The 64,109-nt window shown below is 39.9% G+C and overlaps 1 protein-coding gene across 1 annotated transcript; it reads left to right on the forward strand.

Annotated features, from left to right (window-relative positions):
* Positions 1 to 21,451: 21,451 nt before the first annotated feature.
* Positions 21,452 to 45,066, forward strand: ZCCHC10 (zinc finger CCHC-type containing 10). Its single transcript, XM_080803366.1, has 4 exons — positions 21,452 to 21,523; positions 38,745 to 38,909; positions 42,366 to 42,407; positions 43,080 to 45,066. Exons 1-4 carry the CDS (start codon positions 21,483 to 21,485, stop codon positions 43,345 to 43,347), a joined length of 516 nt encoding a protein of 171 aa, XP_080659492.1. The 5' UTR covers positions 21,452 to 21,482; the 3' UTR covers positions 43,348 to 45,066.
* The last annotated feature ends 19,043 nt before the right edge of the window (positions 45,067 to 64,109 follow it).

Genomic DNA, 64,109 nt, shown 5'->3' on the forward strand with positions numbered 1-64,109 from the left:
TGACTGAGACCCCTTGATTACAAAAACAATCATAACTATAAAATTGCCCTACCTAGAAGTTGTCTACTCCTCCCTAGAAAAGTCTCCAGACAAACTACCCTGCTGAAGGTAATGATCGTCAGATCCGGGATGCTCTCCCTATTGTAACACCCTAAATAAAACTAATTTTGATTATTGTCTGGTTTTTGTCTTTGACAGGCTGTGGAATTATAAAAATGTGTTACCAAGGTTTTAGTGGCCATATTCCCAGCCACAGAGAGGGGTCTGAGGGAATGAGGCTATTACTCAGATGAAAGTAGAGACTAGCTTGTCTTGTAAAAGGCACCCCATCCCTGGTTCTGGGCCTAGGTGCCTAGAAATACCCTGCTTTGGCATCTGCAGGTATCTATCCCCTAAGTCACATTGTTTGTTTTTGTTTTGTTTTAAAGATTTTACTTGGGGCACCTGGGTGGCTCAGTCATTAGGCCTCTGCCTCCAGTTCGGGTCATGATCCCGGGGTCCTGGGATCGAGCCCTGCATCGGGCTCCCTGCTCAGTGGGGAGCATGCTTCTCTTTCTCCCTGTATCCCCACTTTTAGCTTGTGCTCTCTCTTGCTATCTCTCTCTTAAATAAATAAATAAATTCTTTAAAAAAAAAAAGATGATTTTATTTATTTGTCAAAGAGTGAAAGAGAGCGCACACACACAAGCAATGGAAGCAGCAGGCAGAGGGAGAAGCAGGCTCCTCCCTGAGCAGGGACCCCAATGGGAGAATCCATCCCAGGACCCTGAAATCACAACCTGAGCTGAAGGCAGACACTTAAGTGACTGAGCCACCCAGGCATTCCTTAAGTCCCATTTTTAACATGGTTATTTTGGTTCTGGTTTCTGTCACCTGCAACATGAGTAGCTCTGACTATTAAATCCACCATATTCAAAATTTACCTTGCAAGCACAGTAAGTATATTCATGTAAAAATACTGGGGATTAAAATAAATACTGGGGATTAAAATTCACTTTGAAGATTTATTAAGGATAAGAAGCCCTTCACGTGAATGTTAACTAGACCTATTGTGGTGTTCTTTTTGCAATACACATCTTGCTCAGTTTATCGTGGGGTTACATCCCATTAGGTTACGTCCCAATAAACCCATAGCAAGTCAACAATATTATAAGTTAAAAAGGCATTTAATACACCTAACCTACAGACATCATACCATACCCTAGCAGAACTTAAATATGCTCAGGATACTTACATTAACTAATAGTTGGGCAAAATCATCAAATATAAAGCCTCTTTTATAATAAAGCATTGAATGTCTCATGTATTTTATTGAGTACTTCACTAAAAGTGAAAAGCAATGGCTCTATAGATAGGAACTTACAACCGTAAGTCTGTCAGTTGCCTTCACCATCATGTGGCTGACTGGGAGCGATGGCTCACTGACACTGCCCAGCATCAAGAGAGAATATCACATCTGGGAAAAGATCAAAATTCAAAATCTGATGTACAGTTTCTAGGAAATGCATACCTCTTTCATACTATTGTAAAACTGAAAAATTGTAAGTCAAGCCATAGTAAGTTGGACACCATCTGTACAAATATGGAATCATTATGTTGAATACCTGAAAGAAATGTTATATGCCACTCATACTCCCCCACTAAAAAAGCCCTTCATGACATCCACTTTTAAATGGGTTCATGAAACTTCAGTGAAGAAATGGGAAAGGGGGCACCTGGGTGGCTCAGTCAGTTAAGTGTCTGCCTTCGGCTCAGGCGGTGATCCTGGCATCTTGGGATCGATTCCTACAACAGGCTCCTTGCTTAGCCTGGGGTCTGCTTCTCCCTCTCCCTCTGCCTGCCATTCCCCCTGCTTGTGCTCTTTCTGTCAAATAAATAAATAAGGTCTTTAAAAAACAAGAAGAAGAAAGAAATGGAAAAGAAACAGTTAGTATTTCTTAAATGCAGAGAGAGATCATGAATGTCACAAAAATTGTTCTGATCTAACATGTGATGAATGGAAAGCTATATTACCTGAAGTGGACAAGATTTACAGATGCTAGTAATACTTGGAAATTTGAAGCAAATCTTAACCATCTCCAAAGTTAATTCACATTTTACCGAATTCTCAAAAGACTGATAAAGACTAGATGGTGTAAAAAGAAAATCTTTATAGCACACTTACTGACAGCAAGTACAAGAAAAGGATCGGTTGACCACTCCAGAGCCTACCTTGAACCTAAACTGACACTATACAAAATGCTTCTCACAAAAAGGCAAACTTCACAATATTAAAGAAGGGCTCTTAATGGCGACTGGGTGGCGCAGCTGGTTAAGCATCCAACTCTGCTTTCAGCTCAAGCGGTTGTCTCAAGGTCCTGGGACTGAGCCCTGTGATGGGCTCCACACTCAGCCCAGAGTCTGCCTGAGATTCTCTCTCTCCCTCTCCTCCTCCCCACTGCTTTCTCTTCCTCTATCTCTCTCAAATAAATAAATCTGAAAGAAAGAAAGAAAGAAAGAAAGAAGGAAGGAAGGAAGAAGGGCTCTTAGGCTATATGTTTTTTTTGTGGAGAAAAGCCATCTTGCCATTCTTATTCATAAAACAAAGTATAATTACTATTTTATTTCTGCTTTACACACCATATAAACTGAATCTTGATTTGATATTTTTCTAATTAGCACTCCAATGAAAAATGAGTTAGAGGAATTTATTTTGAAGTACTTTGGAGGGTTTGAGTTCTTTCACTAGTAACACTGATAACTTGGAAAAAGCCTTTTTCAGTTGTTTTATCAATTACAGAGGAGAGCATTTAATTCTACAAAATGTTATTTGCTTCACATTTTTTAAAACTTAAGAGGGGCACCTGGGTGGCTCAGTGGGTAAAGCCTCTGCCTTCGGCTCAGGTCATGATCTCAGGGTCCTGGGATAGAGCCCCACATCGGGCTCTCTGCTCAGCGGGGAGCCTGCTTCCTCCTCTCTCTGCCTGCCTCTCTGCCTACTTGTGATCGCTCTCTGTCGAATAAATAAATAAAATCTTTAAAAAAAAAAAAGATAAACATTCAAAGACATTGACAGATTTTTAAAATTTATAATAAATGTTTTATAAATGTTCAACCCATATACCTAAGGACATATAGGTAAAGTGTGTGTTTTCCCATATATTTTTTTTGCATTCACCAATAGTAAAACTTTTTAAAAGTAGAACACTTAAGAAATAATTTTGTCTAGCAGTACCGGGGTGGCTCAGTGGGCTAAGCATCTACCTTCAGCTCAGGTCATGATCCCAGGGTCCTGAGATAGAGGCCCACATAGGGCTCCCTGCTCAGTGGGGAGTCTGCATTTCACTCTGTCCCAGTACCCCCCAGCTCATGCTCTCTCTTTCTCACTTGTGCTCTCTCACATAAATAAATAAAATCTTTTAAAAGAAGAAATAATTTTGCCTAGACTGAATAGAGAAAGTAGGTTTATGTGAAATTCAAATTTTCAAAAGTAAATATATTCTTCAGGGAAAGTGACACCTTTTTATGATGCTAATGATTGCTATAAGGCACTCTCATAATTGTACACATAGAAGAGTATCCTCCCCCTAACTACAGAGACATGGGGCTGAGAGCGATGTGGACACTGTGAAATGGAAAAAATGGACACCCTCATTCCATTCCAGGTAGACCACTGTGATGGTAGAACTCTTATTCATGCCTCTTGCTGTGTACCATTGTCTTATGATTTGTAAAATCACTGAGAGAATATTCTATATCCTGATTTAGGTGGTGGCTGCATCTTTTGTGGTTACATGGGTATGTGTACTTGGTAAAATTCATCAAGCTATATAGTCCAAAATCTGCCCATTTTATTCTATGTAAATTATACCTCAACTATGAAGCACAGTGTGTGACCCTCAATAAACGGTGTTGCTAAAAAAAAAAAAAAAAATCACCAAGAAGCAAATATCTACTAATGCTGCTAAGGACAATTTAAAATTCCCCAGACATATTGTCTGTGATATTTTACAATGTGTTATAATTAGCTAAGGGTCAGTTATGGACATAGGTAATATCTACATTTCCCAAGAGAGAACTTCTGTTGAGTTCGTAATCAAAGGAGAGAGACTGATACAAAGCGAAGGTCAAGCAAAGCTTTATTTCGCGCCAAGCATTGAGAATCAAACCAATCTTTCAGGGCCGTCTCTTGCAAAGTGGTGATGATGAGGGAGCAGGAGGCTGGCTGAGGACAAAGCAAAAGCTGGCACCTTGCACCCCCTCTCCATCTGCTCCCCTCGGTGATAAGTGTAGCATTCCTCAGGCACCCGTGACCGCCATAAATGAGAAACAAATAGTTAACTTGCAGAGATCACAATCCTGCAAGACAGGAATCTCCCAACTATCTTGATGTTAATGGCTTGCTAAAAGACAACATTAATCAAGCTGGGAGACCTCCAGCATCCCGATCCAGCACCTTGTAGGCCTCCTTTAACATATGAAAACTCCGTTCAAACCTCCATTTCCCTTGCCTTCTCCCAACCGCAGGGTACATAACCTGCCATCCCTCACAACCCGGGCCAGCAGCTCTTCCTGCCCACGGGTCCTGTCCCCGTGCTTTAATAAACCACCATTTTGCACCAAAGATGTCTCAAGAATTCTTTCTTGGTCATCGGCTCCGGACCTCAGCCCACCGAACCTCACTTAGGTTCTAGAACTTCATCAGTGACCCCTCTCTGCCTTACAGACTAGCTTTTAAAGGCAAAGGCCATGTGGTTGGGCCCGGCCATGCACAGGTGGCCAATGAGATTGTAACACACAGAGAACGCTGCACAGTCATGCTAGGTCACACATAAGTGACCAATTGAATTACAATTTACCCTATAGGTGATATTTGAACTAGCCTATCACCTTGGTCAGAATTGGCGCCCTAAAGGTGGGGCCCATACTCCTTGACAGCTAGGGAGACAGTATGTGCCCCCACTGATTGGATACCTACCTCCACCTGGCCCTGACCCACCCTTGTATTTAGGCTTTGTTACCTGGAACTGGTTTCTGGGACTTGTTTTTAAGTAAGGCCCCTGGGGGCAGGGACAGTTTAAGTTTTACTGTACAGTTAAGTTTTACTGTATAAACAACAAAGTCATTGTTTAACCACATGGAATCGCTCCGGCTAAATAGGCCCTTACACATCAAGCATCTCTTTCTGTAGATCGTAGAAAGTAATATACATTACTTTTTCTTAATCTCTATTTCCAAGTTTTTTCAGAATAAAAATGGATTACTCGTGGTTTTTAAAAGGAGGCATGGTGTTAAGACTATTCACTTAAGACTGGAATAAAGTTATTTTAGCCTGAGAAGGTGCAGTGGAGAGGCTGGGAAGCCAAAGCAGTTCGACCATTGGGGATATGTCTAGAAGAAATATTAGATGGGGTGCCTCAGTGGCTCAGGTGGTTAAGCAACTGCCTTCTGCTGCGGTCACGATCCCAGGGTCCAGGTGATGAAGTTCTAGAACCTAGGTGAGGTTCGGTGGGCTGAGGTCCGGAGCCGATGACCAAGAAAGAATTCTTGAGACATCTTTGGTGCAAAATGGTGGTTTATTAAAGCACGGGGACAGGACCCGTGGGCAGGAAGAGCTGCTGGCCCGGGTTGTGAGGGATGGCAGGTTATGTACCCTGCGGTTGGGGGAAGGCAAGGGAAATGGAGGTTTGAACGGAGTTTTCATATGCTAAAGGAGGTCTACAAGGTGCTGAAGGGTGCTGGATCTGGATACTGGAGGTCTCCCAGCTTGATTAATGTTGTCTTTTAGCAAGCCATTAACATCAAGATAGTTGGGAGATTCCTGTCTTGCAGGATTGTGATCTCTGCAAGTTAACTATTTGTTTCTCATCTATGGCGGTCATGGGTGCCTGAGGAATGCCACACACATCACTGAGGGGAGCAGATGGAGAGGGGGTGCAAGGTGCCAGCTTTTGCTTTGTCCTCAGCCAGCCTCCTGCTCCCTCATCGTTCCCCCCTAAACAGTATTGACCCTTAAATCTTTAAGGTGGTTGAAGGTGGAAGGTCTCATCTTCTGTAACTTCTTCCTGCTGAACAGGGGCGTAGAGCTGTCCCTACCTACTCGGGTCAACATTGATCAGTTGAGGAATGTGTAGGGGAGTTAGGAAAGGTGGAGGCAGCTGAATCCAGCGCTGACAGGGAAGAAGTGTCTTTATGTGTAGTAAGGATCATCTGTCGTGGTGAAGTCATTGCACCAATGGAGTCTCGGCACCAAGTAGAGTAACACTGAACAAAGCAACATATTAAGGTTAATTAAGATTAATAAGGTGGTAAGAATGAGAAGCCCGAAAAGGAGATTTTTAAATGTTGGCCATAGTCCTCCCTCAAACCAGGAAGCTAACCAATCACCGAGAGAGAGAGAAGGATCTTGTAGAGCCTTAATCTGGGCATTCATATCTTTTATTAGTCCTGAGACATTTTTGTGATAGTCTGGGATGTATACACAACATTCTGTTTTGATAATTGCACATGTGCCACCCTGTGCTGCTGTCAGGACATCTAAGGCCATCCTATTTTGTAGGACTGCCTTGCCTTATCTGTGAGATTTCGGTATTAAGTAGGGAGATGCTATTTAGTGAATCGTTGAGTGCCTTTGTAGTATATTTATTAAGGGCGTCTACATGGCACATGACATCCTCTAGTCCCACAGATGGAACAAAAATGGATACTAAGTGATCATACCATTTAAAAACAGATCATGTCCATCTTTGCTTCAAATTGGGGAGATTAGCTGGAGTGGTGATGGTTTTAGGAATGTGCCCATGAATCCAGGCAAATCCTAAAGTACAGCGACCTATCCACCCTGGAGGAAGCCAGGGCCATAGGTTGGTTCCACATATCCAGTGGGTTCTGTTTGGAGCTTACCATCTAATGCCAGGTCACCTTGCCCAATCAGTAGCAAACCAGTCAGTAGCCTGGAGTCCTATTATTTGGGAACACATTTCTAATGATAGCCGTCCTAGATGTCGTGTTATTTGCCCAAGTATCATACATATGATTTCTTTGTTCCCAGCATAAAACTGCCTTTCGACTGAGCTGTCCAATAGTGGGTGTGAGTCACAAATATGTATCCCAGATTTGATATATGCCATCCTTAGTATAGCGATAAGGAGGGTTTTGTAACTTAGGCCCATATTTGATTGGGGAGTTATGGCTTGACAGCAATCCCCTTTCCTTCCAAATAGCTCCATGGGCATGTCATACCAGGAAGGCATATTTGGAGTCAGTGTTGTTTACTTTTAGGCTTTGGCAATTGCAAAGTGCTAGTGAGCACTATGACATACCTAGCTTTTCTTATTCTTTCTATGAAAAGTATTGTCATCAGTAAACCAACTGTCATTTGTATTTTTAATAGGAGCATCTTAAATCTGGCCAACTAGAGTAAGCTAGATCAATAACCTCTGAACAGTTTTGCTCTATAGAGAAGTACAATGGTCAGGTTCAGGCATACAGGTAACTAGGTTTAAAGTCTGACAAGTTTTAAGTATTATTCGTGGCATATCTGTAAGTGTAGCCCAGTATTTAATAAGTTGGCCTCCATCATCCATTGGTGGCCTTTGGTTTCTAAGACAAATCTGAACCTGATGTGAAGTCATTACAGTCAGAGACTGTCCCATAGTGAGCTTTGAGGCTCTTTTTATGAGGAGGGCTGTTCTATGCTTGGCTAAAACATCTGTTTGCAATTGTACCTCAAGAGAGGTGGCTTCTAGGATAAATATGACTAAAGGACGAAACCATTAAGAAGCCTTTGAGTGGTCCAGCCTTAACAATATCCTAATTACAAAGGATCACTGGCAAGTGGGAGAAAACTTGTCAAGAGATAAGGGGAGTTCCCCATGCATCATCCAATTTAATTATAAAGAAAGTGGGTTCATCCATTATCTCCACAAGTCCATAGTTAATCCTATGGAGTACGGTATGCTGGCTTTTAGGCAATTTCATTATCTCAGCCACACACCAGGTGATAGTTAAGTTATACAATTATAGGGGAATCAATCCCATTTTCTAGTTGTTTAATCACATGCCATGGGGTCTTGTTATTATCCCCACAGAATAAAAAAAACAAGATCGTCTAAATGAGCTATTGTGCAACTTTTCTGAAGTTTACCTCAAATTGTCTAGCTTAGGTAAACATTTAAAAAACAATCAACTTTAGGATTTAACACCCATAAAGGTGGGTTATTAAAACAATTTTTCTCTCTAAAATAACCCTCATCTCCAGAGATAGCCAAATCAGGACTAAGTCATTTGAAAAACAAGTCCAGTTTTAACAAACTTGGCCTAATTATTTACATAAGCTCAGCAAGAACAGTGAGTGATCATATAGATCTTTTAGAATCTGCTTTGCTGGAACTTCTTATAAGGAATCTCTAGGTTGAACTTTTAGTAGCCTCTCTGGGCCAGAAGCCAAGCCATGTACTTGCCATCAGACATGCCTGCAATACCTGTCGTCTTGGGCAAATGCCTCTTCTGAGGTTCCCAAAGTATCCTGCCAGGGAGTGACATTCTTTACTCACCTGGTGAGGCTGCTGGGAACTCTGTAAGCAAGGTATCAGGCCAACAGTTCCAAGGGCTTTACGGCTCCAGGTTTCATAAAGTCAACCTTAGTTCCTTTCAGCTGTCTGGTCATATCTGAGTCTTTTCAAATATGACATTCCAGTCAAAGCCCTGGTAAAAAAAAAAAAAACCAGTTTCCAATGCTGTCCTGTTACAAGGAGAACAGATTCTTCTTGAACTTATGCAAATGACTGATTGCCATGGAAGAAAGAATACTTACTGAGACCATTTGGTTTTAGAGGGTTCAGATAGAGAGAAAAGTTGAATGATTTTGATTCCGTTACAAATGAGTACTTTTACAGCTCTGTAAGTTACAGATAACTTAAGAAAAAAGTTTTCTTAGTCTGGAAGAGCAAACATTAAAAAACCAGCAATGTCTAAAACAAGACAAAACATTAAGAGACACAACACTGTAATCTTTTAGTTCATTTAGTCCCATGTTACTAAATCTGGTGAATGCAGCTTTAGTTAGTTCTGGAAATTCTTACCCATTTCAGTTTTAGGATTTTCAAGTATATCAAATATCTGTATTTGTCCTGAAAGTCCTTTATATTAATATCCTTGAAGATAAAACTCATTTTACAAGAGAAATAAAACAATTATAAATGACAAAAACTCAGAATGGATATGGTTAGAGCTGATGAGAGGAGAGTTTACACTTTAGCTGGCAAGGAAATCAGGTTATTTCTGAGACACATAACATTTCCATAATTACAATATCAAGCGATGATCTCTCAAAACATTAGAACTTTAGGAAATGCATAGAATCTCTAGAATAGTTACAGCATTTTCCCAAATGAGACCCAAGGTTTATCATTGGTTTAGCAGTACTTCATGAGTAACTTAGATTACCAAGGAAAAGCCTGAGTTAAAGAAATTTACAACTTAAATCTTGTCAACATTTGCTAAAATCTTATAAAGTTTTAAAGCACATGCCTAAATGTAATTAGGGATGTTAAACACCTGATAAGACAAAACATAGAAACTGGGTTTTCTGGGCAGGCAAAGAGAAAACCATTTACATTTTATTAGCAGCACATCAATTAATCTAAGAAAACTTGATCTTTTTGAACGGAGAGAATTTCAGTCTTTCACCAATGTACCTTTAAAACCCATTCATTTCAATCTTAGTCGTCCTGACCATAGCTAAAATTCCTTTTCTGAAGATTTCCCTTCACAAACCTTCTACAACTTTCCTTTGCATTCAGGTTTTGTCCCAAGTCATTTCCTTCCAAACAACCATCTTATTTAGGACAAATTTACCTTTTACCTTTAATAAAATGCATTTCCATTCCTTAAATCTTTCTTACATATCATCTACTTTTCCACAGAGTTGTTTCCCTTATTTTCCATCAGTCTTAGTTACACTTAGCATTTTGTACTCTTAGAAACACCTTAATCAGTTATTAACCAATTGTGAACTGTTATAACAGAATTCTTTAGATGGCAAATTTATCAATCAGTTAAGCACAAAACATGTTTACCAACAGATTTAAATACTCTTAGTTTCTTTGCAATAAGAAGTCAAAAGCACAAACCTACATCCAGTTATTAATGACTTAGCATTTTATCCTGTTTGGTTAAGACCTAGATGTCCATAATTTAGTTCCATTTGTCATCCAACCAAAACTTTAAAGTTTTAGGTTACCAAAGACTTTGAAAGCTACTTCAGCAATTACCCATTAAAACTTTGAGACAGACAATTAACCATCAGTTTAGTCATTTCTTTGCTAAAAAATTTTAACAAATAACACGAGCTTATTTGACCTTCAGTAAACTTTGATACAATAAAAGCTTCACATTTACTGCTCTAACTTCAAAGACACGTCTATCTTAATTAAACCAACAAACTTAACTTAGTTCCAAACTGATTTATGTTCCACCTGGGCCCACTCCACTTTGAATGTTTACCTGAGACACGAGTGGGGAGATCTGGAGTGGCGGGTGTTAGGTCCTGGGGTTGCTCTTCTTGCTCCTTGACAGTGAGGAGAGAAGGAGCCGTGGTGCATGATCTAGAGACTAGTCATGCAGGCTGCACGCACATTGGTGCAGAAACACAAGAAGGGGGAAACAGAGGAAATAAAGTGCTGCCAGGAGGCAGAGAAAGGATTCCCAGTTTTAGAGCTCATCAGCCCCAACAGTGGAGCAGACACCATGTTTTCCCACCAGCGCGGGGAAGGGGTTAAGCAGTCCAAGTCAGGCCAGAGAAAACAGGGAATTTCCCCGAAACAAAGAGAGTTTCGGCAGCTGCTTGGGAATATTCCTTATGGTCTCTGTCTTGCGTTAGACTAACCCCAGTTGGCTCCAGTTATAGCCATTAACATGGGAAATGAGTGAGGGAGAAGCCCCCACATCTATTAGGAGGAACAGAGAGAGAGAAAGTCAGAGTCCCCTTTGCTAGGGATGGCCCAGCAACCTGAGTTTACTAGAAGGAGGCTTATTAACATAATTATCATCCAATATGTCAGGAGGAAGTTTACTAGCTGACTCATTTAGGCAAACACATTTCGCAAAAGCCTCTTAGTTCAGGGTCCTGGTGCAGAGCAATGAAGGCCTAGGTATGAGCAATGAAGGTATCCTAGGTCCATTTGCCCTGTTTCCTTCAGAGGAGATCTAACTGATAGATCCCACTGAGGCCATGCAGTGTTACAGGAGCTCAGTCCTTTTCCAAGTTTTGCAATCCAAATTATTTCCAGTGGGTTAAAAGGCACCCCAAGGTAGAGTCCTTGGGAACTGAAGAAGCCTACGGAGGCCATGCTCCCAGAAACATAAAGAAGGTCCATTACCAAATCCCCCCTGACTCCTGGGTGGCGTCCCATGCAGGATATGTCAGAGGTTCCCGTGTGTCAAAAGCGACCAGAGGTGTCCCTCAAGATATCGCTATTGATCACCATCCTGCCTTCCCCGGGAAGGCATTCCTGCCATAAAAGGCCCTGGAGGGGTGCTACATCCCTCCTCTTCCCCATCACATCCTAGGCTGCTGATGGTTGCCTGGTGAATGGACCAAAATACTGTGCCATGCCATGCCATCGTCTGTACTGAAAACTGCATACTGTTTTGCCATTTTAACCCATGGAAATACTAGAAAAGTTTGGCAAGGGGAAATTACCCAACTTCATAGCTTTACATAGTCTGTAGAAGACACTGACAAGAAAGAGTAAAGACTGAAATCCATCACGGTCTATGAGACATTCCAACACATGTGGTCCTTACAGCCAACTTCCCCAGGAAACGGTCCCTGGTTGCATTTTAATTCAATCGGGTACTGGTTTCGGCCGGCTCCTAGTGGAAGTCCCGCGGCCAGAAGTGGCTAGACCAGGGATGTGGAGGGGATCACATTAGATCAATCAGGAGGAAACCTCACATGGGAGTCTTAAGATTGGCAGCCGTCCTGGTGACTTAGGTGGCTGTCCCGTGCCCAAGAGAGACAACTTTATATAAGAACAGGAATAAAGAGAGGGTATCTCTTTATATGGTATTGCCATTCCGGCCAGGGTACTAACTTACAGCCAAAAGGCAGACGCTCTCCTCCCCGTAGAGCAGCCATGGGCTAGAGGATTACAGCCTGAGCAATTGACATGCAAGTGTTCCCATAAGACCATACTCCTTGAAAAGCCCTGAAATGAGACTAAAGGAAAAGAGAGAGAAAGTACTCACCAATTTTGCACCAAAGCTCAGAGTCCAAATGTAAAGACTCACAGCCCCACGTTGGGCGCCATATGATGAAGTTCTAGAACCTAAGTGAGGTTCGGTGGGCTGAGGTCCGGAGCCGATGACCAAGAAAGAATTCTTGAGACATCTTTGGTGCAAAATGGTGGTTTATTAAAGCACGGGGACAGGACCCATGGGCAGGAAGAGCTGCTGCCCCGGGTTGTGAGGGATGGCTGGTTGTGTACCCTGCGGTTGGGGGAAGGCAAGGGAAATGGAGGTTTGAACGGAGTTTTCATATGCTAAAGGAGGTCTACAAGGTGCTGAAAGGTGCTGGATCTGGATACTGGAGGTCTCCCAGCTTGATTAATGTTGTCTTTTAGCAAGCCATTAACATCAAGATAGTTGGGAGATTCCTGTCTTGCAGGATTGTGATCTCTGCAAGTTAACTATTTGTTTCTCATTTATGGCGGTCACGGGTGCCTGAGGAATGCTACACTTATCACCGAGGGGAGCAGATGGAGAGGGGGTGCAAGGTGCCAGCTTTTGCTTTGTCCTCAGCCAGCCTCCTGCTCCCTCATCACAGGGATCAAGCCCTAGGTCTAGCTTCCTGCTCAGCAGGGAGTTTGCTTCTCCTCCTCCCTCTGCTACTTCCCCTGTTTGTACTCTCTCTCACTCTCTCTCTCTGTCAGATAAATAAAATCTTAAAAAAAAAAAAAGAAAGAAATATTAGAGCACGATTCTGAATTTCATATGAACTTTAATAATTTACCACGTATCTGCTTTGGCAATTAAAATGATTGGATTTAGAGCACAGATGTTTATCGTCCTCACCAGAAAAGGGAGAGAGAAAGCTACTTTCCTTTGGATTTGCTATATGACATCCCTAAATGTTTGGTTCACTGTAGGCCTTTGCAAAACACTGACTTCTCCCACTGCATCTAGCTGTGAATAACTTACCCAAAACATCTTGTAGAAAGGTCCTGTTGCAGGAGATAATGTACATCTTTTGTTTTTTCTGCTCAACACTCATTCCTTAATCTGTTCCTCTATTCTTCCTCCTTCCCGCTGGCTGCTGACTGCAGGATCCCACTCATGGCTAGAGGGATGGACACCTCCCAGTAAGAAACCAGGGAAGCTCTTATGGCGAACTTTACTGTTGACATGAGGCACACAAGTACTGTGGTGCCCGAGTTTTCGCGTCCCAGAGACCACCAAGGAGCCAAGCACGGATGCAATCACACGAGAGTTTATTTGACAAGCTTAAGCTTGGGCCCAAGTATACCGGATGCAGCGGAGTAGGGACTTGGACCCCAAGCTTAGTTAAGGCAGGGGTTTTATGGGCTCCTGTTACTAAAGCAGGGTGGGGGTTTCTGGAACCAAAGCAGGGTGGGGCTTCCTGATACTAAAGTAGGGTGGGGGTCCTTAGAACTAAAGTAGGGTGGGGCTTCCTAAAGTAGGGTGGGGGTTCTTAGAACTAAAGTAAAGTAGGGGAAACTTCAGCCTCTGGGCACAGGGGTCTGAGATGGCTGTACTTATGCTAAGGCTAAACCTGATGTGGGATGGCCTTGATTTTTCTTGGCCTCCACAGTACTGCAGGGGGTTGGACCCAATCATCTGCTAGCAAGAGCCGAAAAAAAGTAGCACACAAGTAGTTCCGCATGTAAGGGCCTACTTAGCCAGAGCGAGCCATTTTGTTGTTTATGCAGTAAACTTAGATTGGCCCTGCCCCCCCCCCCCCGAAACTTACTTTGAAACAAGTCTGGGAAACCAGTAAAATATGACTGACCAGCCCCTGATAACAGAGCCCATATACCAGATTGTGTCAGGTCAGGGGGAGGTAACAGAGCCCAGACTACAAGGATGAGTCAAGCCAGGTGGAGACATCCAATCAGGAAAGCAAACTCCCTAACCACCGAAGAATGTGGGCCCTGCCTTTTGAGCCCCTTTTGGGCACCAATTCTGACCAGAGTGATAGGCTAGTTCAAATAGTTACTATAGGGTGAATTGTAATACAATTGGCCACCTGTGTGGCCAGGCTCAACCACATGGCCTTTACTCTATAAAAGTTAGTCTATGAGGCTGGGAGGTGTTGCCTCTTTGCAAGAGACGGCCCTGGCTGGTCAGTTTGATTTTCTGATGCTTGGTGCAAAATAAAGCTTTGCTTGACCTTCGCTTTGTATCAGTCTTGCTCCTTTGACCATGGACCCAACACCACACCAGTAAGATCTAGGCTTTTCTGGTTCAAGAACTTCTCAAGGCTGAGTATGCCATTCCTCCTAAACTATGATCTACCAATAAATTCTTGGTTTATTTAGTGAAAGCTGTGTTTTGCTTCAGGCAATTGAATCCTCAGTAATATAAGGGAAGGGTTTCTATATTATTTCAAAATAAACCCAACTGGCTGGAGGGGTGGGGAAGGTATGCAATGGAAAAAGTTCAGGGCCATGGACCTTGGATAAATCACTTAAGAAAGATGCCTGAGCTTAGCACAGTAGCAATATTGTATCCAGTGAGGTTTATCAGAGGCACAATGCTTTCTAATTGAAAACTTTTCCCAATACCCTGCCTTAAGGACTTGAAACAAAGAAAAGTCTCTCAGTTCCTTCATTTGTAAAAAGGGGGATAAACTCTGGTGATAAAATCAAGGATTCTTTGGGGGCAAGACACAGAAACCCAGCCTGAACCAACTTTTTTTTTTTTTTAAGTTGGCTCTACACCCATTGTGGGGCTTGAATTCACAAGCCTAAGATCAAAAGTCACATGCTTTCCTGACTGAGCCAGCCAGGTGCCCCCTACCTGGAACCATCTTCATCACAAAAGGGATTTACTAAAGAGAAGCCATGATAACCTAAAAGGAAAACAATCAAGGCTAGGCAGGTATTGTTCTGTCTCTCCTCTATGGTCCTCTCAGGATGTCAGCTTCCTTTTCCCCCACTGCTGATATGTTTAATTACAAGAGAGGGAAGATCCTGCATTCACAGTCCCGCAGCCTCAGAAACACCCCGTGAAGCTATGTGTTCCATCCAGGCCCAAAGACCGAGGAGTCCCCGCAGCTCTGCCTGAAGATAAAAGACTGTGACACAAGCCATCACAGGAAGTGGAAGCAACTGAGGAAGGCAGCTCTCCCCCAGTTCCAAAGAGCTTCAGGTACTGTTCTCACCTCCATGCCCAAAGGTGGATGGAAAAGCCATCCTTTCTGCATTTGGGGAGTCCTTACGCCAGTCCCCTTGCATGGCTACTCCTCTTTACAAAACATATAGTCTCCCTGCTCTGACTCTTTCTCTCTTATTTAGCTAAATTAGTCAAATTCTCTTATTCAACTGTAAAGAAAAGGGCTCCTTTTTTTGTATTCAAAGGCATATGAAGGAAGAACCCACATTTGTTTTTACCCCAGGATCCAATTTTACAACACTGAGGGGTTTTTGTTTTGTTTTGTTTTTTAAGATTTTATTTATTTAGGGAACCTGGGTGGCTCAGTGGGTTAAAGCCTCTGCCTTTGGCTCAGGTCATGATCCCAGGGTCCTGGGATCGAGTCCCGCATCGGGCTCTCTGCTCGACAGGGAGCCTGCTTCCTCCTCTCTCTCTGCCTGCCTCTCTGCCTACTTGTGATCTCTGTCTGTCAAATAAATAAATAAAAAATCTTTTAAAAAAATATTTTATTTATTTGACAGACAGAGATCACAAGTAGACAGAGAGGCAGGCAGAGAGAGAGAGGAAGAAGCAGGATCCCTGCTGAGCAGAGAGCCCGATGTGGGGCTCCATCCCAGAACCCTGGGATCATGACCTGAGCCAAAGGCAGAGGCTTTAACCCACTGAGCCACCCAGGTGCCCCAACACTGACCTTTTTTTGAATAGTTACAACAACTAGTTGTAAAACATAATGAAAAGGTAACAAGCTTTTTTTTTCTTAAAAAAGAAAAAAAAAGTCTCCAATCTTGAGGGAGAAGACTGAATCTGAATTCCAGGAAAAGTGGGAAGATAGTGCTCTCCCCTCTTCTGACCCTGGTGGAGCTAGTTCACATTTCACTGTCAGGTCAGTGTCTTGTGAGACACTTTGACAGACTTCTGGTGTAGACCATTTACATACTTTACAGGGTGCAGTACAAAACTAAAATGTGGGCTCCCTGTTCAAAACTTACTATGAATTTTAAAATGGCAGTAGCAGAACAATTAAACCAAATGTGGGATTTTTCTAAGCACAGAGTCCTGAACTGTACACAGCTTGCCCCTGAAGCAGGCCCTGTTCTGTGCTCTGCTCTCAAACTACAGGTCGTCACTACCCGGCCAGGGTCAGAGCAGGAAACAACCACCTTGTCCCAAAGCATCCCAGGCCAGAGAGATGCAACTTTCTCTCCAATACATGCCTTTTACATCCATCCTTCCCCCAGTTCTTTGAGACATCTTACATAACTGGAACACACTTAAGGTTTTCCTAGAAAAGGAACAGTCTGCTTAAAGACTAGTAAAATGTTTATTCTTGCCAGATAGCAATTACTTGTAGCTTTCACAAGAGTTTTTAATTCCTTCAGCTGCAACCCATTAAGGTCTATAAAACTCAGCATCTGAATTTTGGCCTAAATTCTCTGAACAAAGCTAAGGGTCCCTCAAGCCCATGGGCCTAAATGGGAAACATCTACACTGGCTTGCTCTTGCCACTGAAAAAGCAAGTTATTATTGTATTTTGTGTATATGTATCTGACCCTCAATGTTGAACTCTCTAGAGGCTTTTAATTAATTCTTGTAAGTTTTCCAGGTACGCAACCAAACCATCACAGATAATGCCATTTGCTTTCTCCTTTTGATTTGTTATAGCTCATCTGTCTCATCTTTTCATATTTGATATAATGTCATTTCTTTTAAAATTAGCTGACAGAACACGGCAGGGATGTCTGTTATCACCACTGCTGTTCAATATAGTACTAGAAGTCCTAGCCTCAGCAATCAGACAACAAAAAGAAATTAAAGGCATCCAAATCGGCAAAGAAGTCAAACTATCACTCTTTGCAGATGATATGATACTATATGTGGAAAACCCAAAAGGCTCCACTCCAAAACTGCTAGAACTTATACAGGAATTCAGTAAAGTGTCAGGATATAAAGTCAATGCACAGAAATCAGTCGCATTTCTTTACACTAACAACAAGACAGAAGAAAGAGAAATTGAGGAGTCAGTCCCATTTACAATCGTACCCAAAACCATAAGATACCTAGGAATAAATCTAACCAAAGAGGCAAAGAATCTATACTCAGAAAACTATAAAGTACTCATGAAAGAAATTGAGGAAGACACAAAGAAATGGAAAAATATTCCATGCTCATGGATTGGAAGAACAAATATCGTGAAAATGTCTATTCTACCTAAAGCAATCTACACATTTAATGCAATCCCTATCAAAATCCCATCCATTTTTTTTAAAGAAATAGAACAAATAATCCTAAAATTTATATGGAACCAGAAAAGACCTCGAATAGCCAAAGGAATATTGAAAAAGAAAGCCAAAGTCGGTGGCATCACAATTCCAGACTTCAAGCTCTATTACAAAGCTGTCATCATCAAGACAGTATGGTACTGGCACAAAAACAGACATATAGACCAATGAAACAGAATAGAGAGCCCAGAAATAGACCCTCAACTCTATGGTCAACTAATCTTCGATAAAGCAGGAAAGAATATCCAATGGAAAAAAGACGGCCTCTTCAACAAATGGTGCTGGGAAAATTGGACAGCCACATGCAGAAAAATGAAATTGGACCATTTCCTTACACCACACACGAAAATAGACTCAAAATGGATGAAGGACCTCAATGTGAGAAAGGAATCTATCAAAATCCTTGAGGAGAATGCAGGCAGCAACCTCTTTGACCTCAACCGCAGCAACTTCTTCCTAGGAACATCGCCAAAGGCAACAGAAGCAAGGGCAAAAATGAACTATTGGGATTTCATCAAGATCAAAAGCTTTTGCACAGCAAAGGAAACAGTGAACAAAACCAAAAGACAACTGACAGAATGGGAGAAGATATTTGCAAACGACATATCAGATAAAGGGCTAGTATCCAAAATCTATAAAGAGCTTATCAAACTCAACCCCCAAAGAACAAATAATCCAATCAAGAAATGGGCAGAGGACATGAACAGACATTTCTGCAAAGAAGACATCCAGATGGCCAACAGACACATGAAAAAGTGCTCAACATCACTTGGCATCACGGAAATACAAATCAAAACCACAATGAGATACCACCTCACACCAGTCAGAATGGCTAAAATTAACAAGTCAAGAAATGACAGATGCTGGTGAGGATGCAGAGAGAGGGGAACCCTCCTACACTGCTGGTGGGAATGCAAGCTGGTGCAACCACTCTGGAAAACAGTGTGGAGGTTCCTCAAAAAACTGAAAATAGAGCTACCCTACGACCCAGCAATTGCACTACTGGGTATATATCCTAAAGATATGAACGTGGTGCTCCGAAGGGGCACGTGCACCCGAATGTTTATAGCAGCAATGTCCACAATAGCCTCTGTGGAAAGAGCCTAGATGTCCATCAACAGATGAATGGATAAAGAAGATGTGGTATATATACACAATGGAATACTATGCAGCCATCAAAAGACATGAAATCTTGCCATTTGCGACGACGTGGATGGAACTAGAGGGTATCATGCTTAGCGAAATAAGTCAATCGGAGAAAGACAACTATCATATGATCTCTTTGATATGAGGAAGTGGAGATGCAAGGCGGGGGGGGTTGGGGGGAGGTAGGAAAAGAAAAAATGAAAAGATGGGATTGGGAGGGAGACAAACCTTAAAAGACTCAATCTCAAGAAACAGACTGAGGGTTGCAGGGGGGAGGGGGGACGGGAGAGGGTGGTGGGGAAATGGACATTGGGGAGGGTATGGGCTATGATGAGTGCTGTGAAATGTGTAAACCTGACGATTCACAGACCTGTACCCCTGGGGATAAAAATATATTATATGTTTATTAAAATAAAAAAATTAAAAAAATAATAAAAATAAAAAATAAAATTAGCTGACAGATGAATCTTGTTTTGTGGGAAACTTGAAAATTTGAGAATACAGCTTATCTAGGGAAATAAAGGCCTCAGAGCAGTGAATAAAATTGAGGGAAAAGAAGGATGAATTAGGAGAAATTACTGTACCAGATATCAAAGTATCCTATTGAACCATGGAAGTTAAAATAATGACTACATCCTGACAAAAATAGATCATCAGAAGAAAACAAAATGTTCAAACTAAATTTGTATATATGCAGTGTACAAGAGAGCAGAATTTCAAATCATTAAAGAAGTGATAGATTATTTAGTAAACGGTATTTCAAAAACTAAAAATGAGGATTAAGAATATAAACATAATTGTTTGTTTGTTTGTTTTGGTTTTGTTTTTTCAAAGATTTTATATATTTATTTGACAGATACACAGAGAGAGAGGGAACACAGGAGGGGAAGCCGGAGAGGGAGAAGTGGGTTTCCCCACCAAGCAAGGAGATGGATATGGGACTTGATCCCAGGACCCTGGATCATGACTTGAGCTGAAGGCAGATGCATAACGACTGAGCCACCCAGTCGCCCCAGAATATAACCATAATTGTAATTAAAGAATTACAGGGGCACCTGGGTGGCTCAGTGGGTTAAGCCTCTGTCTTGGGCTCAGGTCATGATCTCAGGGTCATGGGATAAAGCCCCACATCAGGCTCCTTGCTTGGCTGGAAACCTGCTACTCCCTCTCCAGCTTCCCCTGCTTGTGTTCCCTCTCTCGATGTGTCTCTCTCTGTCAAATAAATAAATAAAATCTTCAAAAGTTTCTACAAATCATTATTAAAAAGATAAAAATCCAAGAGAAAAATAAGCAAAGAATTTGACAGACAATTCATGAACAAAATAGTCTCCAGGGATCATATCAATAATGTATCAGTTGGCTTATTAGATATGAAAGAGTTTAAAAGTTTGACCATTCTCAATTCTGGTGAGGAAACACATTTGGGTAAAACCTAATTAAAGGACAATAGATAATACAAATCAAAATTAAAAGTATACATATCCTTTGACCCAGCGGTTCTACTTCCAGAAAGTCATATAACAGAAACACAGATGAGTGCTTAAAAATCTATTCATCCCATCTTTGTGATAAATGGTCTAATTGTACAAAATTGGGTACTAGTTGGATAAATTGTGGAATATCCATGTGACCTATATAACTTAATATAGAAAAAGAATGAATCATTTCTGTATGTGCTCATATGAGAAAAGATGTCTGTAAGTACACTGAGAAATGAAACAAGCAAGCTGAAGAATAGAACAGATAGTAAGATTCCATTTTGTTAAGAAGAAGATATGCTCAAAGGTGAGGGACATCACCTTCTCTAACTCCCAGGGCTAAAAGACTTTTTATCCCCAACCCTAAATTTTTTTCTTTAGAGTAATTATGCTCATTGGACATTGCCTTTTTTTATTGTTTGTAGAAACCTCCATGTGTGCAATGACTTTATTTGTTCAATACCCTAGCCTCACTTTTCAAAACATTTTAGGTTTTAAATGTTCCATAAATAACAACTCCATAAATAATAGCTGAAAAAAAAATGAGTGGAAGCCCAGATATACAGATATATTTCAAAAATTTATGTATGGTTCAAAGAATGTGGATTTAAGGGAATAAAATTTCCATGATCTGCCACTAAATGCTAAAATATCTTAAAATAGTTAATGTTTGTGTAATTTTTTTCCAGTAGACAAAGTAGCTTTAGTTACATAGTGTCATTTGGTCCTTATACCATCCCTATGAAATACATAAATATAGGAATAATTAACATATTTGCAGTATATGGTTTACTAAAGTCAGTCTTTTAATTTATGGTCCTAATCTCAATTCATTCCTTTTTACTTTGCTTTCCAGACTACTTCCTGAACACTGCACAGTTTTATTCACGGTTATGTATATATGTACATATATTTCCCTCATTTGAGGATGTTTCTCCCTGCCTCTTCATGCTGTATACCTGTACTCATCCTTCAAAAGCCCATTCATGTGAGACAACCGGCCTCATCCCTCTTTCTTGAACTACAGACACACACAGGAAACAAGACATACCGCCTACCCACCCACTGCTTACCCCAAAAGTTGCCCCAGAAGCCCTCCAGGCCGCCCTGGCTCCGCCCAGGCAGGCGGACGCGGGGTTCGAAGTCCCCGCCCCTTCCGAGGAGTTTCCCAAAACCCAGCGCGGCAGTCTTCAGCCGCGCTAAGATGGCGACTCCCATGCATCGGCTCATAGCTCGGAGACAAGCGTAAGTAAGGGCCCAAGTAGGGCCGCGGGGCGGGCTGGGGGCGGGGAGAAGCGCGTCAGCCGGCGGGTGAGCCCGGGCGGGGATGGGGGGCAGGTATGGGAACTTCTGTGTGGACGGGCGGAGGGTGGTCTTTTCTCACTTGTTGCTGCTCCACAGGGGCTCGGCCCGGGTGGTAACTTTGGTGTCCACGGGCTAGTGATTGCGTGGAAGACGACTGCGTAAGGTCCACGGGGCGGGACCTAGGTTATGGGGTGGGAATTGGGGGGTTCTGAAGAGAGCCTAGCGTTTGCTTGTCGCACAGCGGACGCCCAGAAGTTGGGCACTAAGTGGCGTATGCCCCTTTGCCCACCCAGCCGCCCACCCTACGGGTGGCCAAGGGAAGCCTGAAGCCCAGATCCGACACCTTCCACTCTCAACGACGTAAGCCTTCAGCTCCCTGTGCAGTCTCCCGCGCAGCTGGCTTTTCCTGTCCCCTTCCTATCTCCTTCCCTAGGAACAGCCTGATTATAACACCGACTTTCCTCCCAAGTTTTCTCACTTTCTACCGCTCGTTCTCTTCAGTAAATAATAATTTATTAACTGTCTCGCTCTCTGCTAGAATTTGGGTACAAAGAAAAAGAAGTACTCAAGACAGGAATCCCTGCTTTCAGGAAACTTACATTCCGTTGGTAGAGTCGATAAACTAAACATTTTAAGTAAATAGAGTTGGTGTTAAGAGCTTTGAAGGAATTAAGAGGTGATGGAAAGAAAGGCCCAGGTTAGATTGGTTGGACTGGAAAGGCATCTCTGAAGTGGTGGCATTTGAACAGAGATTGAAGTGTGAGAAAAGAGCCAATCATGAGAGGATTTGGGGAAAGCGCATCAGACAGTGGCATAATTACCTTCAGACAGGAAAGAACTTTAATTTTTTGGGTTTTTTAAGAGAGGCAGGGGGAGGGGAGAGAGAATCTTAAACAGGCTACAGATTTGAGCCCAAACTGGGGCTTGGTCCCCAACCTTGAGATAATGACCTGAACTGAAATCCAGTCCTCTGCATGACTGACTGAGCTACCTAGGCTCCCCAAGATCTTTAGTTTTTAAAAACTGAAAGCTGGCCATTGTGGTTAGTGACCAAGAGAGAGTGGCACAAGAGGTTTACCATGGATGTGTAATGGAGATAATCATCCCACATGTCCCTTTCCCCTAAAGTCCTTTTTCTTCTACCAACCTGCACACCTGAACAATCGTTCTCTTAGCATTTCATGCTGTTACCATTTGCAAGTCCATGATATATCACTCCTAGTCTGCTTGCATATATATGTGTATGTTTCTTTTTACATTTCTGTTTTTTACTCTTTTTTGTTGTCTTTCCTTTTCTTCTCTCCATCAGATTCTACCTCTCACACCTAATGAAAAGAGTTCCTTGAGCATGAGGATAAAGACCTAGAGAGTCAGGGTAGTATACTGGTGGAGGAGAATAAGTCAAGAAGTCAAGAATGAAGTGAATATAATACATAATAGGTGTGCTAGATTATGTCACCAGAGACTCTTACTCTCAGGTTTGCTCTTTTGGGTGTTAGTTCCATATTTGGATAGGTTAGGTTCATTCTGTTGGTCCCAAGATGGCTGCACTGTATTTTGGTCCTTTATATCCTCTCACCTTCAATTTAATGGTATCTCATTTGTGTAGGTTGAATCATGTCTATGGGATTGTGATGCTCTGATTGTCAGATCGCATTCTTTTTCCAGCATGATCAGATGGATTTCTATAAACCAATGATGAGCTAGATAACTAGATTAGATAGATGATAAATACTAGGAGGGCAAAAACAAGCAATGTCCACTTAAATATGAAGTGAAAGACTTTAAGCATCTGAAGAATATTGCTATATCTCATTTCAAAAGTATCAGAAAGTTCAACAATGTTGTTTTTCTATAGAATGCCTGTATTTGGTATATGAGCTACACAGAAGTAAAAGAAATCTTGCTTTAGGAGCTTCTGGTCTTGTTGGCAAGAAAACAAATGGCATATAATAAAAGTAGTCATGGTATTCAGAGTAAATCTTCAGGGAGTTGGAGAAGGAAGCTTTCAGAAGTTAGGGGAGTCTGGTAGAGTTTGGGGAATATTTTGGGGTGGGAGTAGAAGAGGAGCCATTACTTCTCATTTTATGTTCATCACAAAGTTTTAGTTTTATTTATAAAAAGCATGTGTTACTTCCATAATAAGTTTTAAACTATTTTTAAGTTAGTTATGAGAAGTGAGAAAGTACTGTTATCGTTCTTTGTAAGAGTCTTTAGACTAACAGAGGAAAGGGAGGAAATAAAAGAGAAAAAAGAGAGAGAGCCTAAATTTGAAATTCCTATTCAGCCGATCTTTCAGGGAGTTAACTTTATATCAATTGAAAAGAACTTACTTTCTGTTTGTAAATTGTAATTACATCTACTTATATGTGAGTAGATTATAGAATCTTGGCACTGTGTGGGGTCATTTCTTCTGCTAAACCTTCCACTGGATTCCAGTACTGTGTCTTCACCATCCAAGGGAATTATCTAACTTTGGCTTGAGGACCTCCAGGAAAGACATACTTACCTCCTGAAGTAGCCTGTTACATTTTTCATATCTATCAAAAGTTTATGTTGAACTGAAAGGAAAATATTTATGAAGCTTAAGCCCTGCTCACTTCTAACTTCCTAGCTTTGGACCTAAACTGTGATTTCAGTCAATTAAAAATGCTAGGTGTTATCCACTTGAATTACCATCAAATCAGGCTTCCCCTGTCTTGGTACTTGTATTGGTTTTCTGGATTTAAGAGTCAGACTTAATTTTACCCTTGTTAAATTTCATCTTGTTAGATTTGACACTGAGTTCTAGCCTGTCAAGACCTTTTTGGATCCTGATTTGGTCATCCTTTGTATTACTCCTCCCTCTTAGCTTTGTGTCAGCTGCAGGTTGGATAAATAGGCACATCAGTGCCCTCCAAGTCATTTATAAAATGTTGAACAAGTCCAAACTCAGGACCAATCATTCAGGCCATCACTGGTTACCTCTCTGTACCTTTACTTCAAGCCATTAAACAGTTATGGGGCACCTGGGTGGCTCAGTTGGCTAAGTAACTGCCTTTGGGTCAGGTCATGATCCCAGGGTCCTGGGATCAAGCCCCGAGTCAGGCTCCCTGCTTTGCGGGGAGCCTGCTTCTCCCTCTCCCTCTGCCTACAGCTCCCCCTGCTTATGCTGTCTCTCTCTGTCTGTCAAATAAATAAAGTCTTCAATTAAAAAAAAAAAAGGTAGTCTTTTGTCCATGATGTTCAACTGATCTATCTAATTGTTCTGTTTTGTTCACAAGGATATTGTAAGACTTTCCAGGATGCCTGATTGAAATACAAATTCCCAAAAGCCAGTAAGGGTATTAGTCTGTAATGATCTGATACTTAGTGATCAGGGCTTTTCTTTCTGAATGGATTTAATAAATCCATTGAGAATTCTGCCTGGAATGAATGTCAAGTTCACTGGTCTAGTTTGTGGAATCTTCCTTTCCCCCGACTTTGAAAATCAAAACTGCATTTGCCTACTCCTAGTCTTTCAGCACCACTCCTGTTTGCCAGTGTCTCTCAGATTACCAGCAGCAGTATAGTCAGCTCACCTGGAAAATCTCTGGTATGTTGGGGAGCAGTCACTTGGGCCATTGTGAGTTAAACACATTCAGAGTGAACACCCCTCACTATCTTGGGGTTCAGGTCTACTCTTCTCATTCTGTATATCATTGTGTTTGTGTGAAGACTAAAGCAAAATAAAAATAATCCTGCTTGTACTCTCAGCCTGTAGCTTAACATTGGTGATGTATTCGCCTAGCACCCCAAATAATGAACCTATCTTGTTTTTGGTTCTTTGTGCTTTAAATGTAACTAAAACACAAAATAATTTTTGTTGTTCTTGATACTTTTCATAAGCCTCAGTTTATTTTGGTAGGGTATTTATTTATATTAGGTTTAAATATTTCTCTTATAGGCCTTTAGCATTCTCCTATATTCCTTAGTTTATATGTTCCTTTGAAAAACATCTTTTACTATTTGTTTTATGATTTCACGTGCAGTCCATGTTCATTATAGGAAAGTTAGAGAATACAGATATGAAAAAGTATATTATAACCCTATCCGAAAGGTAATCATTTTTACATTTTAATGTATAAACTTTCAGGCTATTTTTAATACTTTAAATAGCCTCGTAGTGTTCTTTACGGATAAACAATAACTTTTTATTATTGGAAAATGGTAGTGGAAATAACATTTCCTTTGCTGTTGGAGAGTTAGGTCTACTTTTTTTTTTTTTTCAGTATAGTTGATACACAGTGTTATGTTTCGGTTGCACAGCATAGTGATTCCCCAAGTTTATACATTAAGCTGTGCTCACTGTTAGTGTAGCTTCCAACAGGTTTACTCTTGTAAACCATTTGTACTTCCTATAATAAATATACAACTAAATTTTTGCATATATCCATTTTTCTGGGTTAACTGTATACTTTTTTTTTTTTAAGATGGTATGGTTTTTTGGTGTTTTTTTTTTTTAAGATTTTATTTATTTATTTATTTATTTGACAGAGGTCACAAGTAGGCAGAGAGGCAGGCAGAGAGAGAGAGGAGGAAGCAGGCTCACTGCTGAGCAGGAGCCCAATGTGGGCCTCCATCCCAGGACCCTGAGACCATGACCTGAGCCGAAGGCAGAGGCTTAACCCACTGAGCCACCCAGGCGCCCAACTAAATACTTTTTAAAATCAGGTTTACTGATGTTTAATTTACATTTAGCAAAATTCATTGTATGTATTTATTTTTGAGAGAGGGAGACAGATCACATATGCACGAGCAGGGGCGGGGGGGGTGCAGAGGGAGAGAATTTTTTTTTAAGATTTTGTTTATCAGAGAGGGAGAATGTGCACACACTTGCGAGCACACAAGCAGGGGAAGAGGAGAGGGAGAGAAAGAAGCGGACTCTCCAATGAGCAGGGAGCCCAGTGTGGGGCTCTATCTCATGACCATGGATTCATGACCTGAGCTAAATCATGAATTGGATGCTTAACCAACTGGGCCACTGTCTTTATTTTTTTTTTTTAAGATTTTTTTTTTTTTAATTTTTAAGTAATCTTTCCACCTAACATGAAGCTTGAATTTACAATCCCAAGATCGAGAGTTGCATACTCTACCAAATGAGCCAGCCAAGGGCCCCGAAATGTATTCTTTTTAATGTACAGTTCTATGAATTCTGACAGATACCTGTAGTCATGTAACCACCACCAAAATCAAGATATAGAACAATTTCATTATGAAAAATTTCTTCACGAGCCTTTGTAAGTAAACTCTTTACCCCACCCTCTGAAAACCACTGATTTTTTTCTGTCCCTGTAATTTTACCTTTTCCAGATTCTGTCCCTGTAATTTTACCTTTTCCAGAATGTTGTATGAATAGAATAAATGTGTAACCTTTTGAGTCCAGCATCTTTCACTCAGTTAATTCCTTTGAGATTCACTGAAGTTCTTGTATGTATTAATGGTGCATTCTTCTTTTTTTAATTATTGCTAGCAGTGTCCCATCATATGGCTATACCAGTTGACCCATTTGCTATTTGAAGGACATTTTGATTGTTTCCAGTTTGGGGTTATTTTTAATAAAAGTGGTATAAACATTTGTGTATAGTTTGGGGTTTGGTTTTGTTTTGTTTTGAGAGAGACAGCTCATGCCAGAGTGTGGGGGGAGGGCAGAGGGAGAGGAAGAGAGAATCTTAACCAGACTCCATGCCCACCCCAAGCCCTACATGGGCTCAATCTCACAATCCTGTGATCATGACTTGAGCTGAAATCAAGAGTCAGGCACTTAATGTGGCTGAGCCACCCAGGGGCCCTGCCCATATGGTCTTCTAAAATTTTTCATGTAAACTTTAGTTTTCCCTTTTCTTCTTGTTTTTTAAGTATTTTATTTATTTTTGAGAGGAAGAGAGAGGGCTTAAGCCCGGGTTGGGGTGGGGGGGTAAGCTTAGAGGGAGAGGGAGAACCAGAACTCCACTGAGCAGGGAGCCCAATACAGGACTCGATCCCAGGACACTGGGATCATGACTTGAGCTGAAGGCAGAGGCTTAAAGCCACCCAGGTGCCTTCAGTTTTCCCTTTTTCTTAGATAAATAACCTAAGAGTAGATTGCTTGACCACACGGTAGCTTTTTCAGAAAACTTTTTGGAAACTGGCAGACTTTTTCGAAGTTTGTCCTTTTGTTCCAGTACCAATAGTTGAAAAGACTACTGAATTTTTCTCTACTGAATTTCTTCTGCACCTTTGTCACAAAACAGCTGTCCATGTGTGTGGATTCTATTCTGTTTCATTGATCTGTTTATTTATGTGAACATGATACTGTCGGATAATTGTAGCCTTGTAGTAAGTCTTGAAATCAAGTGATGTCTTCCAATTTTGCTCTTTTTCACAGTTTTTGCAACTATTTTAAATTATTTGTATTTTTTTATGCATTTTAGAATCAAGTTATCAATTTCCACAAAAGAAACTGCTTGGATTTCAGTGGGATTGCTTTCAATCTATAGATCAGCTTTTCAAGAATGGATCCTTTAACAGTCTTAGGTTTTCTGACCCATGAATGTGTGTGTTAAAATGTACTCATTTTTTAAAGGTTTTTAACTTACCTCCCCAACGTTTTATAATTAAGTGTAGAGATGTTGAACAACTTTCATCAGATTTATATCTAAGTATTGTAGTGGCATTTTTTTTTATTTCAGTTGTTCGTTGCTAGTATGTGGAAATACAGTTGACTTTTGTATATTGATCTTGTATTGTATGACTTTACTAAATTCATTTATTAGTTCTATTAGCTCTGTTTTTGATTTCTAAGGATTTTCCACATAGATAATCATCATTTATACTGTCTTGGGTTGGTGGGGTTTTTTTTTTTTTTAATTTGTTTTTTGTGTGTGTGTATGTACATTTTCAAGATTTTTCTTGTAGTTTCCAAATGGCCCTTCAGAAAGTTGGTGCGACTTATATTCTTCCCAGCAGTTAAGAACATATGCAAAGTGCCTGTTCTGTACCTCTGCCAACAATAGACCATCATTATGGCAGGCATGTCTTACTAAGGTGATTTCACTTAAAAAGCCTGTCCCATTAGAACACTTCTTTGGGCTTTAGCTTAGGATATAGAAATGGAATATTGTGAATAGGGTACCCAAATGGTTAGAAAGAAATGCTGATCTTGTTTATTTTGAAATTATAAGTCTACTTCATAAGGCACTCCCTGTGGAAGATCACTGTTTTTAGGAGTGGTTAATTAATGGTTAGAACATGTCAGTCATAAAGGAATTTAGATATTTGTGAATATTCTATTTATAGCTACAGAAAACGCCATAGTGCTGGTGGATAATATTTTTAATTTGTTTATTTATTTGCTTTTTAAATTTATATTTATTTATTTTAATTATTTACTTATCTTAAATTGTAAATTTTTTAGTATTGGGTTGCCTGAGGGACTCAGCCATTTGAGCTTCCAACTTTTGATTTCAGCTCAGGTCATGATCTCATGGGTTGTGGGATCAAGCCCCACATTGGGCTCTACACAAGGTGGGGCATCCACTTAAAAGTTTCTCTCCCTCCGCCCGTCACCCCCCCCCCCACTTGCTTTCATGTTCTCTCTCTCGTTTTTGTTTGTTTGTTTGTTTGAGATTTTTTTTATTTTTATTTATTTGACAGAGAGAGAGATCGCAAGTAGGCAGAGAAGCAGGCAGAGAGAAGGGGGAAACAGGCTCCCCGCCAAGCAGAGAGCCCGACGCGGGACTCGATCCCAGGACCCTGAGATCACGACCCGAGCCGAAGGCAGAGGCTCAACCCACTGAGCCACCCAGGCGCCCCTCTCTCTCGTTTTTTAAAATAAATCTTTAAAGAAATAAAATCGAGGGGCACCAGGGTGGTTCAGTGTGTTAAGGACTCTGCCTTCAGCTCCGGTCATGGTCCCAGGGTCCTGGGATCGAGCCCCGCATCAGGCTCTCTGCTCAGCGGGGACCCTACCTCTCGTCTCTCTCTGCCTGCCTCTCTGCCTACTTGTGATCTCTGTCAAATAAATAAATAAAATTTAAAAAAAAATAGATTTTTAAAAAATTAAGTTTCTTAATATTGGGGAAACAACCTGTGAGTTGGAGAAGACTTTATTTCCTTGATTCTGAGAGGCTTCCCTCCATACCAATCATAGTTTCATTTTTAGGAAATATTGTGAAAGGCTTTGCAATGGATTTCAAAACAAAGATTGCTAGGTATCTTGTCTAATCCACTCTTCCTGGCTATGTGACTCTATGAGAGCCTGTGCATCATTGTCTTTGAGCTATTTTAAAACTGTAAGGTATAGGATACTGGTAGAAAATATTCTTACCCATAAAAACACAGTACAGTTGATTCTTGCAATGTGGCTATTAATTAGTTTTTAGCTATCTGTAAATTCATTTCAGCATGATTGCATATATATGTGTATTCTTTGAATTCTCTTTTGAACCTGTTATACCATCTTACTTGTTCCTTTAATTAATGATTAGATTGACCCGTGTTCGTTTTATATGTATTTGAATGAGAATCATGATTTTACACTTTTACAGGTGTAAAAAACATTTTTGATGTTTCTGAATTAATTATTTCTGGGGTGCGTTTTACAATTGTGTATATGTTAAATATGTTAGTGGTTCTTTTTGCCTCAAAAGCTAATATTAAGGCCATTGAGTGTTTTATTATTGATGCCCTTAAAAGTGCTCTGACATTACATATTCAGATAAGGTCTGAAATTATAATCATGGCTCTGGCAGTTGCTTGCTGAAATTTAAGAACTATTACTAAACAAAAGCTGAGTCTTCTTTATTATCTTTTAATACCGTATCTACTGACATAGTCTTAGTTCTTTACTTGTAACATTCTTTTAGATTAGGATTAGTTTAAATTTTGGATAGATGCTAAAACTAAATTAATTGTCAGGATTACAGAACCTGTCCCACAATCCAAAATAATGTTTTCTTAAACACTTGCCTTTTTCATCAGTCATTCATTGTACAAACATTTACTGAATACCAATTATGTGTTCACTAAGGATAAAAAAACGAGACTGCTGTAGGTCAGCATTAAGAACCTAGCATCTCATCGTGCAACCATGTTATGAGAAAACTTAAAGTGCCATGTATCCTTATTCCAGACAATTGATTAGCCTAATATGTAGAATGACAATAATATATACACATCCTCATCTGTAGAATGGGGATAGTGCTTTCAAACTCACTGGGTTGTTATGGAGATTGGATGTTATTATGCATGATTAATACTTAGCTAAAGTCCTGGCAGAGTAAATATAAGCCGTGGCTATGGTTTAACTAATTCTTACAGTACCCTAGTGAAGTAGATATTTACTACGTCTTTTAGAAGAGAAACTAAGGTTCCTAAATCAGTTTGCTGAAGAGCCTATAGCTATGTAGTGAAAGAGAAGATTTTTAAAAATCTTTATTGTGAAATATAACACATATACAAAAAGTTTAAACAACATAACTATGCCACTTAACAAATTATTATAAAGGGAACATTCCATGTGACATCCCTCAGGTCAAGTAATAAAATGGCCTATATACCAGTAGCCCTTAAGACCCTTCCCAATTATGACCTCCTCCCTCCTTCCCAAAGGCAACCAGTGACCCAACATTTATAGTAATTGTTCCCTTGCTTCTCTTTGTGCTTTTACCATCTTACTCTGCACTGGAGTTTTATTTTGCCTGTCTTTGAACTTACACAGAATCAGACAATTTGGATTCTTTTGCATAATCTGTCTTCTTAGATGTAAGATCCATGTAAGTTAAAACTGTGAAGTTTGTTCATTTTCAGTACTATGAAGTATTTCGCTATATTCTGTACCACAAATTTTCCATTCTATCTCAGTGTTATTTCTGGTTTTGAGGATATTACAGGTTATGCTGTTACGAATATTCTTACAGTTATTTTCTCTTCCCTTCTTCCATAAGTCATGCCTAAAGCCATTAAGTAGTGTAGAGCAGAGTAGGCTTTCAAGCAGAAGGTTGAATTGGCATTGGAGTGTAAGGGCCAAAGTGGCCTTAGAAGGGAATCCACATAAGTGTGTGAAGTGATCTGCAGTGTCAGGAGGCTGTGGAGGGCATCCACTGAGGGGAAGGGTTAGTGTGGGATGTGAGATCCCAAGCCAGGTGAGAGGAACGTGTCCACACAGGAGCAATTTAGCATAAGTTGTCACCCTAGTGGAGAGAACATCTACATAGGGGAAGCAACATGTAATTTGATAAGAAGTGTTAGAGCCTAAGTGGAAAGAGGACGTGACTCTAAATATCATCAGGGCTCCATCAGTCTGATTTCAGGCTGGGACAGGTAAAGTAGATGAAATATTTTGTTGTACCAGAAAGCAAGGAAGTGCCCCCAAAATGGAGCCATGTCAGAAGAACACACAATATAGCTTAAAAGGATTCCTTTCCACTGACCATATCTAGGACAATTCAAAATAAATGGTGGTAATGGGACTATAACTCATTGAATAAAATTCATGGAGTAAAATAGAAAAATATGAGTTCATACTGATAGATGAATAAATGAACTAAAAATTTAATGGGCTGGGTATTTATATAATATCGAATACCGACCCACAAAGTAGTTGTTAATTGTTATATTAATTTTCACTTAGAGTTGTTTGACAAATCACCCCAAAACTTTTAGTAGCTTCTAACAATCAACATTATCTCAGTTTCTGTGGGTCAGGAATCCAAGAGTGACTTAGCTGAGGGTTCTTTCTTTCTTTTAAAGATTTTATTTATTTGTTTGACAGGCAGAGATCACAAGTAGGCAGAGAGCAGGCAGAGAGCAGGCAGAGAGAGAGAGGAGAAAGCAGGCTCCCCAAAGAGCAGAGAGCCCAATGTGGGGCTCCATCCCAGGACCCTGGGATCATGACCTGAGCCGAAGGCAGAGGCTTTAACCCACTGAGCCACCCAGGTACCCCTTAGCTGAGGGTTCTAACTCATGTTCTCCCTTATTGTCCTGGTCAGGATGTTGCCAGGGTCTGCAGTCATCTGAAGGCGTCACCAAGACTGGAACATCTTTCTCCAGGATGGCTCATTCACAGGACTATTGGCAGGAGGCCTCAGTTGTTCACCACCTGGGCCTCCCTAGAGGCTGCTTAAGTGTCTGCCTGACATGGCAGCTCCATGACTTAATCTTTGAAGTCACACTCCATCACTCTGCTTTATTCTGTTAGACTAAGACACTAAGTCCAAGCCACATTCAGGGTGAAGGGGATTAGGGCTCCACCTCTTGAAGTGAAGAGTATCAAAGAATTAATGTGAACATTAATTTAAAACCACCACAATTACAAAAGACAAAAAGTAACTTTACAATGCAAACTCTGGTAGACCTTCCTTAATCAAGGGTTATCAAAGTGCATATCAACAGTATTAAGATGAATTACAGTCTTGTGTCACCTGGTAGCAATACAGTGAGAAGGACAGCACATTTCTATTTCATTCCTGCCAAAGGTGCATAGCCTGAATCTGATCATGTAGAGATATATCAATGTGGTAGTTGACCTCCAAGATGACCCCCAATTATCCTTGCCTCCTGGTATTCAGGCTCTTGTATAGTCTCCTCCCACATTATACTAGGGTTGGTCTGTGCGACCAGTAGAATACAGCAAAAGTGATGGTATGTCATTTCCAAAATTAGGTTATAAAAGACTGATTTCTTAAGTTGTCTTGGTCACTCCCTCTGGGGGAAGTCATGTTGTGAGCAGCCCTATGGAGAGGTCAAGAGGAAGGGAACCGCAGCTCCCTACTGAGAGCCCCCTAAGTGAGTTTGAAAGCAACTCACATTGAAGCACGTTCTACAAAATAACTGGCCTGTAAGCTTCAAAATTGCCAAGGTCATAAAAACAAGACTCGACTAATGAATTCATTAGACAGAAGGAAACTAAAGAAACATGACAAATGCAACAGAATGCTGAACTGGATTTTGCTCTAAGGAACATTATTGGGACATTTGATGAAATAAATGAGATCTGGAGATTAAATAGTAGGAATATATCTATATTAATTTCTTGATTTTGATGGTTACATTGTTATGCAGGAAAATATCCTGGTTTATAGAAAATATGCAATGAAATATTTTGAGTTGATGGGTCATCAGGTTGGCAACTTACAAATAGTTCAGGAAAAATGGTGCTTTGAACTGTACTTGCATATTTTCTATAAGATTACAATTATTTCAGGGGCACCTGGGTGACTCAGTGGGTTAAAGCCCCTGCCTTCGGCTCAGGTCATGATCCCAGGGTTCTGGGATAGAGCCCCGCATCGGGCTCTCTGCTCAGCAGGGAGCCTGCTTCCCTCCTCTCTCTCTGCCTGCTTGTGCTCTCTGTCTGTCAAATAAAATAAAGAAAATCTTTAAAAAAAATTACAATTATTTCAGAAATTTGAAGAGCTACATAAAGAATAATATTCTTTTTTTTTTAAGATTTTATTTATTTATTTGACAGAGGGAGAGAGATCACAAGTAGGCAGAGAGAGAGGGGGAAGCAGGCTCCCTACTGAGCAGAGAACCCAATGTGGGGCCTGATCCCAGGACTCTGGGATCATGACCTGAGCTGAAGGCAGACACTTAACCAACTGAGCCACTCAGGTGCTCAAGAATAATATTCTTACACATGTTATCTGGTATAGCTGTGCATTGATTCTGTTTTAAATTTTTTTTGTGTGTGTGTGTGTGTGTGTGTGTGTGTGTGTAATGCACACATGATGGAGACCAATGGTTTGGGAGGGGAAAAGGGGGAGGGAGAGAGGGAATCTTAAGCAGGCTCCACGCCCAGCTCAGAGCTCACTGGGAGGCTCCATCTCACACCCCTGAGATCATGACCTGAGCTGAAATCAACCAACTAAGCCACCTAGGCGGCACTGCATTGATCTCTATTGTATAAATACCTACAAGTGGAATTGCTGAATCATAGAGTGTGCTTCTCTTCAACTATGGTAAATTTTTTTCAAAATGGTTGTACCAGTTTGTGTTCATCCCCACAATGGATGTGTGTTCCTCTTGCTGTGTATTCTTGCTAACATTTGCTGTTGCCAGTTGTTTTTTTTTTTTAAGACTTTATTTATTTATTTGACAGATCACAAGTAGGCAGAGAGGCAGGCAGAGAGAGAGGAGGAAGCAGGTTCTCCGCATAGCAGAGAGCCCGATGTGGGGCTCGATCCCAGGACCCTGGGATCATGACCTGAGCCGAAGGCAGAGGCTTTAACCCACTGAGCCACCCAGGCGCCCCTGCTGTTGCCAGTTTTTAATTTCAGTCTTTCTGGAGTGTGATAGGTAGTATCTTCTGGGTTTTTGGTTTTATTTTGTTTTTTAAATAATTATTTATTTATTTAGAGAAAGAAAGAGCATGCATACAGGAGTTGGAAGGGACAGAGTGAGAGGGAGAAGAAGTCTTAAGCAAACTCCACAGTGAGCTCAGAGATTGACTCGGGGGTTGATCTCATGACTCTGAGATAGTGATCTGAGCCAAAATCAAGAGTTGGATGCTTGGTTGATTTAGCCACCCAGATGCCCCTTTTTGGGGGTTCTAATATGTTTTTCTTTGATTAGTAAAGTACAACTTTTTGTATGTATAGTGTTAACTTGTGTTTCCCAGGCCCATTTTTGTCCAGTCTTTCCATTTTCCATTTCATCTTATTTTTTATGATTCATCATGTTCTTACTGATTTGTAAAACCTTCTCCAACCTCTTGGCTTCCCTTCTTACTCTCTTCATAGTGTATTTTGATGAACAGAAATTCTTTCTTGCTTTCTTTTTTAAGAGAAGGAGGAAGAGAGAGAGAATCCTAAGCAGGCTCCATACCAAGTGCAGGCCCTGACACGGGGCTTGATCTCAAAACCCTGAGATCATGACCTGAGCTGAAATCAAGAGCCAGATACTTAACCAACCAAACTACCCAGGTGCCTCAATGAAAAGAAATTCCTAATTTTAGCATAGTCTAACTTAACAGTCATTTTTTTATGATTATTAGTATTTTGGTTTTGTTTTTTAAGAATTCTTAAGTCAAATATGTCATTTTATTTTTAAGATTTTATTTTTAAGCAATCTGTACACTGAGTGTCAGGCTCAAATCCACAGCCCTGAGAACAAGAGTCATATGCCCTACCACCTGAACCAGTCAGGGGCCCCTGTCACTGTTTATTTGTAAGTTTATTTATTTTTTTATTTTCTTTTAGGTTTTTTTTTTTTTTTTAGTTTATTTATTTTTAAGTGATGTCTATACCCAACATGGGGCTGAAACTCACGATCTCAAGATCATGCTCTTCCAGCTGAGTCAGCCAGATACCCCCATGTCACTTGTTTTTAATACCACCATCTAAGACATTTATTACTTGAGCAGTCTGTAATCAATGTTTGCATATGGTGGAGAGTAGAGGTTTTCTTTTTTTTTTTTTAATATTTTTTTTTAATTAGATTTGACAGCGATCACAAGTAGGCAGAGAGGCAGGCAGAGAAAGAGAGAGGAAGGGAAGCAGGCTCCCTGCTGAGTAGAGAGCCCAATGCGGGGCTCGATCCCAGGACCCTGATATCATGACCTGAGCCGAAGGCAGAGGCTTTAACCCACTGCGCCACCCAGGCACCCCTTTTTTTTTTTTTTAAGATTTTATTTATTTATTTGACAGACAGAGATCACAAGTAGGCAGAGAGGCAGGCAGAGAGAGGAGGAAGCAGGCTCCCTGCTGAGCAGAGAGCCCGATGTGGGGCTCGATTCCAGGACCCTGGGACCATGACCTGAGCCGAAGGCAGAGGCTCTAACCCACTGAGCCATCCAGGTGCCCCCTCTTTTTTTATTTTTTTTTAATTTTATTTATTTTATAGAGAGAGATCACAAGCAGGCAGAGAGAGGGGGAAGCAGCCTCCCTGCTGAGCAGAGAGCCCAATGCGGGGCTCGATCCCAGGACCCTGAGATCAGGACCTGAGCCGAAGGCAGAAGCTTAACCCACTGAGCCACCCAGGTGCCCCTATTTTCTTTTTTTAATAAAGAATTATTTACTTAGGGGCGCCTGGGTGGCTCAGCGGGTTAAGCCTCTGCCTTCAGCTCAGGTCATGATCCCAGGGTCCTGGGATCGAGCCCCACATCAGGTTCTCTGCTCTTCAGGGAGCCTGCTTCCCCCCACCCCTCTGTCTGTCAAATAAATAAATAAATAAATAATCTTAAAAAAAAAAAAAGAATTATTTACTTAGTTGAGAGAGAGACAATATGAGCAGGTGGAGGGGCAAAGGGAGATAGAGAATCCTCAAGCCGACTCTCCACTGAGTATGTAGGCCAATGCAGGATTTGATCGCAGAACCCTGAGTTCATGACCTGAGCAGAAATCAAGAACTGGACACTCAACCAAGCCACCCAGGTGCCCCAAGAGTAGAGTTTAGTTGTAATTTTTTCCATATGCAAATCAGTTGTCCCTGCACCATTAATATGTCCTTTCCCCCACTGCTCTCCAGTGTCATGGTGGTCATAAATCATGCGTTCATATATACATTAGTCCATTTCTGGACATTCTGTTCTGTTCATTGGTTTGTGTACCTTTGCTCGAATTTCACATTCTTAGTTGTTACAGCTTTACCATAAGTCAGTTTTTAACCCAAGGCTTCCCCACTTGTTCCTTTACTAGGGTATTTTGGCTATTGGCCTTTTGAATTTCCATATACATTTTAGAATAAGTTTGTTAACAGAACAAACAAATAAACAAAAACTTGTTTGTATTTTGATTGGCATTGTGTTGAATCTATAGATCATAGATCTGTAGATCAGTTTGTGGAGAATGGACATTTTTACAATTACTGTGTTTTCCAGTCTATGAACATGGTATATTTTTCTATGTGGCTACATACTTAGATGTTTAATTTCTCTTAGTAATGTTTATATTGTGCATAGAAGTCTTGTACATATTTTCTTTGATGTGTTTCTAGGTATTTGATATTATTTAGGAAATAACAAATATCACTTTTTAAAATTTCATTTTAAATGTTTTCATTATATAGAAATTCTATTGATTTTTATGTGTTTACCTTATATCTAATACAGAGCTCAGCAAACAGTTGTCTACTGAATCCTACTTGATGCTTGTTCTTGTGGGCTTGTGGGTTAAGGATGTTAATTACATGTGTATGTATATGATTAATTTGATAGGAAACATGAACTTTCAACCTCAAATGAGTGGAATGTTCTACAAAAGAATGTTCTACAAAAGAATTGCATCCTTTAAATCTCTTTTCTGTGAAATATTTGTATTAATAAAATATCTGTGGAATTGTGTTTTCTCTCTTATCATGTAAGTACCTACATAATATCCTCAATTTTGCCTCCTGATCAGTGAAGCCTGAAACTTTTACTATCTGACTCTTTACATTTTCCCACCCCAATCTAAAATCTTGCTGAACTTATGAATTCTAATTATTTCAAAATATTTTTGCCTGTAGATTATTTTGGATTTGCATGTACATAATAAGTCATAAGTGAGGAATGACCATTTTGTTTTTTCCTTCCCAGTTCTTTCATGTTTGTCTTTAACTCGTTGCATCTGAGTCCAGTATCAGGGTTGAGGGATTAAGATTTTTTTTTTAGTCTCCTAGATGACTAAAAGCTGGGCTGTATTCCATATACATTTGGTTTATTCTTAGGGTATGACTCTTCAGAGACCTAATGCTGGATACGTAGTTCGTCTCCCTAACTTGTTGTAAGTGAGGTTTACCCTGTTGAGTTGGGCAAACACTTCCAGTGCAAGAATTAGCTTAAATACAGAGCTGACTACTCTGGATTTCCATTTTCTTTCATATCTTGGCTTGGTTGTTCTTTACCCCATTGTTAGTTCTTTGATACCTCAGGCAGATTGTTAAAAATGTTTTGAATGTTTTTTTCTATTTCCGATCTGAGGAGTTGGTTTTAGTTACCTAGTCTGCCGTTACTGGAATGGAATTAGGAAATAAAGATTTGAACTTAGTTCGGTCTAACTCTCAAGGTCCATGTTCTTGACTACTATATTGCCTTGTGACTAAATCTAACATAGTAAACAATTTAAAGTGTAAAATTATGTTTATTTTTGACCTAAAAATGTTCATATTATTTATACTTTTCGGGGTAGAAAATGTCAAGTCAAAATTTTAAGACCTGTATTCTTTTTTTTTTCTTTCTGCTCCGCAGTGAGGCAAATAAACAACATGTAAGATGTCAGAAATGCTTGGAATTTGGACATTGGACTTATGAATGTACAGGAAAAAGAAAATACCTACATAGGCCATCAAGAACAGCAGAACTAAAAAAAGCTTTAAAAGAAAAAGAAAACAGATTATTATTATTACAACAAAGGTATGTTGACCTGTGGTATCCAAAGGAATATTTTTAATTGATAGAATTTATGAAGTGACTAAAGGTATCTTGGTGGTTATCCAGATTTCAGTTATAATATTAGCTAATGTTTAATGAGTCCTTCCAATGTGCCATGCACTGTATTAAGCTCTTCACAAGTATTAGCTTAGTTAAGCTTCACCTCTATACCATTAAGGTAGGTACTATTCTCCCCATTTTACATGTGAAGAAACTAGGGCCTAGAGAAGTTGAGTTACTCATCAGTGTCACACAGCCAGTAAGTGGAAAGATTAAACTGTTGCTCTTAATCACTTTGCTTTGTTGACTCAGCTGCTAGTGAAGTGGCAGCAGAATACCAGGAGGTAGATGATATGAGCTGTCAACCATAAAGATAAAGTAGCCAGTTATTCTACCAGCAAAATGAGTTTATTGGGGAATACCAGGGGAATTGCAATCCAGGACAAGAAAACTGTGGCAAACCATGGGCAAGTCCAGAGAACAAAGGACAGGGGCTGCTTTTATCGAGGAAAAGAGGAAATTGGGAAGAGCTGTTTGAAACAAATGTCAGCTGGGGGAGAGTGAGAGTGTAAGCTTCTCATTGGACAACTGGGGCAATTTCTCATGGGCTGTTGTATTGCAAGGCAAGAAGAAAATTTTCCTTCCTCCTGCTGAGATAGTAAAATAAGCTTCTTCCTGTTGAGAACAAAGTGCTGCCCTCTGTGTGGGGGTCGGCTGCTGATGAGGAGGGGTAGTGTGTGCCAACTCCCCATTCCAGGCTGCCCAAGTCCATTTTAGATGCTGTTCCCTTTATTTTCTCAGAGCTAATGTGGAAAGATATCCAAGACAAGTATCCAAGATACTTAAACTAAGGCTATAAACTACATGGAGAACAGTATATATAATATGCAGTCATTTATGTTAAAAAAGAAGGAAAGGAATAACAGAATTTTTTTGGAAAAAGAAATGATCCGTAACAGTGGCTCCTTTCTAGGAGAACTGGATAGGAGGGTAACTGGAAATTTGTTATTTACTCTTTTGTGTCCTTTGAATAAAGCCCCCCCCCCTTTTTAAAGATTTTATTTATTTGAGAGAGAGAGAGTGCACAAGCAGCGGGAGGGAGAAGCAGGCTTCCCACTGAGCGGGGAGCCTGATGTGGGACTGGATCCCAGGACCCTGGGATTATGACCTGAGCTGAAGGCAGACGTTTAACTGACTGAGCCACTCAGGTGCCCCTAAATAAAGCTTTTTTTTTTTTTTTTTTAAGATTTTATTTATTTATGTGAGAGAGAGAGACAGAGATAGGAAGAGGGAGCAGGAGCTGGGAGGAGAGGGTGCAGAAGCAGGCATCCCACCAAAGAGGGATCCCATTGCGGGACTTGATCCCGGGACCTCAGGATCATGACCTGAGCTGAAAGCAGATGCCTAACTGACTGAACCACCCAGGCACCCCTTAAATAAAGCTTGCTATGAATTAAGTAAGTAAACATGTTTGAGAAAGTGAAAGAGGAAGATGCCAGGTGTGCTCAGTGCTACAGATCAGAAGCAGCATCTTCATAAGGACATTAGCTGTATAATAGTGTCTGAAACATGGGAACTTGCAAGGCAGTAGTCTCACAGTTAGTGGACGTGATGGCTCTTCAAAGGTTATGCAGGAATAGATAGGTAATCAATTTCTAAGTCATCAACTTTCATATATAATTTTTCCAAAAATAAATTTGTATAAGAACTTGACTGCTCATTCTCCTTTTCTACTTCCCCTTTTCTCCTGTGTAGAAACCTAGATGTTTTTCAAAATACCGGTGTTTGTACTAAGAAAGTGGATAGCTCTAATTATTGGGAGCAATTTTTTTTAAAGATTTTATTTATTTATTTGTCAGAGAGAGAGAACACACAAGTAGGGGGAGCACAGACAGTGGGAGAAGCAGGCTCCCTGCTGATCAAGAAGCGTGACGCAGGACTCGATCACAGGACCCTGGGATTATGACCTGAGCTGAAGGCAGACACTTAACTGACTGGGCCACCCAGGTGTCCCAGGAACAAATTCTTTTTTTTTTTTTTCAAATATATTTTTTAAAGAGTTTATTTATTTATTTGACAGACAGGGATCACAAGTAAGCAGAGAGGCAGGCAGAGAGTGAAAGGGAAGCAGGCTCCCTGCTGAGCAGAGAGCCAGATGCAGGGCTCGATCCCAGGACCCTGAGATCCTGACCGGAGCCAAAGGCAGAGGCTTTAACCCACTGAGCCACCCAGGCGCCCCAGGAGCAAATTCTTTTGTAATTTTTTTCCCCAGCAAAATTGAAAAAGGATCTAATTGGGCTACCAATTTAAAAGTATTTTTTAGGGACGACTGGGTGGCTCAGTCAGCCAAGCATCTGGCTCTTGATTTCAGCTGAAGTCATGATCTGAGGGTCTTAAGATCGAGCCCTGCATTGGGCTCCATACTAGGTATAAAGCCTGCTTAAGATTCTTTCTCTCCGGGGTGCCTGGGTGGCTCAGTGGGTTAAAGCCTCTTCCTTCGGCTTGGGTCATGATCCCAGGGTCCTGGGATCGAGCCCCACATCAGGCTCTCTGCTCTGCGGGGAACCTGCTTCCTCCTCTCTCTCTGTCTGCCTCTCTGCCTGCTTGTGATCTCTGTCTGTCAAATAAATAAATAAATAAATAATCTTTTTTAAAAAAAGATTCTTTCCCTCTCCCCTCCCCCCAAAATAATAATAATAATAATTAAAAATAAAAATAAATAAAAGTATTTTTAATCATACATCTTTGTGACTAGTGGACCCCATCACTGAAGATATTCAAACAGTGACACTCCTACAACAAAACTCTATTTCAATCTACCTGTTTAGGTTAAGAAAGTTTCTTAGATTAAATCTATAAAAATTAAGTACAGGAATTGAATTAATACTGAACCTTGTCACAACCTAGCAATAAGATCCAGGGATACATAAACTAGAAAAACAATATCATTAAGAGATGTGTTTCCAGTAAATTTACTTTGATGTGTAATAATTATTAAAATTTGTACTGTATTTCTATACTGTTTTATTTTATTTTAAAGATTTTATTTATCTGTCAGAAAGGGTTGGGGGAGGGTGGGCACACACAAGCAAGGAGAATGGCAGGCAGAGGGAGAAGCAGGCTCCTTGCTGAGCAGGGAGCCCAATGCGGGACTTGATCCCAGGTCCCTGGGATTGTGACCTGAGCCAAAGGCAGATGCTTAACTGACTAAGCCATCTAGGTATCCCTTTGTATTGTTTTAATCAATTGTATAGGAATACTGGTAATGGTAACTCAGAAGGGGTGCAGGTTCTAACAAGAAATGGTGGGCTCTGTACATGTCGTGAAAGACAAAGTGTTTCTCCAATGTAAGACACTTTGGAGGCTAGCTGAAGGGTTTGTCTGAGCTGTGTATAATCACTCTATTAACAGGAGCTTTTCCCCCCTCATATTTATCAGCATCGGAGAAACTAACGTAGAAAGGAAGACTAAGAAAAAAAGGTATGTGTGGCTTTAGGAGTTTTTTATGTATAATAAATAATACTAGGGGGAGGGATGGGAAGAAAAATTTAAAAGTAATAGTGATAATAATAATAATAAAGTAGACCTAAAGTCTCTTGTTTGTAATTCATGATTCAGTATCATCCTTTTTTCCTGATATGTTCTTCTCTTTACCTAACTGGAACATACTACCTTCATTTCTCCTTTTTCTCCAACTTCTCATAGGCTTTATACCTGGAAATAGTAAATAATTTCTCTTAAAAATCTCTCTTATTACATTAGAATAAGAAATATTCTTAGACTGGTAAAAAAAAAAATTGTTGACCAGCTCTGTCTGGTTTAGAGTAAAGATTATGAAACATTTACCATGCTGCCTGAGGTTTCAGTAAACCCAGGTGTTACACTGCAACTTTATTCTAACATTATTTGTTCTAGAGCATAATAGAGTAGGAACAGTGATCTTGAACTCTGTCCAGGAGAGTTTAATTGCTAAAGTAAAAGACGTTGTGGTTGCCGCGGGACTTCTCCACTTATGCAATCCCCAGCACAGCAGATCCAGCGGTTCCACGCAGTAGAGCTGCAGTGTGTGCACGGAGTTTCCCTGTGCACTTGCTTTTAACTATTCTGTTAAACGTCAGCTTCCCGTGCATCTAACTACTCATTGTCTACTAGGTCTAAGAGTGTAACCAGTTCCAGTAGCAACAGCAGTGACAGTTCAGCCAGTGATTCTTCATCGGAGAGTGAAGAAACATCTACCTCATCCTCCTCGGAGGACAGTGACACAGATGAAAGCTCCTCCAGTTCATCATCTTCATCCTCCTCCACAAGCTCTTCCTCGTCCTCCGATTCAGACTCAGATTCCAGCTCTTCCAGTAGCAGCAGCACCAGCACAGAGAGTAGCTCTGAAGATGAGCCACCAAAGAAAAAGAAAAAGAAATAGAATTGCTCCATCACTATTGGACTGCTGGTCTGCAAACAATGTGATTCTCGAAAGGGAATTTAGAATATGTTAAGGCCAAATAGATTAACCGATCAGCATTTCTGGAGTTTAAAAGTTTCTAAGTGTTTTACATCATAAGAGCATAAAGAATATTAATAATGGATTATACATATGTATAAGACTTTTTTTATTTTCAGGGTAAATCTTGTTTTTCTTTTTTATCTTTAATATATATCTGTAAAACTTAATCAAAGCTGAATCCAGTAGGTCTGTTTTTGGGATGAAACTTAACTTTTCTCCCTGTGAAATAAATGCCATACTTTGTTATATGTTAGTGCTATGTATCAGATGTGTTTTCAGGATAATGCATCAGAATATCTGGCAGTGAATTTCTAAAGCTTTTGGCTGTGTGTTATTATATAAGATTTAATACATTGTTACTATAAGATTAAGAGTGTTCCTCTTAATAACTGTGCCCTCTTTCTATGTTTATGTTCGGAGTTCTTGTCCTAAATGAAAAGCTCAAGGAACCTATTAATATATTTATACCTTTTGGATGGTACAAATGTCAAGTTATTGTGTTATATTACTCATTTTCTTCTGGTTCTTAGAGTTACTCTTTTTTTTTTTTTTTTTCAAGTAGGCTCCACACCCAGCGTGGAGCCCAGTGTGGGGTTTGAACTCACAACCCTGAGATCAAGATCTGCGCTGAGATCAAGAGTCGGATGCTTAACTGAATAAGGCACCCAGGTGTCCTGTAAAGTTACTCTTTTCTGAGAAAATCAATCTGGAGGAACCTAAAAAGGAACCAAACTTCTGAAACTACTTGGCAGTCTAATCTTGGTGCCTTTTGATAAATGCTGTGTATCAGAAAAGAGTCATTTGAAAGCCTAACTTAAGGTAAAAGTGATATAAATATCATTGTGTGTTATGCTATAAAAGGTAGGAGAGGAAAAGAAAGTTAGGAAGAGAGGTAATTTTAACAGAAAATTAGGGTGATGTTGGTTGCCTTTTATTAAGCTTTTCTAAGCTTTCATAAGGATTGCCTTTTATCATTTTTGCAATCGTGGTATTGATGGTTTACATGGCAACTGGTCATATCTGACACTCTACTACATAAATATGAATGACTTGGATTAATCTGGTGTGTTTACATACCATATACACAGTTGAAATGTAGCATGTAAGATTAAAGAGAAATACTGCACAATGTTTCTTAAAAGTAAAATACTCTGCTGTGGTGAAATTACTTAGTTTCGCATGACATCATTCTGTGATGTCTTTTAAGCTTTTTGGAAAGAGGTATCATTTGTAGAAAAATCCTGATTTGGGCTAAATATGGGTTTTTAAAAATATGAATGTTGTCCCTTTTTATATTTTTATGAGAAAGTAGTAGAAAATTGCTTTTGAAAATGGGCTTCTATTTAAATGTTGAAATATATGTAATAAATATTCCAAGTTTAAGGAGACTGTAATTCCGTGTATGTTTTTTAGAACCATCTCCTTTCAGTGATTGTAAATTAATTCTCAAAACATCATTTCAAAGACTCTATACAGAATATATCAATTGACAGGTAAATTTAATAAATAATTAGACACATGTTACAATGTTGGTCATCTCCATGAGGATATTTTTAGCAGTAAAAAAATGTGGAACAGAAAAGTGTACATAGATTGCAACACTTGGCAATTAAATAAAACTCATCATTTGTGCTCACAAGCTTAAGCATCTATTATGTCTTTGCTGTCTTAAGATGAGCTCTTAATTCCTTTTGAGGGTAAGGACATTTAAGCAAATTCTAATTATTTTTACTATTCTCTTATAAGGTATCCCTAGAGAAGTACAGGAAATAGGAATCCTATTCTTTTTTAGTCATACAGTTTAGTCATAACAGAATCAGTGGCAAAGAAGAGTCTAACTTCCACAGAGTTTTTCCTTATCCTGTCAAAAAGCAAAAATGTGAAAGTTGAGTTCCTGACAAATATATTAAATGTCTTTTTTCTCAACCACAACCATATCAAGGAAAGTCATTAGATCATAGGTTTTCATTCCAAGACATTTCATTAGTATGTTGTCCTGGAATTAAAATATGGTTAAGGCCACACATTAGCCTATTTCTAGTAATAGAAAAAAAGTACAAAGAAGGTATACTTCATGGTGCTATTCTTTTAACTTTCTATTTTGAATTGATGGTAGGTTTGCAGAAACATTGCAAAAATATTGCTTTTCCATTTATACCTCAACCACTTTCCCCTTATGTTAGCATCTTCCATAACCATAGTTCACCAACGTCCCCATTATTGTCCTTTTTCTATTCCAGAATATCACCCAGAAAATACAGTTACTTGTAAGTCTACTACTGTCAATAACAATTTAGTCTTTCCTTGTCGTTCATGCCCATATCGCTTTGAAAGACTGTTAATCAGTTGTTTTGTCTGATGTCCCTCAGTTTGGGTTTCTGTGGTGTTTTCTTGTGATTGAACTGATACTTTCTGGAAGGATATGACAACAATGAAGCTGTGTCCTCCATCCACCCTATCACAAGATTCCTAATGTCAGTTTGTCTTATATATTAGTTGTTACGTTGACCTTGATTACTTGCTTAAGGTGGTTTCTGTCCCATTTCTCTGTGTTAAAGTTCCCTTTTTACTTAATAGATACTTTGGGGGAGATGCTTTGAGACTATGCAAATTGTTCATGCATACTCACCCACCAGTTTTAGTGGGTCTTGTCTCCAGTTGTTACTGTGATGTTTTGCAAGTCGTGATTTTCTATTTCCCTCTCTCCTTCTACATTAATTGGAATCCTATAAGGTAGAGCTGTGTCTTCTCCCCCAATTTTAGAAAATTTTGTTTATCTTTATTTTATTTTTTAAAGATTTTATTAATTTCAGGGGCACCTGGGTGGCTTGGTTGGTTAGGGGTCTGCCTTCGGCTCGGGTCATGATCCCAGGGTCCTGGGATCCAGTCTCATGTCGGGCTCCTTGCTCAACAAGGAACCTGCTTCTTCCTCTCCCTCTGCCCCTACCCCTGCTTGTGCTCTCTCTCTTTCTCAAATAAATAAATAAATAAATGATTTTATTAATTTGAGAGAAAGAGAGAGTACACATGTAAGAGAGAGCATGAGGCGGGGGTGGGGGAGAAGGGGAGCAGGGCCAGAGGGAGAGGGGAAAGCAAATTCCCTCCTGAGCAGGGAACCCGATGTGGGGTTCCATCCCAGGACACTGGGATCATGATCTGAGCTGAAGGCATACACTTAACCAACTGAGCCACCCAAGCACCCCTCTTCTCCCTCATTTTTTTAATCTTAATTTGTTAAAGATGGAATTGGCTTTATTTTATTATAATTTTTTTTGAAGATTTTATTTATTTATTTGACAGAGAAATGGCAAGAGAAGGAACACAAGGAGAGGGAGTGGGAGAGGGAGAAGCAGGTTTCCCACTGAGCAGAGAGCCAGATGCAGCCTTGATCCCAGGATCCTGAGATCATGACCTGAGCTGAATGAAGGCAGACAATCAACAGACCCAGGTGCCCCACCACTCTTTCTTTCTTTCTTTTTTTTTTTTTTTAAAGATTTTATTTATTTATTTGACAGAGAGAGACATCACAAGTAGGCAGAGAGGCAGGCAGAGAGAGTGGAGGAAGCAGGCCCAATGTGGGGCTCGATCCCAGGACCCTGATATCGTGACCGAGCTGAAGGCAGAGGCTTAACCCACTGAGCCACCCAGGCGTCCCTCTTTCTTTTGTTGTTCAAATTGTTCTACCTTTGGTTATGTGGAAAGCACCTTCAGGATGACTCCTTTATTCTTTTTTTTTCTTTCTTTTTTTTAAGATTTTATTTATTTATTTGACAGACAGAGATCACAAGTAGGCAGAGAGGCAGGGAGAGAGAGAGGAGGAAGCAGGCTCCCTGCTGGGCAGAGAGCCCGATGTGGGGCTCCATCCCAGGACCCTGATATCGTGACCCAGCTGAAGGCATAGGCTTTAACCCACTGAGCCACCCAGGCACCCCACTCCTTTATTCTTTAAACAAATCCTCATCAGTTTTCTTTTGTTTGTTTTCAGTATTTGTTTGTTTGTCTTTAGTATTCAGTATAGGGGGCTCCTGTGTGGCTCGGTTGGTTAAGTGCCTGCATTCAGCTCAGGTCATGATCTAAAGATCTTGGAATCAAACCCTGATTTGGGCTCCCTCCTCAGTGGGGAGCCTATTTCACCTTTTCCCTCTGCTGCTCCCCCTGATTGTTCTCTCTCTCTCTTCTGTCAAATAAATAAATAAAATCTTTAAAATAAATAAAAGATGCTTTATTTTAATATATTTTTTCTATTTAGATTTTCTATTTCTCTTATTATATATTTTCTGTTATTACAAGGCATATCCATAATAAAATCTAGGATCACAAAGCACATAAGCCAATGTCATCAGATATTTGCACAATCCCGGGTGCCTGGGTGGCTCAGTCCTTAAGTGTCTGTCTTTGGCTCAGGTCCTGATCTCAGGGTCCCAGGATCGAACCCCGCATGAGCTCCCTGCTTGGTGGGAAGCCCACTTCTCCCTCTCCCACTCCCCTTGCTTCTGTCCCTCTCTTGCTGTGTCTTTCTCTGTCAAATAAATAAAATCTTAAAAAAAAAAAAGAAAGAAAAGAAAAAATATTTGCACAATCCCTAACTAGTTGGCTATCTTGAAGGGAATAATGAGTGTATGGACAAAGGAGAAAACACTCGTTCATGCAAAAAAAAAATTTTTTTTTAATTTTATTTATTTATTTTTTACAGACAAGAGATCACAAGGAGCCAGAGAGGCAGGCAGAGAGAGAGGAAGGGAAGCAGGCTCCCTGTCAAGCAGAGAGCCCGATGCGGGGCTCGATCCCAAGACCCTGAGATCATGACCTGAGCCGAAGGCAGAGGCTTTAACCCACTGAGCCACCCAAGCACCCCCGTTCATGCAAAATTTAACAGCTATCGATAAGTATCTGTCTCTGTCCTCCAAGAATTCCCAGGCTATTAATAAACAATTACAGATATTGCTTAAGTGCTACAAAGAATTTGCTGGAGAGCTTAGAGTCTGAAACAATTGCCAGAAAGAGTTTGGATAATAAGCCTTTCACAGGAGGTATGTTTTGACTGAGAAAGAATTGGTGGGAATGGCTGGAAGCCTGTTTGTGTGGGACACCAGCAGAGGTTGAGGCTGCAAAGGGGGGATATATTCCCAAGGCTATTCTATGTCAGGGTAAGGAATTTATTTTATCTGGGAGACAAGAGGAGAGCCTCAGATTCAAAAAACATTTAAAATCTTTTTAAGAATGTCAAGACTGGAAGTAAAACCAATTGATTGACTTGATCTTAAGAAAAAGCCAAGCCCCAGAACTCCACTAAACCAAACTGTGACCCAAATTCTGTAATCTCAGTTTGTTTGAGATGGTTTAACGTTAGTGGGGTTTTTTTTAAGATTTTACTTTTAAATAATTTCTACACCCAAAGTGGGGCTCAAACTCATGACCCTAAGATTAAGAGTCACATGCTCTACCAACTGAGCTGGCCAGGCACCCCTAATTTTACTTTTGATATGGTAATATTAATGTAATTCTAGGAACAAATCAAAATATTATTAGGTCCTTCAGAAAATATCAAAAAGAAGAAAAGCATAGCAGTAGGGAGGGGATCAAAAATTAGGAAGACAAAAATTAGTATAGAGGTAATAAAGACAGTAATAAAATCCATGATGTTAGTGTTGTGTATAAATATGTATGTATGTGTATATGATTAATACTCAATTATATGAAATGCATGGCTTCATTTAATTAATCGATCATCTTGTAACCAATATTTAAATGCTCAAGAAAAATTGTTTCTTCACGGGATGCCTGGGTGGCTCAGTTGGTTAAGCGGCTGCCTTTGGCTCAGGTCATGATCCCAGCGTCCTGGGGTCAAGTCCCACATCGGGCTCCTTGCTAGGCGGGGAGCCTGCTTCTCTCTCTGTCTCTGCCTGCCACTCTGTCTGCCTGTGCTTGCTCTCTCTCTCTCTCTCTCACAAATAAATAAAATCTTTAAAAAAAATTGTTTCTTCACATGTTATTAGATTTATTGGTTTATTTATTTATTTTTTAAGATTTTATTTACTTATTTGTCAGAGAGTGGGAGAGAGAGAGCACAAGCAGGGGGAGGTGCAGGCAGAGGGCTCAATGGGGAGCCCAACATGGGGCTGAGCCGAAGGCAGTTGCTTACCCGACTGAGCCACACAGGCATCCATAGATTTATTGGTTTAATACCTTTAACATTAAATTAAAAGAATGAGAGATGTTATTGCAGTTGTCCAGAAGAGAAATGAGGATCACTCCTAGGGACTTTGGTCCTCAGAAACTTGACACATCAACTTGTCCCCATCACTAAGTCCAGAGAGAACTCACCCCTTTATGGTAGAGTCTATATTGTGTGGTTTTTGTGCTCTTTCTTATAATCTATGCAAACCCAAATATTTATACACACCCAACACATTAACAGTGATAGTGGAAAGGAGGGAAGCCTGGGTGGCTCAGTTGTTAAGCATCTGCCTTTGGCTCAGGTCATGATCCCAGGGTCCTGGGTCCCACATCAGGCTCCTTGGTCATTGGGGAGCCTGCTTCTCCCTCTCCCACTCCCCCTGCTTGTGTTCCCTTTCTCGCTGTGTCTCCTCTCTCTGGCAAATAAATAAAATCTTAAAAAAAAAAATGATAGTCGAAAGGAGGTGACAAATACTACAGAATTTAGTGATCAGTTGATTACAGTGGAAAGGTATACCTGGAAAAGTTTCCAGCCAGATCTGTTGTTTGGATAAATATTGAAACAAAAATACCCATTCTAGTACAATAATGACAATAATAGCAACTACAATCTTCACAAATACAAATTGACCCTAGCAATGGGGGGAAGGTCAAACTATTTTTATTAACATAATGGAATATTACAGTTTTTGAAAAACTTCAGATACTCCTTTGGTTGTTGTCTATAGATTTTTCAGTGACTAAATTGCTACCAGCTTTCATATTTGAGTGGTAAGATCATAGATGACATTTTTTCTTTCCTTTCCAACTTCTCTTTAAAACTTCAACATGGATGGAGCTAGAGAGTGTACTGCTAAGCAAAATAAGTCATTCAGAGAAAGACAAATACCATGACTTCACTCATCTGTGGAATTTAAGAAACAAAACAAATGAGCAAAGGAGAGAAAGAGAGAGATGAACCAAGAAACAGATTCTTAACTATACAGAACAAGCTGATGGTTACCAGAAGGAACAGGAGTGGCGGGATGAGTGTAATAGGTGATGGGGTCTAGGGAGCATTCTTATTGGAGCACCTGGGTGGCTCAGTTGTTAGTGTCGGCCTTTGGCTCAGTTCATGATCCCAGGGTCCTGGGATAGATCCCCACATTGAACCCCACATCCAGCTCCCTGCCACAGGGAGCCTGCTTCACTCTCTCCCACTCCCCCTGCTTGTGTTCCCTCTCTGTGTCTCTGTCAAATAAATAAATAAAATCTTTAAAAAATCTATTTTTTTAAAGGAGCGCTCTTATTGAGATGAGCACTGGTGATTATAATAAAAAAACTTCTAAATAAACTTTACTGAGGTACAGTTGACAGAATAATCTGTATATATTTAAAGTGTATAATCTGACATATATGCAGACTCATGAAATCAACACCACCAAGATAATGAAACCTCATCTCCAAAGTTCCCTTGTGTCCCTATGTAATCCTTCCCACCCATTCCTCCCAGTTTACTGACCCCCTTCCCCCTCAATAATCCCCAGACAACCACAAATATAATTTCTTTAACTATAGCATAACTTGTGGGGTGCCTGGGTGGCTCAGTTGGTTAAGCATCTGCCTTCGGCTTAGGTCATGATCCCAGGGTCCTGGGATCCAGCCCCATGTAGGGCTCCTTGCTCATCTGGGAGTCTGCTTCTCCCTCTGCTTCAGCTTCTGCCTCTCCCCTTGCCCCTACTTGTGTTCTCTCTCACTCTCTATCTCAAATAAATAAATAAAACCCTTAAAAAAAAAACCCATAGCATAGCTTGCATTTTATTATATTTTATATAAATAGAATAATATAATGTGTTTTTGGTATACCTTCTTTCTCTCAGCATAATTATTTTGAGAACTGTTCTTACACCCCTCAAAGTCCCTTCCTTTTTAGCAATGAGTAGTATTCCATTGTATGGGCATATGAAATTTGTTGATCTATTCATATATTAATGGACATTTAGACAGACTGTTTCTATTTGGAGGCTATTACAAATAAAGGTGTTATAAACATTAACGTACAGCAGGTCTTTGCTTGGCTATATGTTTTCATTTCTCATGGCAAAAGTCCTAGAGAGGATAATGAAATATACTATGAACCCTAAAGCAACCAATAAAATGACAAAACAGAGAGCTATACTAATAACCAAACAAAGGAGATAAATGGAATTTTAAAAAAAGTAATTGAGGAAAAAAGACAACAAAAATCAAATGGAACAATTAGACAAAAAATAAGATGATAGATTTAAACCTAAACACATCAGTACTCTCATTAAATTTGAATGATCTAGGGCACCTGGGTAGCTCAGTGGGTTAAGCCTCTGCCTTCGGCTCAGGTCATGATCTTGGGGTCTTGGGATCAAGTCCCGCATTGGGCTGTCTGCTTGGTGGGGAGCCTGCTTCCCTCTCTCTCTTTCTCTGCCTGCCTCTCTGCCTACTTGTGATCCCTCTCTCTCTGTGTGTTAAATAAATAAATAAATAAACAAATAAAATCTTTAATAAAAAAATTGTTTTGAATTATTTAAACATTCCAACTAAAAGTTATGGGTTTTCAGATTGGAAAAAAGAGCAAGACATGCTGCCAACCAGAAATCCACAAATAGATACGCCAACGTTAGTAAACAGAAAACTAGAGAACACATATTATGTAACAGAGTAGAAATCAGAAGAACATATCACCAGGGCTAAAGGAGGTCATTTTGTATGATAATGGGGTCAATTCATCAAGAGGACATAACAATCCTAAGTATTGGTGCACCTTATACTGGATCTTGAAACTATATCAAGTAAAACTGATAGAAGAAATAAAATGAGAAATAAATTCATAGTATAGAGATTTCAATGTCCATAGTCAATAAGTGATAAAACAAGTAGTTGTAAAATCAGGAAGGATAAACAAACAATACAACCAACCAATTTGATATAATTAGCATTATATCAAACACCGGACAATAGCAGAATACACAGTCTTTTCAAGGTGCACCCAGAACATTTACTAAGGTATGTTTACCAAGGTTGCCCATATTCCTGATGATAAACCAATTCCTAACAAATAGAATTTAAGTCATGCAAGGTATATACAAGGCATATCTGACCACAGTGGAATTAACGTAGAAATCAGTAACAGAAGCATCTTTAGAAAATCTCCCAGTGTATGGAAATGGAATAATACACTTTTTCTTTTTTAAGATTTTATTTATTTACCTGTGAGAGAGAGAGAAAGCATGAGCAGGGGGAATGAGCAGAGGGGAGTGGGACCTGCAGATTCCCCCACCCAACAGGGAGCCCAATGTAGAACTCTATCTCCCAGAACGCTGAGATCATGACCTGAGCCCAAGTGAGAGGTTTAACCACCTAAGCCATCAAGGCACCCCTGAATGATACACTTTGATACAACCCATGGATCAAAAAACTGAAAAGGAAAATTAGAAAATATTTTTCTAAGATGAAAGCAAAACATATCAGTATTTATGAAATTCTTCTAAAGCAGTACTTACGGCAAATTTATAGTGCAAATACTAGGCAAAAAAGAAAGTTCTCAATCTTTGGCTTGCACCTTAGAAAGCCAGAAAAAGAAAAAAAAATAAAGAAAGAAAATAATGAAGATCACAGCAGAAATCAATGAAATGGAAAATAGTACAAACAATAGAGAAAGTCAATAAATCCAAAAGATGGTTGTACAAGAAGAGCAGTCAAATTGATAAACCGCTAGCCGACTGCTCAGGATAGAACGAAAGAAGGTATAAATTACCAGTATCAGGAATGAGAAAGATGATATCACTGTAGATTCCACAGATATTAAAAAGACTATAAGGGAACATATAACTTATTCATTTAACAAGTTAGTTGAAACAAAAATACTTGAAAGCCAAACTAACAAGTTTCACCCAAGATAAACAGATGACTCAAATACCCAATATTTTTTTTTAAAGATTTTATTTATTTATTCGACAGACAGAGATCACAAGCAGGCAGAGAAGCAGGCAGAGAGAGAGGAGGAAGCAGGCTCCCTGCGGAGCAGAGAGCCCGATGTGGGGCTCGATCCCAGGACCCTGGGATCATGACCCGAGCTGAAGGCAAAGGTTTTAACCCACTGAGCCACCCAGGCGCCCCTCAAATACCCAATATTTTTAAAGAAATTAAAATTTCCCACAAACAAAAATCCATTCTTAAAGTGTTTTGTACTTTTTTTTAAAAAAAAGATTTTATTTATTTATTTGATAGAGAGCGAGAGAGACCTCCAGTAGGCAGAGTGGAAGGCAAAGGGAGAGGGAGAAGCAGGCTCCCAACTGAGGAGGGAGCCTGATGTGGGGCTTGATCCCAGGACCCTGGCATCATGACCTAAGCTGAAGACAGCCAAGTGACTGAGCCACCCAGGCACCCCCGTACTTTTTTTTTTTTTTTTGAAGATTTATTCATTTTAGAGAAGGACAGAGGGTGTGTGAGCGGGGGGTGAGGGGAAAGAAACTCAAGCAGACTCTGGGCTAAATCCCATGACCCTGAGGTCATGCATCAGATGCTTAACCAACAGAACCACACAGGCATTCCTGGTCTGAATCCTTTTACACTTACTGAGACTTGTTTTATGATCTGGAGTATGGACTACCTTGGTAAGTGTACCTTCACAGTTTACTTTGAAAAGAATGTATATTCTAGCGTTGTTGAGTACAGTGTTCTATAAATGTGAATTTACACAGGTTATGCATGTGAATAAAGACTAGAAATGAAATTGGACCAATATAAAAAATTGATTTTGGTGTTCATTAATGGATTTTCCCCCTTCATGTAAACGCTTAAAATCACATACGAGAGAAAACGATGGTTTGGATTGGTATAACCAGCCTTTTAGGTGGTTTGCAATGATCCACATTTCCTGTTATTAATGCCTTGTGTAGTCCCTACCCACAGTGAATCAGGGCTAATCTACGTGACCAGGTGAATAATACAAAAGTGACAGTGTGTGACTTCAGAGGCTAGGTCATAAAGGCATTACAGCTTCTGCCTTGTCTCTTGTCTCTTGAAACACTCACTCCTTGGTATGAGGATACTCAGGCAGCCTTGTAGAGAGACCCCAGTGGAAAGGAACAGCATCTTCTATATGACAACCAGCAGCAACCTACAAGCCACGTCTGATGTTCTATCCCCAGTTAAGTCTTCCAATGACTACTACCTCTTCAGAGACCTCTAAGCCAGAGCTGCCTACCAAAGCCATACCTGCATTCCTGACCCACAGAAATTGTGAGAGATAATAAATGGTTACTGTTCTTTTAAGTCACTAAGTTTTGAGCCATTTGTTATGCAGTAATTATGATTTAAAAACCCCAATGCTCATATGTTTTAAAGTAAACATTTATTAAAAGACCATGTTTAAGTTTTTCCTTAATATTCATGTCCTTTGAGAGGTTTTTTCCTGGCCAATCTAGCTAAAATAGTATCTGTAGTCATTCTATCCCTTTTCCCTTTTTCCTCTTTGTATTTATACCTGAGAGTTGATCATATATAAGTGTGTATTTGTGTGTCTGTGTCTTCACTAAAATAGAAGCCCCATTAGAACCAGAACTGTTTTGTTCACTACTGCCTCTACAGTCTAGAATGCTTATAATGCTATCTGGTAGACAATCGGCATTCAGTAGATAATTGTTAAGACGATGAATAAATAAATGATAAATAAGATTGTTAATATTCTCATTTGCCTTAATTGTTTACTTGGACTTCATTTCTGGGGTGGGGTGGGGGCAATAGGTATATGGAGACTATGAGCCATGAGCAACTTTGTATTAACTACTTAATATTTGCATTAGAATCATTACAACAAAACATGTTTTATGACATGAAAAATAATGATGACACTTGTGGTTTTTTGTTGATTCACTTAAAAGGACATTGTGGTAGGCAGCCCCTAAAATGGACTCCAGTCACTCCTGACTTTTGATATTCATGTCCTTGTACATCCCTTCCCAGACTGAATAGTCCTGACTTATGCAACCAGTAGAATATCACAGACATTGATGTGACTTCTGAGGCTAAATCATAAAAGGTATTGAAATTTTTAAATGGGGGGTGCCTGGGTGGCTCAGTGGGTTAAGCCTCTGCCCTCAGCTCAGCTCTCTGCTCAGCAGGCAGCCTGCTTCCCCCTCTCTCTCTACTTGTGATATCTCTCTCTCTGTCAAATAAATGAATAAATAATCTGAAAAAAAAAAGGGTAATGAAAGTGAAAGGAGTGTCTTTTTTAAAAAAAGGAAATTTTAAATGGGCTATCTCATGACAACTGAATTTCTTCACAAAAAGAAAAAAAGAAAAGGAGGCTATAACCAAAATAAGTTTCTCAGTGAGTCTTTGTCATCCAAGCAAGGAAAGCCATTTACTGATGGCAGGCTCATTAAATCACATTTGATTGAAGCAAAGAACTGTATCCAGAGAAAATAAACTTATTTAAGATGTTTAGCCTTCCCATTAGAACAGTTGCTCAGAGTAGAAGATATTGAGACCAACATCAATAGTCAATTAAGAAAAAAAATTGTCAAGAAACAAGGTAAGCAATGTCAACTGGTTTCCTCGACTCTCTATTTTTTATAATAGTTGAGATTTAATCATCATTCCATACAATCTACTCATTTAAAGTGTAATTCAGAGTTGTGCAACCATCACCAGAATAAATTTTAGAATATTTTTATCACTCCAAAAAGAAACCCTGTATCTATTAGCAGTTTTTACTCATTTCTTTCCTAACCACCCAGTCATTGATAACCACCAATCTCTTTCTGTTTTTAGATTTGCCTGTTGTGGACATTTCATATAAATGGAATCTGTATAATATATTGCCCTTTGTGGCTCACTTCATTCACTTAGCATAATATTGTCAAAGTTCATCTGTAGAGTAGCATCAGTATTTCATTTTTTTATTGCCAAATGATAAATATTCTATTGTATAGACATACCACATTGTTAATCCATTCATCCAGTTGGACATTTGGGTTGTTTTCCTTCTTTTGGCTATTATAAGTAATGTTGCTATGAACATTGTGTACAAGTTTTGGTGTGGACATATGTTTTGAATTCTCATGTATATATACCAAGGAATGGAATTTCTGGGACATATGGTAACTTTATGTTTAATCTTTTGAGGAAGTGACAGTTTTCCAAAGCAGCTGTACCATTTTATAATCCCAACAGCAATCTGCGAGTGTTCCAATTTTTCCGCATTTTACCAACACTTGTAATTATCTGTCATTTTGATTATAGCCATCCTCATGAGTATAAAGTAGTATCTTTTGCATTGTGGGTTTTATTTTTTTTTTATTTTTTAAATCTTTAAATTTTGTTTGTTATTTTCAAAATTTTATTTAAATTCAATTTAGTCACATTGTGGTCTTAATTTGCATTTCCCTAATGGCTAATGATGTTGAGCATCTTCTCATATGCTTATTGACCATTTGCATATCTTCTTTAAAGAAATGTTGGGGCTCCTGGGTGGCTCAGTGGGTTAAAGCCTCTGCCTTTGGCTCAGCTCATGATCCCAGGGTTCTGGGATCGAGCCCCGCATCCGGCTCTCTGCTCCACAGGGAGCCTGCTTCCTCCTCTCTCTCTCTCTGCCTGCCTCTCTGCCTACTTGTGATCTCTGTCTGTCAAATAAATAAATAAAATCTTAAAAAAAAAAAGAAATGTTCATTCAGATCTTCTGCCCACTTTTGAAAAACAGGGTATTTGTCTTGTCTTCTCATTTTCTTGATGCTGTTCTTTGATGTACAAAAGTTTTTTTTTAATTTTTTTTTTAAGATTATCCATTTATTTGACAGACAGAGATCACAAGTAGGCGGAGAGGCAGGCAGAGAGAGAGGAGAAAGCAGGCTCCCTGCTGAGCAGAGAGCCCGATGCGGGGCTCGATCCCAGGACCCTGGGATCATGACCTGAGCCGAAGGCAGAGGCTTTAACTCACTGAGCCACCCAGGCGCCCGATGTACAAAAGTTTTTAATTTTGAAGAAGTCTATCTTTTTCTTTCACTGCTTGTCTTTTTGGTGTTGTATTCTTTTAAATTTCCTAGACCCGATTCCAATATGGGAGGGGTTCCCCCACACCCAACACCAAGCCATTCTTGGACACCTGGTGGATGTCCAAGAATTCAGCTCAATTCTGACACTATCTACCCAGAGATAGCATCAGATTCCACACACTCAGGGCTCAGTCCTACAAGATGCCTTCTATCCCCCACTTCAGATGCCAGACACAAGCCCCAGGCTATAACTTGTGTCTGACCAACCAGCTACAGATTGTGGAGGTTCTAAATAACCTCCTCCTTAGCTCACAGAACTCAGGGAAATAGTTGTGTTTACTGGTCTATCAAAGGATATGATAAAGGATATGACTCAACATGCAGATGAAGAGATATACAGAGGGAGGTATGGGGAAAGTGCACAGAGCTTCCACACCCTCTCCAAGTATGTAATTCTCCCCCAGAAACTCTCAGAACCAGTACCTTTTGGTTTTTATGGAGGCTTCATTGCATAGTCATGATTGATTAAGTAACTGGCCACTGGCTGAGTCAACCTTTTCCCTTTGGGGAGGTTGGGGAAAAAGGGGTTGTGAATGGGACTGATAGTTTCAACCTTCCAATCACATAGTTGGTCTTCCTGGTAATCAGTCTCCATCCTTAGGTGAATCCCAGAAGTCTCCTTATTAATAAACAAAAGACGCCTTATCACTCTCAGCACTTAGGGAATCCCAAGGGTTTTGGAAGCTGTGAGCCAGAAATTGTGCACAAGCACCAAATATATAAGAAATACATTTGGCCATTCATATATAAATACACATTTAAATTATAAATCACAATATCACACCTTTCCAATAAACTATTGCCTAATCCAAGTCTTAAAACTTATGCCTATGTTTTCTTTAAGAGTTTAACAGTTTTAGCTCTTAAAATTAGATCTTTGATTCATCTTGAGCTAATTTTTGTATATGGTATAAAGTAGGGGTCCAAATTCATTCTTTTGTATATGGATGGATATGCTGTTGTCCCAGTACTCTTTGTTGAAAAGAGTATTGCTTGCCTATTGTATTACCTCGGAACCCATGTGGAAAACCAACTGATGATAAGTGTTAGGAATTATTTATAGTTTCTCAATTCTATTAATCCATGTTCTCTTCAACCCTTGATAAGCCCAGGGATGTTATGCCATACTGTCAGTTGTTTATTCAAAGAATCAATGTTGATTTAGAAGTGACCGAAGAATTAGCCTCTAAGAGTAGTCTGTGAGAATATTTTCTACGTGTGAGAATATTTTCAAAGAAATTGAGGAAACACTAATTCACTATAACTGGAAGTTGAGTGGGATAAGATGTGTTACAATCAATGGTACTAATATGTGAGAAGCAGAAAAAATTCGATTGAACAGATTTATTAAGTTTTTGAAAATGTAAGGTGTCTAAAGCCTTAGGGCAAACATTTGAATTTATCACATGTTATTGAACCAATGGTGTCAATAATGAACTTCATTTGCTCCCCTAGATTTAACCATCATGAGTTCCAGGAATTTCTTTCAGAAATAAACCTGGTTATCCTGACTCTGCCACACTGTAGTTTCATGGCTTAGTAGGGGTTAAAGTATTGTTGTGATTGTTGGAGCTCAGGACATGGATGGAAATTTTTTAAAAAGATGGTAAAATAGTAAAACGTAAAATTTAACATTCTAACCATTTTCAAGTGACCATTTCAGTGGTGTTAAGTACATGCACATTGTTGTGAAACCATCACCACCATTGTCAGTATCCATCTGCAAAACTCATCATGAGAAACAGAAACTCTATACTCATTAAACAAAGTTCCCATTCTCCCCCTCCCCGATATCCTGGCAACCACCATTCTACCTTCTGTCTTTATGAATTTGACTAGTCTTGGTACTCATAGACCTGGAATATTACAGTATTTGTCTGTTCTGTGACTGACTTATTTCACTGAGCATAACATCCTCAAGTTTCATCCATGTTACAGCATGTGTCAGAGTTTTCCTCCTTTTCAGGTTGAGTAATAAGCTCTTGTATGAGTATACCACATTTTACTTATCCGTTCATTCATCGATGGACACTTGGGTTGCTTCCACCTTTTGGCGATCGTGAATAACATGAGACAGAAGTTTTTATGAATGAGAATTGCCCTGATCTACTGTTGAACACGAAATAATTTGGAAATTAGCTTTTACTGAAGACTCAGTGTTGCGTCTTAATGAGTTCAACTTGTAATTACAAGGCAAACTGTTCATACATGAAAACTTTTACCGCAGTGAAGTTATTTCAGCAACAATAACTTTTTTTGAAGACAAGCGATGTAAATTGCTTCACACACTTCCTGTGCTGTCAAAAGTTACAGCAAGAAGTAAAATGTGCATTATCACACATATTTGCTGCATATATCTTTTCTGAGTTCAGTGCCTACACTGTTTTCTGAACTTCACTTCAGATGTAAAGGAAATTTTCATATTTCAAAATCCACCTATCTATACAATTGAGGATCTCCCATTCAATCTTCAATTAGAGGTGATTGCCCTTCAAGGTAATGCTTTGTGCTAAGGAATACATCAAGAAAAGAACAGTGAAATTCTATACATTTTTTCCCAAGAAATGAATATTCCTTTTTTTTTTTAAGATTTTATTTATTAGAAAGAGAGAGTGAGCATGCACTCTGGGATCAGGACCCGCACTGAAGGCAATTGCTTAACAGACTGAGCCACCCAGGCACCCCAAGACATGCCTATTCTTAATAAATATCACATGCCAACAGATCGATATTAGTATTTGGCAGTACCCATCTGTGTGAAAAGATGTTTTCAAAAGTGAAATAGAATTTCATTACAGATCAGGATTAACAGATCAGTATTTGAAAGCACTTTTTTAAAAAACGTAAGCTCTAAACACCAAACATGGGGTTTGAACTCAAGACCCCAAAGACCCCAAGATCAAGATTCCTATGCTCGGGGCACCTGGGTGGCTCAGTGGGTTAAAGCCTCTGCCTTCAGCTCGGGTCATGATCCCAGGGTCCTGGGATTGAGCCCCGCATCGGGCTCTCTGCTCGGCAGGGAGCCTGCTTCCTCCTCTCTCTCTGCCTGCCTCTCTGCCTACTTGTAATCTCTGTCTGTCAAATAAATAAATAAAATCTTAAAAAAAAAAAATTCCTATGCTCTACCACCTGAACCAGCCAGGCACCCTGAATGCACTTCTGGTGACAGGAAACATTAATTCTGAATCCCAATCAAGTGAAATGTTATCTTCACTCCCTGCAAAAAAAGAAAAATTACTATCCTCATTAGTAGACTTGAATTACAAAGCTTACTCAATCACTATAGTTTGAATTTTATCAAAAAAATTAATAGGGGGGCGCCTGGGTGGCTCAGTGAGTTAAAGCCTCTGCCTTTGGCTCAGGTCATGATCCTAGGGTACTGAGATCGAGCCCCGCATCAGGCTCTCTGCTCAGTGGGGAGGCTTCCTCCTCTCTCTGTCTCTGCCTGCCTCTCTGCCTACTAGTCTGTCAAATAAATAAATAAAATCTTAAAAAAAAAATTAATAGGGGCGCCTGGGTGGCTCAGTTGGTTAAGGCTCTGCCTTCAGCTCAGGTCATGATCTCGGGGTCCTGGGATCGAGCCCCGCATCGGGCTTTCTGCTTTGTGGGGAGCCTGCTTCCCCCTGCCTCTCTGCCTACTTGTGATCTCTCTTTCTCTCTCTCTGTCAAATAAATAAATAAAATCTTTACCAAAAAAAAAACTTTAAAAATTTAATGGAAAAATTAAATCTATTGTTATATACCTACCTAAAATCCTTGATTTTGCTGCTTGGCCTGCAAAGCTTAAGCTATTTACTATCTTGCCTTTATAGAAAATGTTGGCCATCTCTGGATCTCTCCAGTGAAAGAGCTCAAAACCAAGTCTTAGGACACTTGTATTCAGAAGTCAGAAAAAGGTAAAGGATCTCCTGCAAATGAGCCTGAAAAGTAGCAGCCAGGGGGTTGAGAGAGAAATTCAAGAGTGGGGCATCTCTAAAAAATACAGAAGTGTTTCAAACCAGGGAAAATGGTCAGCTGTATTAAATGTCACTAAAGTAAAGACAAAGATTCAACTTTTGAATTTGGCAATGTGGTCATTGTTGGCGTTCTTGGTGAGTGGTTTCAGTGTCATGGTGGTAGTGGACAAGACAGAGATGAAAAGGTTGGGAAGATGAAATAACACATTGAAAGTATTTAGCATTGGGGGGCCTCGATGGCTCAGTCAGTTGAGCTATTGACTCTTGGTTTCAGCTCAAGTCATGACCTCATGGGTTCAGAGATGGGGCTCTACACTCAGTGGAGAGTCTGCTTGAAGATTCTCTCCCTCGGCCCTTCCCCCACTCACACGAGCATGCACACCCACTCTCTCCCTCAAATAAATAAATAAATCTTTAAAAAAAAAAACTTTACTTATGTATTTATTTATATATTTAAAATTTTATTTTATTCATATATTATAAATATATATTTATATATTTTACTTATTTATTTGACAGACAGAGATCACAAGTAGGCAGAGAGGCAGGCAGAGAAGGCGGGGGGAAGCAGGTTCCCTGGAGCCTGATGCAGGGCTTGATCCCAGGATGCTGGGATCATGACCTGAGCCGAAGGCAGAGGCTTTAACCCACTGAGCCAGCCAGGCACCCCTCAAAATCCCATTTAAATGAACATCAGATTGGGGGCACCTGGGTGGCTCAGTGGGTTAAGCCTCTGCTTTCAGCTCAGGTCATGATCTCAGGGTCCTGGGATCGAGCCCCACATCAGGCTCTCTGCTCAGTGGGGAACCTGCTTCCCCCTCTCTCTCTGCCTGCTCTCTGCCTACTTGTGATCTCTCTCTCTCTGTCAAATAAATGAACATCAGACTGCTCAACTTTTCAGTAGATAACTTTATTTTTTAACTTTTTTTTTCTCTTAGTGCTGAATCTTTTCTATTTTTTCAGTAGATGACTTTAAATGACTGTGTACACTGTGGTAAACAAAATAGCAGCCCCGCAAAGTTGTCCATGTACTAATCCTCGAAGCTTCGAATATGCTGTGTTACAGGACAAAGGGATATAGGGTGGCAGGTAGAATTAAGTTGTTAATTCAGTCGACCTTAAAATAGATCTTTCTGGATTATCTGAGTTGGCCCACAGTAATCACAGGGTTTCTCAAAAGTAGAAGAGGGGGCAGAAGAGAAAGTCAGAGTGCTGTGATTTAGGAAAGTACTCACCCAGCAATTGCTGACTCCAAAGATGAAAGGGGCTATAAGCCAAAGGATGTGGATAGCCTCTCCAAGCTGGAAAAGGCAAAGAAAGGGATTGTCTCCTAGAGTGTCCGGAAGGATTCAGTCTGCCAACAATCTGGTCTTAACCCAGCAAGATCAGTGTCAGACTTCGGACTTACAAAATTATAAGATGATAAATTTGTGCAATTTTAAGCCCCTAACTTTGTAGTAGTTTGTTAGAGTAGCAATAATAACTAATACACTCTCCAAGACTCTTAAAACCCCCTTACTTTGCTGTGTCTACTAATCCTAACCTATTATGTCATGATTGTCACCAAATCCTAATCAAACCTCCTGATTGAAGAGCCCCCTTAAACCAGACCCCAAAACCTTCCCTCTTGGAAATGTTACTGAGACTGTCAAAATACTGATCCCTCTTACCAGTAAACAATAAACTCAATTTTGCCTTATCACCATATTGTTTGGGTGGTATTTTTTGGGAGGAGAATTTGACAATGGTTTTATCCATGTGCCTAGAATGGTACCTGCTATATACAGATGTTTAATAAATGTCTGATAATGAATAAACTTTAAGCTTCTAAAATAATATGAAATGATATTTATGTCGATGAAGTTGTGACATGGTATTTCCTAAACCTAGATGTGACTCTTAGAAAATAATTTTAGGGACACCTGGCTGGCTCAGTAGAGCATACAACTCTTGATCTTGGGGTTGTGAGTTCAAGCCCCACATTGGGTGTGGAGATTACTTAAAAATGAAATATTTTTTCTAAAAAAAAATTAATTTTATAAAACCATAAATTTAAAGCCTGAATGAAACTTTGCACATAGATATTTATCTCAGCTTTATTCATAATCATTAAAAACTGGAAACTTAAATGTCTTTCAACTAATGAAGGGATGAACAAGCTGTGTTAGAGCCATATAATAGATTGCCGCTCAGCAATAAAAGGGAATAAATTACCAATACATGCAATGACAGTGGATGAATCTCAAAGTCATTATTCTAAGTGAAATAAGAGAGATTTAAAAGGCTACAAATTGTATGATTCCATTTATGTTATAGTCTGGAAATGGTAAAAGAATAGGGGAAGAAAGCATATCAGTAGTTGCCAGCAACTGGGGTTGAGGTGAGGTGTTCACTACAAAGGAGAACGAGGGAATGTTTTGCTTGTAACGGAAATGTATGTCCTGATTATGGTGGTAGTTACACAACTGTTCACATTTGT

Source organism: Martes martes (assembly GCF_963455335.1).
Source record: "Martes martes genome assembly, chromosome: 5".
NCBI classification, from domain to species: domain Eukaryota; kingdom Metazoa; phylum Chordata; class Mammalia; order Carnivora; family Mustelidae; genus Martes; species Martes martes.

What these genes read in the sequence shown, in the direction of transcription:
- ZCCHC10 (XM_080803366.1), top strand. Translation starts at nt 21,483, where the DNA reads ATGGCGACTCCCATGCATCGGCTCATAGCTCGGAGACAAGC. An exon ending in CTCATAGCTCGGAGACAAGC is followed by an intron (nt 21,524 to 38,744) that starts GTAAGTAAGGGC and finishes TCTGCTCCGCAG; the next exon opens with TGAGGCAAATAAACAACATG. An exon ending in TTATTATTATTACAACAAAG is followed by an intron (nt 38,910 to 42,365) that starts GTATGTTGACCT and finishes CATATTTATCAG; the next exon opens with CATCGGAGAAACTAACGTAG.